At 48.2% G+C, this 62314-nt stretch overlaps 3 protein-coding genes and 1 long non-coding RNA gene across 6 annotated transcripts; 2 read left to right on the forward strand and 2 right to left on the reverse strand.

The window, feature by feature from the left end:
- The first annotated feature begins 10084 nt into the window (after nt 1-10084).
- On the forward strand, nt 10085-22939 carry ZSCAN2 (zinc finger and SCAN domain containing 2). The gene is made up of 3 exons (XM_055556382.1): nt 10085-10193; nt 11858-12373; nt 20258-22939. Exons 2-3 carry the CDS (start codon nt 11968-11970, stop codon nt 21697-21699), a joined length of 1848 nt encoding a protein of 615 aa, XP_055412357.1. The 5' UTR covers nt 10085-10193; nt 11858-11967; the 3' UTR covers nt 21700-22939.
- Nucleotides 22940-26514: 3575 nt separating this feature from the next.
- LOC129633790 (uncharacterized) lies at nt 26515-34200 on the forward strand. Of its 2 annotated transcripts, none has more exons than XR_008705288.1 (5): nt 26515-27808; nt 30083-30184; nt 31408-31495; nt 31669-31775; nt 33862-34200. It is a non-coding gene; the product is annotated as an uncharacterized LOC129633790 (long non-coding RNA). The 2 variants fall into 2 exon arrangements; XR_008705289.1 differs by lacking the exon at nt 33862-34200 and adding an exon at nt 33561-33793.
- A 13-nt stretch (nt 34201-34213) lies between these two features.
- WDR73 (WD repeat domain 73) lies at nt 34214-48803 on the reverse strand. 2 transcript variants are annotated; one of them, XM_055555717.1, is made up of 8 exons: nt 48673-48803; nt 47858-47925; nt 47464-47552; nt 45409-45497; nt 44734-44798; nt 38798-39007; nt 38125-38484; nt 34214-36984 (listed from the first exon to the last, which is right to left on the reverse strand). In XM_055555717.1, exons 1-8 carry the CDS (start codon nt 48711-48713, stop codon nt 36749-36751), a joined length of 1158 nt encoding a protein of 385 aa, XP_055411692.1. In that variant the 5' UTR covers nt 48714-48803; the 3' UTR covers nt 34214-36748. The 2 variants fall into 2 exon arrangements, with proteins under 2 accessions (XP_055411692.1, XP_055411693.1); XM_055555718.1 differs by having other exon boundaries at nt 38798-38962; nt 48673-48801.
- A 934-nt stretch (nt 48804-49737) lies between these two features.
- Nucleotides 49738-53063, reverse strand: NMB (neuromedin B). Its single transcript, XM_055555719.1, has 3 exons — nt 52824-53063; nt 52021-52193; nt 49738-50002 (listed from the first exon to the last, which is right to left on the reverse strand). The coding sequence occupies exons 1-3, from the start codon at nt 52978-52980 to the stop codon at nt 49967-49969; spliced, it is 366 nt and encodes a 121-aa protein (XP_055411694.1). The 5' UTR covers nt 52981-53063; the 3' UTR covers nt 49738-49966.
- Nucleotides 53064-62314: the final 9251 nt, after the last annotated feature.

The following is a 62314-nucleotide window of genomic DNA, read 5'->3' on the forward strand; positions in this document are numbered from 1 at the left end:
ATACATATGTCAATAAAGATAATTTTTTGAAGAGGACATAATCATGACTGTCACACAGATTAAAAATGAACACATGTCAAGGATTTTAATTTAACTCATTAATTAACCAGGGAACCAATAAGATGTTACAACTAATTCACAAGCGAATTCAAAGAACACACACGAACACACAGGCAGAAAGGGAATGCTAAAATTAATTTATAAATAGATGCAAGCATATATCTATCCACAGGGCAATCAACAATTGCTTTCTACCAAACACAACTTATTTTAATTTCTATGGACAATAATAATTTTTATTAATAAAGGTTTTCTACAACTTACAGAATTGTAAAATAGACCAAAGACAATAAAAAGCAGAGATAATATGGAAGAGTACCTTAGATAAGGCAGCCAGTAACTTTTTTTTTTTGGTTCATTTCAGTCTTTCACTTTTTCCTAACAGTGATCATGGAGAAGATCAAAAAATCTAAGTAAATAAAAATTTTAAATGTGTACATCACAGCAAAATATATTTGTTGAAATTCTTTGATATGTGTACTTAAGATCTGTGCACTTCATCGTGTATATAAATTTTATCTCAGTTAAAAATATTTTTAATCTTAAAAAGCTCTAAACTGACAAAACTTGTGAACAGTAAAAACGTTATTAATAAAATTAAAAGCTAATCAATACGCTGAGACTCGGGGGGAGGGGGCTGAAAGGATTGAGAACTAAAAATGGAGCCTTGGGAGCTGGTAAAAGACTCCTGGTGCTGAGGGAGTGGAATCACCTAACAGGCAATGCGCAGGAGCATCAAACAGTGACACCTTGTGGTGATAACAAGAAACTGCAGGAACAGCCACTGTCCAGGGTTTGGGAGGTCTGGGCTTTTCTCCCACCCGTGTCAGTGTCCACAGGACTTCTTTGTGGGTTATGTAAATCCCAGGGCTCTGAGCAGTCCAGAAGAAGGGGGTGCTCCAACAAGGAGGTAATTGGCTAATTTAGTGGTTTTTAAAGGCTTCTTGTTGTTCAGTTGCTAAATCATGTCTGACTTTGTGACCCCATGGACTGAAGCAGGCCAGGTTTCCTTGTCCTTCACTGTCTCCCAGAGTTTGCTCAGATTCATGTCCTTTGAGTCGGTGATGCCATCCAACCATCTCATCATCTATTGTCCCCTTCTCATCCTGCCTGCAATCTTTCCCAGCATCAGGGGCTTTTCCAATGAGTCAGCTCTTCGCATCAAGTAGCCAAAATATTAGAGTTTCGAGGCTAGAGTTAGTTTTAGCTTCATTTGCTTTGGAAAATGTTTAAAGACATCCAGATTGTCCACATTCATGTGCATAGAAAAAAAGAATGAAAGAAAATCCACTAAAATGGTAACAGCTTATATTTGGGTTGAGATTATACACATTTTTTATTATCTTTTTAAAGTTTTCTGTATGTTCCAAAATTTCAACAATAAGTATATATCAGTTTGCTGTTTTGTTCTGACAGAAATATTTATTTTTCTCATAGATGGTGTACATGGTATACTACTGTGATTTTTAAATTTTTAGTTATTTTTATTTTTGTAGACAATTTTTTAGAACAGTTTTTCGTTGTTGAACTGTTGTAGAACAGTTCGTCTTGTTTTTGTGTTTTCTTTTTGCATCGTCGTGCAGCTTGTGGGGTCATAGTTTCCCAACCAGAGATTGAACCCAAGACCTCGGAAGTGAAAGCCCAGAGTCCTAACTACTGGACTGCCAGGGAATTCCTTTGAACAGTTTCAGGTTCATAGCAAAATTAGAAGGAAGGTCCAGTGGATGGACATAGAGGCTGTCATACAGAGTGAAGTAAGTCAGAAAGTGAGAAACAAGTACCGTATAATATTGCTTATATGTGGAATCTAGAAAAATGGTTCAGATGAATTCATTTGCAAAGCAGAAACAGAGTCACAGATGTAGACAAAAACCTTACAGTTACCAAAGGGGGTGGGGTGAAGTGGGAGACTGGGGTTGGCATGTATACACAACTATGTATCGGAGAAGGCAATGGCACCCCACTCCAGTACTCTTGCCCGGAGAATCCCAGGGACGGTGGAGCCTGATGGACTGCTGTCTATGGGGTCGCACAAAGTTGGACACGACTGAAGCGACTTAGCAGCAGCAGCAGCACTACTATGTATAAAATAGATAACTAATGAGAACCTGCTGTACAGCACTGGGAACTCTACTCAGTGCTCTGTGGTGACCTGAATGGGAAGGAAATCTAAAAAAGACTGGATACATGTATACATAACTGATTCACTTTGTTGTACTGCAGAAACTAACACGGAGAAGGCAATGGCACCCCACTCCAGTACTCTTGCCTGGAAAATCCATGGACGGAGGAGCCTGGTAGGCTGCAGTCCATGGGGTCACTGAGAGTCGGACACGACTGAGCGACTTCACTTTCACTTTTCACTTTCATGCATTGGAGAAGGAAATGGCAACCTACTCCAGTGTTCTTGCCTTGAGAATCCCAGGGATGGGGGAGCCTGGTGGGCTGCTGTCTATGGGGTCACACAGAGTTGGACACGACTGAAGCAACTTAGCAGCAGCAGCAGAAACTAACAGCATTGTAAAGCAAATATGTTTAGTTTTATAAGAAACTACCCAACTATCGTCCAAAGTAACTGTACTATTTTGCTCCACATCCTCATCAACACTCTTTTATTTTTTATATCTTTTGGCCATGTGGCATGTGGGATCTTAGTTTCCTCCGCAGGGATTGAACCTGCACCCCCTGCATTAGAAGGTGGAGTCTTAACCACTGGACCACCAGAGAAGTCCCAGTACATCTATTTTAATACAAAAAGTTTTAAGAGGAAATAACAGAAAATGCCTCAACATTATTATTATTGAAAAAATAAATAAATGTACACACATGGTAAAGTGTCATATATTTTAGGAAACTATGGAATTAAAAGTAAAAAAGTCTCCCTCCTGTTTTCTAGTACCTCTTGATAGAGTTTATCATTCTTCACGCCTCCTTGTGTATGCAACAAGCAAAATGTGTGGGATGTTTCTTTACATTTTTTTTTTTTTTTCGCAAAATGTATCATACTATGTGCACAGCATCTTACCCCACCTGGAGGTCTTTCTACATTAGCATATAGAGATCAACCTCATTTTTAGAAAAGCAACAGAATTCCAAGGAAAGATACTCCAAACACTATCTATCTAGGCCTCTGTCTGTGTGTGCCCTGCTGAGTCGCTTCAATCGTATCTGACTCTGCAACCCTGTGGACCGTAGCCCATCAGGCTCCTCTATCTATGGACTTCTCCAGGCAAGAATACTGGAGTGGGTTGCCATGCCCTCCTCCAGGGGAGGCCTCTATCTATAAACATTTAAATTATTTCATTTTTTGCTATAAATACTTCAGTAATAAACATTATTATACCTATCTTGACATATTTTTATTATTATATTTATACGATATACTCCTAGCAACAGAATTGCTGGTTCTCCTTCTAAAAATGACTGCACTAATTTGTACTACCATCAACAGTAGGAGGGTGGATTATCTTCCTCATTGTCAACATACTGTGTATTATCACACTTAATATTTTTTTGCTGAAACTTCCCTGGAGGGCCAGCGGTTAAGACTGTGTTTCCAACACAGGGGGCACAAGTCTGATCCCTGGTTGGGTTACTAGGATGCTTCAAGATATGGCAAAAAAAAAAAAGAAAAAAGTTATCACAAGAAAAAAGAAATTGTTTAAATTGCCAAAGGTTGAAAGCAGGAGGAGAAGGGGATGATGCAGAGAATGAGATGGTTGGATGGCATCACTGACTCAATGGACAGGAGTTTGAGCAAGCTCCAGGAGATGGTGAAGGACAGGGTAGCCAGGTGTGCTGCAGTCCATGGGGTTGAAAAGAGTCGGACACAACTGAGCGACTGAACAACAGCAAGTAATACGCGAAAAAATGGCATCTATATTGTTTTGATTTGCGTTTTTAAATTATTATAAATTTTTATAATTATTATAATTTATTATTTTATAACAATTATAATTTTTATAATTATTATAAATTTTTTAAAAGTGGGATTGAGCACTCACTTCCCGCCCCACTGCCCCTGTCTCTGTCTGTGAGCTGCTTATTCTTATCCTTATCTTTTATCCATTTTCCTATTGAGTTCTTGGTTCTTTTCATACGCATCTGTATAAATTCATAGTACATCAGAAATTAACCCTCGATTTGTTACAAATACCTCCCCCATTTTGTCATTTCTTTCTGAATTCATTTATGGACTATTATGGTTTGTAGATGTTTTTGTGTTTTCAAATTTATTTTTCTTCCTGATTTTTGAGTGCCTTAGTTTTAAAATTTAGAAAAATTCAAGTTGCTTGCATATGTGTGTGTGTATGTTTAAAGCATATCAAACACGCAATAGTAAAAGCCCATTATCAGAAAGTTTATGGCACCAAACCATTCCTTTCGGAAGTCTCTACCTCCCAGGCCATGTGACTCAGTAAATAATATAGTCAGTGGCTTCAATAATTTTGTAAAGGAGTATCTCAGGGGCAAGGATTCCGCTTGTGGCTCAGATGGTAAAGAATCTGCCTGAAACGCAGGAGACATGGGTTCAATCCCTGGGTGGGGAAGATCCCCTGGAGAAGGGAACTGATACCCACTCCAGTATTCTTGCCAGGAGAATCCCCAAGGACAGAGGAGCCTGGTGGGCCACAGTCTGTGGGGTTGTAAAAGAGTTGGACACTACTTATAACTATAAACAACAACAAATCTTAGGGGCACCCAGGCTCTGACAAGCCAGTCAGGCTCTGACGTTTCTTTTGCCTGCCAAGTGTCTTGGAAGCTTTTACTAACTGTCTCCCCACAAAATTCTTTTTTTCTTTTTTCAATGGTCAACTAACTATTCTGGTGAAAATTTTCTTCTTATGAACTAAGCCGGCTAGGGATACACTAGTGTGTGTAGTGTGTGGGGTGTCTGGGTGTGTTTCCCTATGCATGAAAGTGTATGTATTTAATTTTTTTCCTTTTTTCATCCTATTTTGGTAATTAGTCTTTACCTGTAAAAGCTTGGTGGACACTGAGGATTCTGGAGCCAGATCTCCTCTAAAACACCCCTCAAGCCACCTCCAGCACCACTCGTGGCTCTGTGTCTTGGCAAGCATCACCCCACACCCAGGCCGCCTCCCGAGTCTTTCAGTCCAGCCCAGAGCACCCTTGTGTCTTCCCAGAAATGTCCTTGAATAGAGCAGTTCAGCACAGGGCATGGGAACTGGCCAGAGGCTGTAAATCCATTTTTCTCCTTGGCACTAAGGGGCTAGAGAAGCCCAGGCCGGCACAGAACAACTGAAAAAGAGAAAAGCCAACATTCCCGGAGTGGCAACTCTAGGTCCAAAGCAAAGGGCCTCCTTCTGCCACACTAAATGCAAACCATTCATAAAAAAAAAACAGGAAAAGATACTGGTCTTGGAGGATAAAAAAAAAATTTCACTCTAAAAATTTTTTTTTAAATCCTGCTCTAGCTCTTTTTACATGAGTATGTGTCAAGTGATACTTAATTTCACAATTTTTCAGTGACACCTCCTTGAACTGAATTTCAGCCTTCTGTCTATAAAATAAATGTTTCCCTGATTCCATTTGCTAGTTTCTCTTCCTGTCTGGGCCTTCCTTCATTGATCCCCTCTTTCGGCCTTTCCTTCTCTTTAGGCCAGTATTGCAGCATCCTACAACACCTTCCCTTTAAATTATCTTTTCCTGGGACTTCCTTGGTGGTCCAAGAGTTACGACTTCACCTTCCAATGCAGGGAATATGGGTTCGATCCCTGGTCAGGGATCTTAGATCCCTCATGCCTTGAGGCCAAAAAAACTTAAAACAGAGGCAATACTGTAACAAATTCAATAAAGATTCTAAAAAATGGTTCACATCACAAAATGTTTAAATTATCTTTTCCCAGGCATATCTGGCAGGATTCTGTGGCATAGCTAGCAGAAAGGTGACACGCCTTCTGCATAACCAGAGCAGTCTCCCTTCTCACTCTGTCATCAAGGAAGTAGGTTGGAGTAAGCAATGCTGGGAGTCTTGAGGAGGAGGAGTTACTTCCTGGACCCTCAAGGCCCACAGGACCCTTTGCCTCAATGTTTGGACCTCACCTGCTCAGGTGTCACTGGCTCTGATTGTCACTAGGTGTTATAGAAAACAGGATCTGCCCATCCCCACCTCTATCACCTCCATCCACTTGAGATGAGCTGGGAGCTCTCCCTAGGCCTTAGGCTGAACATTGCTCGGGGTGAGGTTCCTTCCTGCTCAACATCTAAAGACAAGTAGTGACATGTGTAGTTTCTTCCTGTCCTGCTGCTGCTGCTGCTGCTAAGTCGCTTCAGTCGTGTCCGACTCTGTGCGACCCCATAGACAGCAGCCCACCAGGCTCCCCCGTCCCTGGGATTCTCCAGGCAAGAACACTGGAGTAGGTTGCCATTTCCTTCTCCAATGCATGAAAGTGAAAAGTGAAAGTGAAGTCGCTCAGTCGTGTCCGACTCTTGGCGACCCCATGGACTGCAGCCTACCAGGCTCCTCCGTCCATGGATTTTCCAGGCAAGAGTACTGGAGTGGGGTGCCATTGCCTTCTCCATTCTTCCTGTCCTAGAGGCCTTCAGTCTCCAGATTGGATAACTCACCTTTGTGGGGTGTATTAGTAAGGAAATCTAGAGCCAATCACCTCTCCTCTGGTGGATATCTGGAGTGGCCATTGGATTTATTTATGTATTATTATTATTTTTTAATTTGGCTGTGCCAAGTCTTAGTTGTGGCATTCAGGATCTTTAACTGTGGTATGCGAACTCTTAGCTGCAGCTTGTGAGATATCTAGTTCCCTAACCAGGGATTGAACCTGGGCCCCCTGTACTAGGAGAGCAGAATTTTAGCCACTGGACCATGAGGGAAGTCCCAGCCATGTGATTCAGACTCAAACAACCAAATACTCTTTTCCTGGTCTTGGAACCTTCAAAGGAAGGCAGGCAAACAGATATGGCTAGAGCCTCACCAGAGCTCATGGAGTGGACAGCCTGGGTTGTTTTTCCTAAGAGATTGTTGCTGTGGTTTGGGGGACTTGACTCCCTTTTCTTGGTTCCTGACTATTTTCAAGCCTGATACTTCTGTTCCCATTTACTCTGTAAGTTCCCTTATATTCTTTCAATAAGTCCCTTTTAAGTTAGCCAGAGTCAGCCTTTGAAGCTTCTAACCAAGAGCACTCACTAGTACAACTGAGCCTCTGTCATCCCTGTGGTTTGGAGGATGGAGAAAAGGAATCACTGGGAGAAGCAACCCTGCTCACTGGACTGGACTTGTTCTGGGCTTGCTCACTGTCCAGGCTGGTCTTAGGGCACTGGCGTGGGTACCAGGACCATTATGCCCCACACTGGACTTAAGTGTGACTTGCTCTCTATCTAAATATGGGGTAAGTTGACACTGGTCAGGACCAACTTCTCAGAGAATCAGGCATGGCACAGAGATGGCTAGGTCCTAGATTCTCCTGTGACAAGACAGTGCCAGTTTCTTGACCTCATGGGTTGTCTTGGGAGAGAAGCAGAGGGAAATGAACTCTTAGACTACTGGGAAGTTTCAGCTGTATCCTACCTCTCCAAACCCCTGCCCCAACCAAACAAATATCTTCCCTTTTGTTGTAAATTTCCATTCCTCGTGGAGATGAAAAAGTGGAGATACAAGCTTTGTTAATACAATATCAGCTCCAGAATTATCATGTTCAGTCATTTTGGAGATCTTGCTTTTTAAGAATTCTGACCACTGCAGAGGTGGTCACTGGGAATTATGCCTGCAGGCACTTAGATTTCTCAGGCCAGCCTGGAGTGGTGTTGTTTGTATGTGATCACTTTGGACTAATAACTCGAGATGCTACCGTACCAGGGACAGAGCATTCAATAACTGAACCTCTCTTTGCATCTTTATACTTAAAGAGGTTAATTAGTGAAAAATTCAAATAATCTTTGGAGTGGTGCAGACAGCTTTCCAAGAGTGACATAAAACTCAGAAGCTATAAAAAGACAAGACTGACAAACTTGACAGCATAGACATGTCAAATTTCTAATAAAAAACAAAACAGCAAAAATCGAACAGCATAATGAGAAAAACAAGAGAGACTTCTGTGACAAACAAAGGAATCATTTTCTTAATAAGCTAAGAGCTTTTTCCAGGCAGGGATCAGAGTCTCTTATCTCTCCTGCATTGAAAGGCGGGTTCTTTACCACTAGATCCACTTGGGAAGCCCAAAGAGCTTTTACAAGTAAATTCAACTTTAAAAATGGGAAGAAGATATGAAAAATCAGTTCATAGAAAATGAGATTAAAATTACCAATAATCATGAAACATTTCTCAAACACTCATGAAATGAAAATTAAATTTTCATGAAAATGAAATTTAAATAAAAATTAAATGTGGTCATTTGATTGTGCTGCTGCTGCTAAGTCGCTTCAGTTGTGTCCGACTTGATTGTGCATGCTCCCAATAATTGCGTTGTACAAAAATATACCATTGTTCTATCACAGACCATTAATTATTGACCAGACGTATTAATACCACTTTTGTTACCCCAACGTTATTGATCAGAGATGGTTCAATATTCACTAACATAGCAAATCAGTGTTAGTTTCTGCAAATATCACCCAGTCAATAATATTAGGAGTGTCTTTCTCTCTGGCCTTGTATTTCCCCCTTGAATTTCCAGGCAGTTATCCACCTGCTGTCATACATTGATATGACAGGCATTTCTTTAAGAGCACTGTGAAATGAAATATTTCTTGCCATATCGGTGGACAACAAGTGTCATAGCTATCTGCGATTTTCTCTCTCCAGATGTGAATTTCTGAGCGATGCCAAAAAGCAGCACCACTCCCTACGTGAGGAACTTAAGGAAGTCACAGTCATCAGTGACTGTGCTGTGCTGGAGTTGCTCTGTCGTGTCCAACTCTTGACCCCATGGACTGCAGCCAGTCCTCCAATGTCAGCTGGTGAGCCCTAAGGGAAAATGCAGGATGCTGGCCCCAGATAGCTGAGATGCCTATGAAAGAAATGACTACAATAATCCCAAACTCTTGCACCTTCCCATACACAGAAGAGCACTAAATTCCTTAACTTGATATCTGGTTTTTCTTACTGAACAATAATCTTTGTTGTGCAGACTACCTGCTCCCTTCCTTACAAACTTGTATATAGCCTGACTCCCTCTCCAGCCTCCTGGGAGCTATGTCTTAGGGCTGAGATATTGTCTCCTGGGCTTGGAGTCCTGAACATTCCCAACTGAACAAAAGATTCTCTACTTTCAGGTTGCGACTAATTTTTTAGTGGACAGTGCCAGCCACTGAAACCCCACAAAAGAGGCCAATCTGTCACTCTCAGCCCCCCAGTGACAATAAGTAAGGCTGGGATAACTATTAATAACGAGGAGACGTGGAGCAGGTGTGCTGGGGGCGGTATGATGAGGCAGGTTCCATACAAGAGGAAACAGAGGAAAGAATGGGAGGTCCGCGGCAGAAGAGGCGGGACAAATCTCTCCTCCTGACCCAGGAACACCACGTGCGTAAACAAAGGGGTTCCAGAAGCCAGGTGCGAGCCGGGTGCCGGCTGTGGGAGGGGCGCCGGGCTGGGCGGGAAGGGACTTCTCCGTGCAGATTCTTTTCCTATTCAGGGGCCGCTTTCGGCTGTCGAAGGGCCTAACAAAATTATCTGCCACACAGTTACAGCTGAAAGGGAGCTTCCATCCAACTTTCCCTTTTTATAGACCACTATTTGGAGGACATAAAGAAGTGGAGTGATCTGTCCCAAGTCACAGGTCTGGGGCCCTGACTGCCAGTCGGTGGATTTTCCCGCCTGGGTTCCTCCCGCACTGCGCAGGTTATCAAATCCCCAAACTCTGCTCCCTGGCCCGAGGTCGCAGTCGGCTCGTGGGGACTACATCTCCCACAATGCCTTCGGCCCAGCCTCCCTCCCGCCGCCAGGCTGGGTCCGTATTCGCCAATGGGAAAGCAGAGTTTCCAGGGACCGTTCTCGGTGGCCAATGAGCGCGGCGGGGGGGCGGGCCTCTCCCGTCCATTGTTCTCGGTGCCCCTCGGGCTTGAGCCGCTGCGACTCCGGAGGGGCCGGACCGTGCCCGGGGGCGCTTTAGCGCGTGGAGCGACCGGGGAAGTGGCATCCGGTCTCTGGAGAGGTGAGCCCGGAGACAGACAGCCGGAGCCGCGCTGGCCGGGGGAGCAGCCCAAGGCCAGGGGATAACGGGCCTGGAGCCAGGGCGGGCAGCCCTGCTGGGGGAGGGGCGTCGGGGGCCGTGTTCGTGTCCTGCATGCCCCCGGCTGTCCGAGCTTAGGCGCCAGGTCGGGCTCAAGGAGCCGACCTGAACTCTTCTCCCTAGCGGCGAGCTCCTTGTACATCCAGCCAGGGGCACAGGCTTTTTAGACTGAAAGGCACAGTGGACGACATCCCGCGCAGCTCATTTTAAAAATGGGGAAACTGAGCTTCTGAGGGGGCGTGTCTGGCCCCAAGTGGGACAACGCTTAAATTGTCTGGGAACGGTTTTCCTGCACCCCCCCCCCCAAGTTAAGAATTATGTTATAACTGTTTCTTCTAGCCATTTGGTGAATACAGTTTGAGAGCTTTAGTGTTTCCACTGGCTTTTCTTTTTTCTTCTTTTTAAAAAGTTTTCCCGGGAGTGTTTCTGAGTCTTTATGCTGTAGGGATAATTTTTAAAAATACTTCATTGCCTTTTAGTCTTTGTTTTAAATAACTGCTCTCAACATTTTGTAGAATTTCTATCCAGGTTTTTTTTTTTTTTCCTTGTGTATGTGTTCATTTTTAAAAGGAATTGGGGTCATACTGTGTCTGTGGTTTTTCTATCTTGCTGGTTTTGTTTTTATTCATTAGTTTTCTTATTATGAGGATTATCTTAAATCATTAATGATTAATAATTATTGTCAGCATAATTTTTTAAATATTTAAAAATACATACATCAGAGCACACAAATCTTAAACTTCATATGTATGCTCTTATGCAACCATTGCCAAATCAAGACATAAAACATTTTCAGCTCCTTTGAGCCCCTTCTCAGTAACATCCCACCACCCCCACCACCCCCCCGCCCCGGCAAATGTAGCCATTATTACATCATCAGTGTAGTTTTTAGTACATTTTACTGTATGGATGTGCCATAATTAACCATTCTCCTGCTGCTGGATTTTAAGGTGTCCGTTTTTTTTTTGCAATTAGAAACGGTTGTGTGTCCTTGCAAATATTTAGTAAATTTAGCAAAGATGGTTATTTTAAAACATAAATTCCTGAGGGGCCATGGCTGGATCTAAGAATATGAGCATTTTAAAACATCATGTTTTAAAATATAATAATGCAGTTGAGATATTTCCTTCCTTTCACTGAGGCTCACAGTGCCTTGACATCTGATCCTTTGTAAATTCTTAAGACGTTCCTTTCAGATTAGTAGGATGGGTGTTCTTATCTGTTTATTAGGTAGTCCGTGAGATTGTGTGACTGAGTTGTATGTTAGGTCAAGGTCACTGACTCTGCAGCAAATCTGAACTGACTTAGAGCAGGATAGCTCTGTCCTGGGTTCTTGCGAGGCCTTCGAATTTCTCATACTCATGCTTTGGTCTTTTGGGAAGAAAAACACTGTATTTTGTGCTTGTGATTCTTCTCTTGCCACGGAGATGGTTTCAGGAATAAGCCATTTTTCCTTTAAGAGGGACAGGAAACTTCTCCTGATTTGCGGATGTAAGAATCACTTGGTGGCCTGACCTGGGCTGTTGTGAGTTAGATTGTTTTAGGACCTTTTACTTATTGATCCTAGTTCTCTCTCTCATTCTTAGCCAGACCACTTGTTGAAACTGGAGAAGGGTGCCGTCTTCTCAGGGAGCCTGCCTGGAGAAGACCGAAGGTCAAGATCAGAAGCCTGAGTGATTCCAACCCAAGGACGTGGATGATGGCCTCAGAGGGGCCGAGAGTAACTGCTCCGCGAAGCCCTGTAGTCTGCCTCCCTCAGGAGGAAGACAACCAGGAGGAGGAGGTGGCCACCGTGATCCTGGAGGACGACTCCTGGGTACAGGAAGCTGTGCTGCAGGAAGATGGCCCTGAGACCGAGCCCTTTCCCCAGGGTGCTGGCAAGGGCAGCCCCCACGAGGACGTGGCCGGAGGGCCGCAGGGGGCACTCGGCCGCCTTCGAGAGCTCTGCCGGCGCTGGCTGAGGCCAGAGATGCACACCAAGGAGCAAATGCTGACCGTGCTACCCCGGGAAATTCAGGCCTGGCTGCAGGAGCATCGGCCCGAGAGTGGCGAGGAGGCGGTGGCCCTGGTGGAGGACTTGACCCAGACCCTTCGGGACAGTGGTGAGATGGAGAGCCTCACAGGGAGAGGGTGGGAGCTCCCTCCCAGCCCAAGATGGAGGGGTGCGGTGTTTGCAGAGGAGGAAAAGGCGCATCCCGGAACCGAGTCCCCGTCAGCCCATCCCGCCAGTCTGTGTGCAGGTGATCGGCACGCTGTCACCCCAGATGCCCTGGTTGTGTGCAGTGACAGTTCCAGAATTTCAGCATAAGGAATTACTCTTTGAAGTAATAAGAGTAACTTTTAGGGCTTAGAGGACTATTTTTTTTTCCTACTTGGCTGTGCTGGGTCTTCATTGCTGCTCAGGCTTTTCTGTAGTTGCAGCGAGCGGGGGCTACTCTCTAGTTGTGGTACACGGGCTTCTCATTGCGGTGGCTTCTCTTGTTGCAGAACATGGGCTCTAGGGCACAAGAGCTTTGTTAGTTGTAGCACATGGGCCTAGTTGCTCCGTAGCGTGTGGAATGTTCCCGATCAGGGATCAAACCCATATCTCCTGCATTGGCAGGTGGATTCTTTGCCACTGAGCCACCAGGGAAGCACAGGCCTACCGTTGGAGCCACAGGTACACGTTAGCGCAGTTGTTGTTTGTGCTGTAGTCGGGATGGTTGGGAAGCTGATGGAGGTAATGAGGAAAGGGACTGAAGGCCCCGGAAACCAGCTCTTGGCACCTGCACCTGGTTGTGCAGTACACTTCCAGATACTTTAAGTTCTAGCAATTAGATAAACCAAATCCTGTTTTTTTTAAGTGATTATTTTTTGTGAAATCATGATAAATAACGAGTAAGCCAGCTAATAACTAGGGACTTAGTCTCTGGTATAAAGTCATCTTGGGCTCTTAAAAGAGTAATTCCAAACTGGAGCTTTTTGCAACTTAATATATTTGTCTCTGGTTTTATTATTACCTTGTGGGACCCACACATGCCATTCAGCCACCCTGCCTCCTTTCTGGTCTTCAGCTGTAAACTGGGCTGCCTTGATTACCAACTGTTTACTGCAGATCTGCCTGTGCCCCTGGGCTTCCTGGGTGCTCAGTGGTAAAAAAAATCTGCCTGCCATTGCAGGAGACATGATCCCTGGGTCGGGAAGATCTCCTGAAGAAGGAAGTGGCAATCCACTCCAGTGTTCTTGCCTAGGAAATCCCATGGACAGAGGAGCCTGGTGGGCTACAGTCCATGGGGTCCCAAGAGTTAGACATGACTTAGAGACTGAACAACAACCACCACCTGTACCCCTAGGACTGTTTCAGGACCCGTGGGAAACGGCGGCTACCTTTGTGCTGATGAGAACTGCAGAGGTTCAGGGAAAAGGGTTGGAGGGGAAAGGAGAGGCAAGGTCAGTGAAGGCTTTGTGAATGATGTGATCCTTGAGCAGGGGTTGAGCTGGTGGGGGGTTTGGAAAGGTGTGGGGGGAGGGGCAGGGTGTGGCATTCCAGGAGCTGTGCTAAGCAGAGGCCTGGAAGAGTGGACCCCCGTGGGATCATTCGGGTGACCGGCTGTAAGGAAGACTGGCAGATTGGAGTGGAAAGTGTGTTTTTAGGAAGTGGTGGGAAGTAGGGTTTGGGGGAAGGGTGGGTGAGGCTTTGGCCTCAGCAGATTGAAACCAGGGCCCCAGGGGCAAGGGAGGAAGCTGAGCTCAACGACAGGGTTCAGGTTTTATGCTGGAGGTGGGAGAGCAGCTGGGAAGCCACCTGGACGCTAGGTGTGCAGTGATGGGGTGGGGACAGCAAGGGAAGGGGAGGAGATGGGACATGTGAGAAAGAACTCATGGTAACACCAGCCAGCACTGATGGATCGTCTTTGTGAGCCAAGCAGTGTGCCTAGTATCTTGTATGCAAAACTCACATAGATGTCACCACCTTGAGAGATCGGCAGGATTATCATCACTGGGGAAGATAAGTGACTCCATTAAGATCATGCCCCCAGTATGAGGCTGAACAAGAATGCCAGCTCAGGGGTCTGAGGACGTGGCTCATGTTCTTAATCATTTCATCACAAATGAGATGCAAAGTCCTAGTTCTTGGTAGGGTATTGGAAAGAGGGGCTACAGATGAGGACTGTAGGTGACTCATCTGTAGGGTCACTAGGTGACTAGAGACTTCCCTGGTGGTCCATTGTTTGAGTCTCTTCGCTTTAAATGCAGGGGCCACAGGTTCAATCCTTGCTCAGGGAACTAGATCTTACATGCCGTGAGTGAGTGATAGTTGCTCAGTCGTGTCTGACTCTTTGCAACCCACCAGGCTCCTCTGTCCATGGAATTCTCCAGGCAAGAATACTGGAGTGAGTTGCCATTTCCTTTTCCTACATGCTGTGAGACATGACCAAAAAAAACTTTTTTTAAGACAAAGGTGACTAATTCAGAGGCATCTAGTCTAGAGGATTCAGAAGACTGGGAAGGGAAGATGGTTTAGGGGCGGAGTTGTAACAATGCCCAGAGACTTGGGAGGTGTGAATAAAGCCGTACTTTGGAGAAGAGGGTGGTCATGGAGGTTCCACTGTGAGCCCAGGCCTGCACTGAGCACCTTACACCTCTATCTCACTAATAATCCCATGAAGTGTGTGGGACCATGATGTAACAGAGGAGGGGACATGGACATTCAGCAAAGTCAAGCTCTTCTTTGAGAGCTGGTTCGTGGTGGAACCAGGATTCAAACTCCAGTCTGTTTGCTTCCACATGTGTTTGGGGGGATCTTAGAGGTTTTTTTTTTTTTTTTTTTTTTTTAATTTATTCATTTATTTGGCTGCACTGGCTCTTAGATGTGGCTTACAGACTCTTACTTGGGGCGTGAGAGATCTAGTTCCCTGACCAGGGACAGAACCTGGGCCCCCTTCATTGGGAAGCCATGGAGTCTTAGCCAGTGGACCACCAGGGAAGTCCCTACCCCAGGTTTTATTTGAAGCAAAGTCCCAGATGGTCTTTGACCCTGAAAAATAACTTTTAATTTTACTCTTCCTGCTTAAAAAAAGCAAAAGCCTCTCATCCTTTTTAAAAACCTTGTTTACTTTTCTGGCGGATGTAACAAGTCTGTGATGAATATCAGGCTCTTGAGTCAGAGGCTAAAGAGAGGCCAGAGGGCTGAAGGGCTGAGGAGAAGCCCTGGGCTATTGTGCAGTTGGAGTCACAGAGCGGGGGGTCACGTCTCACGAGGCATCTCTGACGCAATGACTGGCCCCCACTGTGACCGCCTTCCCCACCTGGCTTGTTGGAGGGGCTTTGTTTCATCTTTCATGGGACGTCCCAGATGGAGAATGTCCAGACTGAGCAGCTTGTCAGATTTCTGCCTCTGAGGTCATCTTCATTGGTTTTCATTTCTTCAGCATGTGTTCCTGACCTGCCTGGTGATTGCTCAGAGGAACCTCTGCAGTAATCTCCATCTCTTGTCAAGCATGTCCTCAGGATAAGACCACTTGACCTCTAGTCTGTTTGTCCAGCCTGGGACCTTTGGTCACATGTTTTACCCAGTACATTTTAAAGACCTGATTAGACCATGTTGTTTAATATTTGTCTAGCAGGCACCTCTGGGTGTTCCCAGATCAAATATCTTGTCGTTTCAGTTGAGACTGGACCTGTATTAATAGTTTTGAAATTTATTTCCCACAGTTCTGGAGACTCTTTTAAGTCCAAGATCCAAGTGCCATCAGATCTGGTGAGAACCTGCTACCTGGCTCACAAACGGATGTTTTCTTTTTTTTAACTAATTAATTAACTTGGCTGCATTGGGTCTTAGTTGCAGCGCGCGGGATCTTCCTTGCGGTGCAGACGTTCTAGTTGTGGCACGTGGGCTCCAGAGCACTCGGGCTCAGTAGTTATGGCTCTCCGGCTTAGTTGCCCCCCTGCATGTGGGATCCTAGGTCCCCAACCAGGGCTTGAATCTGAGTCCTCTGTGTTGCAAGGCAGATTCTTAATTACTGGGCCACCAGGGAAGTCCTTTATATTAATAGTTTATGAGGTAAAGTTCATCTCTCTTTGCGTTTCCCAAGGACATTTTTGATCCCTGTGCATGCATATTCAGTTGCTTAGTTGTGTTCGACTCTGCGACCCCCAGACACCTCTGTCCATGGAATTCTCCAGGCAAGAATACTGGAGTAGTTTGCTGTGAACTCCATTCCCAGCCCTCATTCAGGCTTTTGCTATTTCACCAGACTGGCAGGAGCCTCCAGAGGGAACATGCCTTCAGCCTCTTCCGCCTGCATGGCAGCTGCTGCAGTCCTACCTGAGCGATGGGGCACTTCTGCTTACACATCCTCTCTAGTCCCCCAGTGTCCCCAGATCAAGCAAGACCTCTTTGTTCTGCTCGCACTCGTGGCCCTGTGTGGCCTGGCCCAGGTGGCCCCTGGCTGGTCATCCCCTGATCCCCTCACCCCTCGCTGCATTCAGATCATGCTGTTCCTTGAACGTAGCCTGTGCTTGTAGCTTTCACCTGTGCTGCTGAATCGTGACTTGGAATGGCCTTGTTCCATCCCTGTGTGATGGTCATCCTCTGAGTACACACCTTGGGACACGTACCTGCTCCATAAAGCAGGTGCTTACTTACGGCCTCTCTTCCCCGTCCCTAGATCCGCCACCTAAGAGCATCTCTGTCACCTCTGCTTGAAGTCATCGCCCCTGGAACATTCAGATCTCCTTCTCTTTTGGCTTTGTATCATACATTGTTTTCAGATTTTTTTTTTTTGATGTGGACCATTTTTAAAGTCTTTATGGAACTTGTTACAATATTATTTCTGTTTTATGTTTTGAATTTTTGGCCACAAGGCACGTGGGGTCTTAGTTCCTTGACCAGGGATGGAACCCACACCCCCTGCACTGGAGGGTGAAGTCTCAACCACTGAACCATCAGGGAAGTCTCTTGTTTTCTGTTTGTATTGGTCCTCATCTTATTTTTTCTAGGAGCCTATAAAATCCCCAAAGTCAAGGAACCTGTCTTCTTTTCCATTTTTTTTAAAAACAGCATGCAGTACAGTGCCCTGCACATAGTGGAGACTCGTTGTCGGAGTGAGAAAAATGAATCTTTCCTGTGTGGAGAAACAACTGCTGGGTCAATGAAGGAGGCAGATGGATAGCTTCATCATTCCAGGCTTATCTGCCTTTCCCTTGAGAAAGCCAAGCTAAACTTGTGTTTTAAAACATAATGGGGTCAATCAAGCCCAAAGTTAGCACAATATTCCAAAATCTCAAAAGGGAGACTGGGTAAGACCTGGGAGAATTCTCAGGCTGGAAGGCAAGTCAGGCCAGGCAGCTTAGTACAGCAAGAGAGGACCTATGCCTTTTTTTTTTTTTTTTTTTTTTTTTTTTAATATTTAGGTATTTATTTGACTGTACCCAGTTTTGGTTGCAGCACACGGGATCTTTAGTTGCATGAAAACTCTGAGTTGTGGCATGTGGGATCTAGTACCCTGACCAGGGATTGAACCCGGGCCCCCTGCATTGGGAGCGCGGAGTCTTAGCCACTGGCCACCAGGGAAGCCCCGAGAGCACCTGCTCTTAGGTTTTCACTCTTGGAAGCTCTGTATTAATTCTTTGTTTATATTTAGCAAACTCAATGGGTATTATCATCTTTTTTGGGGGGGGGTATTATCATCTTTTACGCTGTTTTTTTTTTTTTATGCTGTTGTTAAATACATTTTTATAATTTTATTTATTTATTTATTTAGGGCTGTGCTGGGTCCCTGTTGCTGTGCGGGCTTCCTCTAGTTGCGGTTCGAGGGCTTCCCATCACAGTGGCTTCTCTTGTTGCAGAGCGCGGGCTCTAGGCATGTGGGCTCAGTAGTTGTGTCTCCCAGGCTCTAGAGCATGGGCTCAGTAGTTGTGGTACACAAGCTTAGTTGCCCCACAGCACATGGAATTATCCCTGGCCAGGGATCGAACCCATGTCCCCTGCATTGGTTGGTGGACTTTTTATGTAAAAACACTGAGCCAGCAGGGAGCCCATACACTCTCTTGTCAATAAGAAGAGTAGAGAGCAGTGTAGGGTTATAAAGGTATATGTCTTCTTAAAGCCACGATTCTCAGGTTCAGAACAACATCACTTTTAATTCACTTAAATATTTGAAATGTATACCACACAGAACTCTTGAGATGTAACGTTATTACTAAACTATTTGGCAGTCATTCATTTAAACTGATAACAGCTCCTTGCTGTTTTTACCAGCACTTCGTCTTTCAAGCAGTCAGAGTTCAGGGGGAACAATGGTCCAAGCCACTTAGGTGCTATCGGGTTCCCACCAGGCTCGCCAAGGCAGCACCCTGACAGGGATAATCCCACTGGGGCATCAGCTGTATGAGAATTGGAGACCCACTTCTGCATTTCAAACCAGTGGCTCTGACCATGGTATTGAGACCCAGCGGTATGTCACAGTCAGGTGGGAAGGACCTTTCAAGAATTGTGAGCCTAACACACACTAAAGCACTGATGTCTGTGACCAGTGATCTCATTGTTCACTTACAGCACATGCACACTTATCCCCATATTGACAGCAAATTTCTCCACACTTTATTCTGATATGCTTTCTAGTATGGGAGAGAAAGCAGAGGCCTCTGGCTGGGCAGGGGGACACACGTGGCCCTCTGAATTCCATGTGAGCCTAGAGCCTGGGTCAGGGTAGGAAAATGCAAGAACCATTGGTTTAGGATGCGTTATAATTGTCTACTAACCAATAAGGGTCCTTTGACAATTCAGTAGTATTTGGACAGTGGTCTGACCCTTTTGAAAAAACTAAAAGTGGATCTCTGCTTCCTAACTTACATAGAAATAGAGCCCTGCTTCACAAGTTACACAGAAATAAATTCAGATGAGTTACAGATCTATACTGTAAACCATCTTAAATCACCTATAGGAGAGTATTTTTGGAATCTTGCAGTGGGGTAGGACTGCAATCTTAAAACAAGTCATCAAAGCTAGATTGGACTCATGGAAACAAACAAACAAAAGTCCTTTATATTAAAAAGATACTTTGAAGAAAGTTCAAAGCCAGTTCAGAGACTGGGAGGAAATATTTGCAACAAAGCCTGCAGTGTAGCAGATAAGAGTCAAAATCTTGCTCTATAAGAGCATCTACAATTCATAAAAAAAGTCAGTCCAGTGGAATAAAAGGTAAAAGATATGACCTGGCAATTTAGAAATGAATAAAAATGAATTATATCCATAAGAAAAGATGTTCCGCTTCACAGATTACCAGGGAAATACCCATTAAATCGAGATGCTATTCTGTAGCCTGTGAGACCATCAGAAATGGAGTAGTGTGACTTCCCTGGTGGCTCAGTGGTTAGGACTTCGCCTTCCAATGAGTGCAGTGTGGGTTTGATCCCTGGTCTGGGACCTGAGATATTCCACATACCTTAAGGGCAAAAGGCCAAAATATACAATAGAAGCAATATTGTAACACATTCAATAAAGACTTAAAAAATGGTCCCATGTCCAAAAAAAACCAAAAAACAAAAAATTGGATCACGTTTAGAAGAATTCTCTGCCTTTTTGAGCATTGACTTCCTTTCAAACTGATTCCAGAATTCTTCTAGTAAGTAATATGTTTTATTTATGTGTTTATTTTTGGCTCTGCTGGGCCTTCATTGCTGTGCAGGCTTTTTCTCTAGTTGCGCAAGTGGGGGCTACTCTCTGGTGGTGGTGCCTGGCCTTGTCACTGCAGTGGCCGCTCTTGTTGCAGAGCACAGGCTCCAGAGCTTGAGAGCTTCCGCAGCTGCAGCCCTCGGGGCTCTGGAGCACAGGCTCAATAGTTGTAGGGTCTTCCTGGATCCGGCATTGAACCCATGTCTCCCACATTGGCAGGGGATTTCTTCACTGCTGAGCCACCAGGGAAGCCCCTCCCCTTTGGTTTTCTTTTCTCATCATTACAGGAAATTGAGTACAAATTGCACATTTTTCCTCATTGTTTCAGATTTTGAGATCCAGAGTGAAAATTGGGAGAGCTCCAACCAGGACATATTCGAGGACGTCGAGTCCCACGAGATGTTCTCAGACGTGCCGGAAGGGGAAGGCATCCCGCAGTCCGACTGGGAAAGTGACGTGGAGAGAGACTGCAACCCCCAGGGGCCCCGGAGAAACACCCCCAGGAAGGACCACGGGGTGGTGCCCGCCCCGGGAAGGGAAGCTGGCCAGCTCATCGGCCTCCAGGGCACCTACCTGGGCGAGAAGCCCTACGAGTGTCCCCAGTGCGGGAAAACCTTCAGCCGAAAGTCCCACCTCATCACCCACGAGCGGACTCACACGGGCGAGAAATACTACAAATGTGACGAGTGCGGCAAGAGCTTCAGCGACGGCTCCAACTTCAGCAGGCACCAGACCACACACACCGGGGAGAAGCCCTACAAGTGCCGGGACTGCGGCAAAAGCTTCAGCCGGAGCGCCAACCTCATCACCCACCAGCGGATCCATACGGGCGAGAAGCCCTTCCGGTGCGCTGAGTGCGGCAAGAGCTTCAGCCGGAGCCCCAACCTCATCGCGCACCAGCGGACCCACACGGGCGAGAAGCCCTACTCGTGCCCCGAGTGCGGCAAGAGCTTCGGCAACCGGTCCAGCCTGAACACGCACCAGGGAATCCACACAGGCGAGAAGCCCTACGAGTGCAAGGAGTGCGGCGAGAGCTTCAGCTACAACTCCAACCTCATCAGGCACCAGCGGATCCACACGGGCGAGAAGCCCTACAAGTGTCCCGACTGCGGCCAGAGGTTCAGCCAGAGCTCGGCCCTCATCACCCATCGGAGGACGCACACGGGCGAGAAGCCCTACCAGTGCGGTGAGTGCGGCAAGAGCTTCAGCCGCAGCTCCAACCTGGCCACGCACCGCCGGACCCACCTGGTGGAGAAGCCCTACAAGTGTGGGGAGTGCGGCAAAAGCTTCAGCCAGAGCTCCAGCCTTATCGCCCACCAGGGCACGCACACGGGCGAGAAGCCCTACGAGTGCCGGACGTGCGGGGAGAGCTTCAGCTGGAGCTCCAACCTCCTGAAGCACCAGCGGATCCACACAGGCGAGAAGCCCTACAAGTGCGGGGAGTGCGGGAAGGGCTTCAGCCAGCGCTCCCAGCTGGTGGTGCACCAGCGGACGCACACGGGCGAGAAGCCCTACAAGTGCCTCATGTGCGGCAAGAGCTTCAGCCGGGGCTCCATCCTGGTCATGCACCAGAGGGCCCACCTGGGGGACAAGCCCTACCGCTGTCCCGAGTGCGGCAAGGGCTTCAGCTGGAATTCAGTGCTTATCATCCACCAGCGGATCCACACGGGTGAGAAGCCCTACAAGTGCCCCGAGTGCGGCAAGGGCTTCAGCAACAGTTCCAATTTCATCACCCATCAGCGAACTCACCTGAAGGAGAAGCTCTACTGAAAGGGCAGAGAGGGAGGGAGCATGAGGCACAGGGGGCCCGGGAAAGGGACCAGCCACCCTGCCCTCATGCAGGGATGCGTCTTTAGAGGAGCCGTTCCTCCTGAAGGCGTGTTGCCAGGATCTTAACCCCTGCTCACTCTCACTGCTAGGATCCCGTCACATCAGAGTCAGAGTCAGATGGCGAGAACCGAGCATGGGAACGGAAGCTCGGAAAGTTCAGTCCATTTCCTGTGACATTTCTCGACTCGGTTGGCTCCGTCTCTCCTGAACCTCTGTGCCTCCGTTTCCCCTTTGATAGAACAGGGAGGGTAGTTCTCCGTGTGCAACAGAAGCCAGCGGGGCCCTCGTTGCAGAGAGAGGCCCCAGACCTGGTCCTCCTGCTGCCACTGGGGCTGAGGTCCCTTCACCCGAGCTGCGAGCATCCCAGGCCCCGGGCCTTGGCAGAACTGGCTCTTCCTGCCTCTGGGTCCTGGGTTTGGATTTCGGGTCAAGGCGGAGGGCTTCTCCTGTTCTGAGTCATCCACATGAAGGTAAAGTCCTTTCCTAGAAAGTATCAGGAACATGGAAACACGAGGGAGTCTAGCCAGGAACCTTTCCATTGATAGGAGGTTGCCCAGGGCTGCCAGGGAAGGCATGACGGAGAAGCGACGTGTTTACTTTTTGTCTCTGCTCACTGTCCTGGGGTAGGTCGGCTGGGGGTGGGGGACGCACATACTCTTGCAGAGTTTCAGTTTTCGAGTGTGAGGTGTCATCGGAGCCCTCAGCTGCCCCCCTGGTGCGTGGTGTTTCTGTCTCATTCCGGGTGATCGTCCTGCACTCTGCAGAGTGGCCTTGCATCTTTGCCCGCCAGATCCGTGGCCCTGTAATCGCCACCCTGTGTATTTGTCGTTTCTGTCTTACGTACGCAGACCTAGAGTTCCATCTGGTGGCATTTGTGTACAGAGAGCATTCTTTTTACGGTTGATTTTGAGGCCACATCGTCTGTCGCCTGAAGAGATCTGGGCTTGAATCAAGAGAAGGTGTCTCCCTTAATCTTGAGACGCTCCCAGGGCTTTGTTCTCGGCCATGAAACAGTCGAGACAGGATGATAGCAGGTGAAGGGGTTTGTTAGGAGGGAAGAGGATGGTAAAAACAGGTTTTTCTCTCCTATGCGTGGGGTCTGCACTCAGAATGCACCTTGGTTTTTACAGGATGGCTGCTCCAAATCGCCTAATAAAGTCGAGTCCCATTCTTTTCCCGAGTCTGTCTTTTCACATATGTTAAAAACCCAAGCTTGAGTGTTAGAAAACCTGTGTCTCACTTCCCCATTCCATCCACCCGCTCACCTCCTGCCTCAGACCAGAAGTAGTCCAAGACCTTTAGATTAAAAGGGTCACTTGCTTCAAAGAGCACAGCTTTAAGGCAAACCTGGTCCCAGGTGTTCGACCAGTGTGCACACCTCTCCACTTGCCCTTTGCCATCGCTGCATCTAGCCTGTCAACCGGCGCCTGGAGCCCCAGCTTTGGTTCCTGTGCCAGATTGCCTCCCCAGGAGGTATCATCTCCATCCAGAATCGACTAAGACACAGGAAGCTTTAGGCAGCAGCAGCTGTTACACCAAACCACTAGGCTGTGAGATCCCCATCGCTGGCTCCATTCCTTCACTTACTGAGAAAACGTACTGAGGGCGTGTGTACCCTCGCTGTGCTGGGTGCTGGGGAGAGGCCGTGAACAAGCAGTTCTGTTGCGCATCGTCATGCCGCTTTCCTGGGGGAGAGATTCCCGTCTGTCTGGGAAGAGACAAGGTCTGCCCTGCCTGTAAGGGAGGGGGACCAGGAGGGTTTCCTCAGTGATGCCCTGAAATTTGGGTTGTAGAAGATGGTGGCTCTCTTCCAAGTCTCACCTCAAGAAAACAATTGATACTAAGCTTTTTAAACTTTTCTAAGTAAATTTCCTTCTTTATTCCTCCCTACCTGGTAGAAGCACAAAATATCCTGGGAATAAAAAGCAAACAAGGTTAGCTAGAATTGCAGAATCAATCAGGCAGGAACCAGGTTAGGAAAATGACCGATGGTGGTTTTCTAGAAAGGTTGAGAGCCCCTGGCTTCCTGTCCTGCTTGCAGCTAGAGGGGGTCTGCAGAGGCAGAGAGGGGTCTGTGTGGCAGGTGTGTTGGATGGAAGGACACAGCTTGTTCCCCTAAAAAACATCGAGAAGCCCCCACCCCCTGGGCAGATCCACCTCTGCCAGACGTGTCTCTGTAACAGACCATCTCCCCTTCAAGGTACATATGTTTAGGGACCAAGTTTTTTATTACCAATTTGTTTCTAAGTTCATGAGGACAGCCGTGGGACAATTAAAAGCCCACAAAAGGTTTATTTGCCTTGCTCTCAGTGTGGCCCCACAACGACCACCCTGTACCCTCTGGCCCGTGCCAGCCCCCAGGCCTCTGCTCACCTCTGAGAACCTTGAGCCTGCCTGGTGTGGCCTCCCTCAGCGTCCCACCCCGAAACCAGCCAACTTCTCTGAACCTTCCCACTTCTCGCCTCAGGGCTCAGCCTGGAGATGCACTTTCGGTTGTCCACCTGCCGCTCGCCTCCACCTCCCTGCAGAGCTCAGGACCTTGCTCTTCTGCGGTTTTCTCCCTCAATTTCTAGTCTGTCCCTCTCTACTGGCTCCTTCCTGCGACTTCCCTCTAGTGTTCCTAGAGCCTCAGACTCCCAAGTTCAGAACTCACGCCCCCACCTGCCTGCCTCTATCTCCTGTGACCAGGGTGCTGGTGACAGGTGAATTTCCTTTTCGTGAGTAGCACCGCCATCCACTAGGTCTCACCCAACCCAGAAACCTGGGAGTCACCCAAGACTTCTTCCTTCCAATCTCTTAGAGCCATTCGGGAACCAGGCCCTACAGAATTCTTAGCCATTTGGGAATACAAGCGCCCATGGAGTGTCGAGAGCTGGACTGACCTGGCTCTGGGCACACTTGTGCCACTAACCACACACCCTCACTCTTATTATTAGAGATTTTACAATTTATTAGAGATTTTACAATTTGAGGCAGGTAATCATGAGACTTCCTCTTGTTTTCCATGGACTTCTACTTCCCTGTGAGTTGCATTTCTGGTTTGCAGTAACCCATAATAGCTGAGAGTTGCACAGTCTATGGCAAGGCTACTCTGCACAGGCAGCATGCTTATCAGCTCTACATGCAGGACTGAATCCTGACAACCACCCTGTGAGGTAGTAAGTTATCCCCACTTCACAGATGAGGACCTGGAGACCCAGAGGAGAGAGGTTCAGTTTGTTACTTGCCCAGCTGCTGCTGCTGCTAAGTCGCTTCAGTCATGTCTGACTCTATGCAACCCCACCAGGCTCCCCCGTCCCTGGGATTCTCCAGGCAAGAACAGTGGAGTGGGTTGCCATTTCCTTCTCCAATGCATGAAAGTGAAAGTGAAGTCGCTCAGTCGTGTCTGACTCTTAGCGACCCCATGGACTGCAGCCCACCAGGCTCCTCCGTCCGTGGGATTTTCCAGGCAAGAGTACTGGAGTGGGGTGCCATTGCCTTCTTCGAACTTGCCCAGCACCTGTCGCTTAACCACTCTACTCCTGAAGTCAATTCACCCCACTGCATTTTTTTTTAAGTGTTTTTTTGCCATACCACATGGCAGGTGGGATCTTAGTTCCCCAACCAAGGATTGAACCAGAGCCCCTGCCTTGTAAGCACAGAGTCTTAACCACTGGACCACCAGAGAAATCCCCCCACTGCATTATTAAAGTCAAAAGAAATCCCAAAGGAACAAATGGAAAGAACAAGGAAACATTAAAATCGGCATATTGGCTACTTGTTCCAGTCTTCTCCCCCAGTGTCAAGGTGATCCACTGCTGTAACTGACCCTTTCTTGCCCATCACCGGGGGTCACCCTCCTCAACCCTTTATCCCTGATGGGAGGTCTGTTTCATAACCAGAGAGTTGGGCAGGGGCGGGCCCCGTGTGCTGGGCTTGGCCCCTCCCACAGTCTCTCAAAGACAGACCTGGGGTTTTTTTTTCAAATGTAAGGCCATTATAACCTCCCTGTTGCCTGACCTTGTGAAGCTATTTCAAATCTCTGGATAGATATTAAAGTCTTTGCTTTCTCTCACCCTCTTGATAACATAGCATATGGCCATAGAGGAAGTGGAAGTAGAATTGCATGGATGATGCTCAGATTTTGATATAGAAGATTTCAGAGCCTAGTGGGGAGCAGGGAGCCACAGCCTTTGGGCAACTAAGCCCACAAGCCACAACTAGATGCCTGCATGTGCAGCTGCCGAAACAAGAAGCCCTTGTGCAGCAACTAGAGAGTGCTGCACAATACCGAGTGCCACCACAAAGACCCAGCACAGCCAAAATTAAATTAACTTTTAAGATTATTTTTTAAAAACAGGTAAAAGCAGAGATGCTCTGATGACTGAATGGTGGGAACCAAAGCTCTCTCCTGGGCTGGGTCTTTGCCCCTCTGTGCTGGTCCCTGAGGCAGCTCTGTGGAACTTCTAGGCTGGGCTGGTTGGAAAGCTAGGTGTGTGTGCACCCTGAAAGCGCTGGACTGAGTTTTCCACATTAGCCCTCTTGGAACTCTTGTTCCTAAGAGCCAAGGGGCTAGAAGAAATCTCCATGATCCAGACTTGCAGCTGGATTTAGGACTCTACAGATAGAGCTCCTCTTGTCCTATACCCCACCACAGGCTGCCCCTCCTTGGGGGGAAATCATATCTTCACCCACCTTCCACTGAATTCAAGATCCAATTGGAGAAGGCAATGGCACCCCACTCCAGTACTCTTGCCTGGAAAATCCCATGGACGGAGGAGCCTGGTAGGCTGAAGTCCATGGGGTGGCTAAGAGTCGGACACGACTGAGCAACTTCACTTTCACTTTTCACTTTCATGCATTGGAGAAGGAAATGGCAACCCACTCCAGTGTTCTTGCCTGGAGAATCCCAGGGACGGGGGAGCCTGGTGGGCTGTCATCTCTGGGGTCGCACAGAGTCGGATATGACTGAAGCGACTTAGAAGTAGCAGCAGCATGTGTTAAATAGGGAGTGAGACCTACTACACAAAATTTGTTGTCAGAACCAAATCAGATAAAATATGCTGAGAGGGACTTCCCTGGTGGCTCAGTGGTTAAGACTTTATGCTTCCAATGCAGAGGGCACCAGTTCAATCCCTGGTCAGGGAACTAAGATCCCACATGCCATGCGGAGCAGCCAGAAATAGCAAAGGTATAAAGTATAGTTTTCCCACCCTCTTCCCTGAGGGTGCACTTTTTTTCCTCCTGGGCTCTCCCAGCTGCTCTCTAGTACTTCCTTCCAGTCATTTACTTTGAAAGCTACTCCATTTAGCACTTAATCTTACTGCTTTGGAGTTCCTTGGGTTGTTCACCATTCCACTTTAGAAAGTGCACCCTCTGCCAGTTTGCACTCAAGAGGAGGAACTGTTTCTTGGCCAAAAGTATATGCTCCACAATGGACTGTTAAATGAATAAGCTCAATGATAGTCATCTTGAATCACCCAGGACTGTGCACTGGGGAAATGAGGACCATGGGGAGAGGGGGGCAAAGGGGAGGATAGTGGTGGAGCATTACTACAGTGGGCAGCCAGAAAAGCACTTTGTTTAAATGGCAAAACATCTGAATTGGGGTCTCAGCGCCATCCTGAGAACTGGGTCCAAGCTGCCAGGGTTTATTCACCTGTATAATAGGATTAAATAGGGATAAACACCCGCTTTCAGCTGTAAGGGAAATGCTTTGCCAAGGTCCCTCTGTTTCAGTAACCCCCCCCCCAGGCGGAGTAAGGCGAGAAGCCGCCACTTCCCCCGATTCCCACGGCGGTGGGAGAAGCGACGCAGGGCTGCAACCTCCCAACTTCCGTGGACTACAGCTGTGGCTCTGCAACCCCGAATCTCCGTGTAGGAAAGTCCCACCCGTCATCGATGATTCGCATCGGTAAACGGCGCCCAAGCCACTCCGAAAGATTATTGGTTAATGCTGCTGTCAGTCGGCAGACGCTGGCGGAGGCCTATGGGAAATGTAGTTCAGCCAGCCCGAGTCCTTCAGAAGCTTGCATTTCCGCTTCCAGCGTTTAGTCGCTGTCCGAATGTGGTATCTTGCGGTCCTTTCTCGGGGTGGGAGGGTCGTGTAGGGACTGTGTGTGGCCACAGAGAAGGTGCCGCGGAGTCAGGCCCCCGGTGGTGGTCACAGCGCCTCGGGGGACGGGAGCGGTTCTCACCTCAGGTCTGGGCTCTCCACACGGGCTGGGCGTGACCAGGCGAAGACCCGGGGTCCGACCGTTCGGTCCGGACCGCGGGGGAGGATGCGACCCTCATGTTGGCGGCGCCCTCCTTCTCGCTGTCCACCAGGCCCGGCGGGGACGACTGTAGTTCCGTAGCCGACGAGGCAGCTCCGTCCGCAGGGCCTGCGTTTACCCCATAGAGCTTCCAGAGAAGGTCGCCCGCGGAGCAGAGTAGCTTTCCGGTGAAAGTCAAGCTCTTGCGGGTCAGACACCCCTTCCGCCGTCCCCGGACTGCCCATCTCTGGCCAACTTTGTGTCCTCCGGCAAGGTCCTGGGAGGGGGGGGGGTGGTCTCTGAGCCACGACTGGGAGCTTTGAGGGAGTGGAAACCTGAGTATCTCAACTTTCCTTCCAACTGTAACATCCTTTGAGTCTGTGATCACATTATCCTTGCTCTCACACCGTGTAACCTTAATAACCAAGGTAGTTCTCCTTGTTTGGGAGAGTTATGATGCCGGAACTAAGGAATCCCCAGAGCGCCCCACCCCCCTCCAATCTGAGAACTCAGCCGGTGGGAAGGACAGCTGAGGGCTGGGAACCATCGAACCTCCGAAGCTTAGAGCGGGCTCCAGTCAGGCGCTGCTCTCCAAGGTGCTGCCACCTTGGGTGCCCGTCTGGCTCTCGGGCCGCACGTACTTGGCAACACTTTGAAGACCAGTGGCTTGGGAGGGTGGGCAAGTTTTCGTTCCTATTTTCTCCATCCGCCCATCCTCATTCTTCAGTGTGGAAAACTGGCATTTTCTTGGTGTAAAGTAAATTGCTATGCAAAACAGCTTCACATTCTTCCCCTACTTTCCAATCAGATCACCAGCCTTTGACCCCCTCCTGTCAAACTTCTGGAGCTGCCTCCCCAGAGGGGAAGCCAGTGACCGAGGGCCAGACTCCACAGGGCATCAGGACATGGCACAGGCAGGGTGTGGGTGTGGGGAGGAACAGAAAGACTATTTTCATCACCTCAGTCTTACTGGGCTAACCTTGTGTGTTGAGGTCCTTTAATGGACCGGAACCTGGTGGTCCGGAGTCGACGATAAGAAAGTAAAAGAGAGAAAGAGGCTGATATTCCTTGGTTTACGCAGAAAGCCAATAAAGCCCCTGGCACAGGCCTTGCTCTGTTCACAGAGGCCTCAGGCGCCCTCTCAGGGGGGTGAAGGCACAGAGCGCCTTCTCGAGAGGGTCTTAGAAGCCCGGGCAGGAAAGTGAACTCAGAGGGCCTCTGCACTCCAAAGAAATAGCCTGAGAGAGAGAAAGAAAGAGAAAGACACGGGGACCAGAGCTCTGATGGAGCAAAGCTGTTTTATTCAACATTGTGTAGGTATTTATACTGTCTTACAAGATAGCTATTTTCAGCAGAGATAAAGTCAAAACCTACAAGTTATCAAGAAAACGTGAGGTCATCCATATGAAAGAGAGAGTTGTAAATAACCACTTTTACCATATGGTTCATAAAAAGGAAGAGAGTACTTATCACTGTATAGAAAAACTAACAAAGGAAATGCCTGGATTCCTCAGTCCCGGGAGAGGCTTGTCTCTCCTCTTAATTCCTGAATATTCAGGAATTAATAAGGAACAGAGAATTCCTGACAGATCCAAAACAGCACACAGGAAGCCTCCTGTTAAATGCTTCCTGACACTTGTGGTTTTCACTTGAGTTCACTCTGTAATGTATGTCTCTGGCTCTAGAATTTCAAGTTCTACTTCAATTCCTATCTGAAGGTGGCTTTTCAGGGAAGTGAAGGAAGAGGTTTGAAGTTCAGAGCGCAGCTGCAGGGTTTCTCTCTGATCTGAACAATGGCTGTAGCTGTGGACAAACAAATCCACACTCAAGTACAAGAAGGACTTCAAATAATGAAGCTGGAAGAAGATTCCCACAGGGGGCAGGAAATTTTCCTTCTAGGGAATGTCCCTGGACCAGAGACCTCCTGCCAGTGCTTTTGGCATTTCTGCTACTGAGAAGCAGCAGGACTCCGAGAGTCCCTCATCCAACTCTGGAATCTTGGTCATCAGTGATTGAGACCAGAGAGATAAGCGAAAGAGCAGTTCCTAGAGTCACTAGTCCTAGAACCGTTCTTGGCTGTCCTTCCCCAGGAGATCCAGATCTGGGTTAGACAGAAGCATCCACAGAGTGGACAGGAGACAGTGGCCCTGGTGGAAGATTTGCAAAGAGAACCTGGAAGACAGCAGCTGCAGGTGAGATATGGGAACTTAGTTCTGAGTAGTTAAAGTAGAGGAATGTGAGAGAGCCACCTTGGGTTGCCAGCAGTATATGGATGATGTGTAAACTTTTCTCTTGGTATCAATGTGGAATTTGCTCATTCCCTGGGACTGGTAGCTACAGCTTCCCTTCCATTTTCAGACTGACTCTTCTTTTTCCTTAAACATTTTTAAATTAATTAATTTACTTGGCTGTGCTGGGTCTTAGTTGCAGCATGCAGACTCTTAGTTGGGGCATGTAGGATCTAGTTCCCCAACCAAGGATCAAACCCCAGGCTTCCTGCATTGGGAGCATGGCGTCTTAGCACTGGACCACCAGGGAAGTCCCTTCCATTTTTCAGACTGACTCTTCAGAGAATGCACAATATTGGGTACTCTTGAGTGTTGGTCCCTGCCGTTAAATAAGAAAATTGCTTAAAATAGAGTGAGCACCTCTCTGATCCAGGAGGAGCAGGCACAAGCTATTTTCCCTTTGGAGAATAGCTCTCATTCAGCAGGAGCCAGCCTGAAGCAAAGGGCTTCGCTGGGCTTTAGTAACTTCATTGAACCTTTGGGTCCTGTTGCAAAATGGCTTTTTTGCTGCAGATTGTCTCTATGTTGTCAGTTTTGCCTAGAAGTGAGCAGAAGCAGCCCCAGGAGAGCTGGGTGGACAGACTGCAGTGGGCCTGGGTTCCAGATATTATCTCTCCTGTGTCTTCCACACCCACCCTCCTCACTGCCTCTGCAGTGATCTACATAAGACTGAGCTCCCCCTCTGCCTTTTTTTTTTTTAAAGATTAAAAAAAAATTCATTTATTTTTGTTTGCACTGGGTCTTTGTTGCTGTGTGCAGGCTTCCTTTTTTTTTGTAGAGCATGGGCTCTGAGCACAGGGGCTCAGTAGTTGCGGCTCTTGGGCTCTAGAGTGCTGGCTTGGTAGTTTTGGCACACGTGCTTAGTTTCTATGTGGCGTATGGAATCCTCCCAGACCAGGGATCAAACCCGTGTCCCCTTCATTGACATGAATTCTTAACCACTAGACCATCAGGGAAGCCCTCCTGTCTCTTTGCTTCTTTATGTCTTGGGATGATTTTTAGTGCCTACAGAATTTTTACCTTCTCCAGTGCTTGAACAGGGATTCACAGAAGGAATCCTCAGGATCAGTACTGGGTTCCCTAAACATCCATCTGAAGCAAGCATAGAATTCATGTATCTGTTCCAGGTCATGGTGATGATGTCACAGCCAGACCAGAAGACCAAATGAATCATAGCCCTGAAGTAGAACTGAGAGCCTCCCACAAGAGCGAGCAGTAAGCGGTAGCAGTGGAGGGAGGGAGGGAGAGGGACCCTTCGTGGGTGAGTGTGAACCCCACCCCCCCGATTACAGTATGGGAAGTGGGATAAAAGGGTACAGCTCCTTTCCCTGGGAGGGTGTGGCATATAAACTAAAGCTGAGCACAGGAATCTGTGGGATCCTCAACAGGCACCTCCAAAGGGAAGAAGCACCTTGGTTGGCAGGTTTTGTAAAACTCCACAGCAAAGCCTGTGACACTGCTCCTGACATGAGTGAGACATCATTGGTCCCAGTAGGTAAGGCGTGGGTACCGATTTTAGGCCTGGTTGGTAGGAAAGGCACAAGGTAGGGTTAAACTATTGTGGACTAATTCGCAAAACAGGTACACGTCTCCAGACCAATTCAGATGATTCCCATGTGCTGTCAAAACTGAAGAATAGGGACTTCCCTGGTGGTCCAGTGGCTAAGTCTCTGTGTTCCTAATGCAAGGAGCCCGTGTTCAATCCCTGGTCAGAGAACTAGATCCCACCAGCCACAACTAAGAGTTAGCATGCTGCAACTATGATCTGGCATAGCCAAATAAATAAATAAAAATAAGTATTTAAAAATGTCATCAGCCTGCAAAATATTACCTAAACCTCCTTCCTTGTTTAAGGCAGGCCACAGCTGAGGTATGAAAGGCACTGTTTTCCTTGACACTAAGATTGATAGTTTGTCTTAAAAGTAATAGTCACTTCCTTCTTTCTGTATCTAGATCTTGCCCTCATGATATTTCTTTAACATCTGGCGCTAGTGGTAAAGAAACTGCCCGCCAGTGCAGGAGACTTAAGAGACACAGGTTCGATCTCTGGGTCGGGAAGATCCCCTAGAGAAGGGCATGGCAACCCACTCCAGTATTCTTGCCTGGAGAATCCCATGGACAGAGAAGCATGGCGGGCTACAGTCCATAAGGTTGAAAGAGAGTCAGACACAACTGAAGCAACCTAGCATGCACAGACACATATACATGACATAGTATTTACCACTTTAACCATTTGTAAGTGTACAATTCAGAAGCATTAAGTGCAACCATCACCACTATCCAACTCCAAAACTTTTATCATCCCAATCTGAAATTCTGCCCATTAAACAGTAAGTCCCCATTCCCGCCTCCCCGTGCCCCACCCCTGGCGGTCACCATTCTGTTTTCTGTGTCTACGAATTGGTCTGTTTTAGGCTCCCCATGTAAGTGGAATCTTGTATCTCTCCTTTTGTGTCTGGCTTAATTCATGGCATCCATTTTGCCCAAGTCTAAGAAGTGACACTGGGCAGAGAAAATCTGACCCACTTATTTACTGGTTACACCAAAATGAACCCAAGACAACAAAGAACCGTAAAGATGTGCTGCCCTGGGTGTGAGCATCGGATCACATGCCCCGGCTCTTCCTGCCTGGAGGAGGCCCTCACCCGCTCATCCCACGGCCACCTGAACCCTTGGGGGACTCCCTGCTCAACTCGGCACAGCACATGGGGCCACTGCGGATCAGCTGCAGCCCACATTCCCAGTTGTATTTCCAACTTCCTTTGCTCCCCAGGCTGGGGCTGCACCTTCTCCCACTTCTGTCTTTTCTGTGCTGTTCCCACTGCTGAGGCTCCTCTCCTGATGCCCGTGGTTGAACTGGATTGGGTCCTGTACAAAAGTACTGCTGGGCATGCGTGGAGGGTGGTGCTCCTCAGCTGGGTCCACAGATGTGCACCCTGAGCATCACCTGGGAGCTTAAATGAACTGCAAATTCTCAATCAAGCCCACCCTCAAACTGGAGGTTCCTTTTTCTTTTTGGCTATGCTGGGTCTTCATTGCTGGATGAAGGCTACTCTCCAGTAGCGGTGTGCAGGCTTCTCATTGCGGTGGCTTCTCTTGTTGCAGAGCACAAACTCACTGCCCTGTGGCATGTGGAATCTTCCTGGACTAGGGATCGAACCAGTGTCATTAAAAGAAGGATTCTTAACCACTGGACCACCAGGGAAGCCCAAGTTGACTTTTTAATGTGGTGACTTGTCTGGGCAGAACTACATGCCTGAGTTCACTCCTGTGTTTCCAGGTAGAGTAGGCCACTGAAGATTTTTCTGAGTGAGAAGTGGCGGGTAGAAGGGAAGCCGCAGCCATCCTGGCTCCATGCTCAGGAGATGGGGCAGGTGCAGCGGTGTGACTCACGCACGTGGCTGGTTAGCTACCTTCAGCGACGCCATCTTCCCAAGATCCTCCTTAAGCTTCTCCCAACCCTGGGCCAGGGGTGTGTTAGCTCAGTGCTAGACTGTACCCGCTTCTCCAGAAGGTGACCCGCATTGAGAACTGACAGGTTCCAGCTGGTCCTTGCCCTCCCCATCTTGTCTGCCTACCAGGGTCCAGGGATCTGCCCAGCAGGATCCAGGGATACCCTCAGGATGGACAGCGTCAGCAAGAGAGAGAAAGTAAAGGAGAGAAAAAGAGGCTGATATTCCTTGGTTTACACAGAAAGCCAATAAAGCCCCTGACACAGGACTTGCTCTGTTCACGGAGGCCGCAGGCAACCTCTTGATGGAGTGAAGATGCAGAGCGCCTTCTCTCCGGAGTGGAGACGCAGAGTGCCTCCTCGATTGGGTCTTAGAAGCCCGGGCAAAAAAAGTGAACTCAGAGAGCCTCTGTGCTCCAAGGAATCAGCTCGAAAAAAGAGAGAGAGAGAAAGAGAGAAAGAATGACACAGGGAGTCCAAGCTCTGATGAAGCCGGGTCTGCAGCTTTATTTTCAAAGGGAGCTTTTATACCCTGAGTTACACATTTCCATAAGTGAAAGATACAAAGTCATGCAGAGTTAGCTCAACATTACATCTGTTTTACCTTTATTGAAACCAGGACATTTTCTCCATAGCTTTTCATAAACAAGGGTCTTATGTTATGTACAGCATCTTCTGGCCCTGTGGCCTGTTAACATTTTGTAACTCTTTCTTGATAAAGGTTGGTCAACCAGAAAACCTGCTTTCCCTTTATCTTCCCAATCTGCAGTCCCCCTCAGGAAACAGAGCTACATTCTTATGGAGCAGAGGTGCAGTGGGTTACAACAAAGAAAGAACTTACTAACTCAAGGGTCTTATGTTGCTAATGCCAAGGCTACTGCTTGTTTTTCTTGCATACCAACTATACTAGCTAATGCACTCCCAGGCGCACATTGGGTAAAGGACAAGGAAACTCAGTAGCAAACATTGGCTCAACAATGTAGTAGTATTCTACTAAAGCTTTTTTTATCGCTCGAAGGTTATGCTTGGGGTGTTGTGAACAATCATGTGTGTTAGTTGCAAGAGGATGGATAAACCTGTCAAGCAAGCTAAAATAGTAACAGAGGGGTTAAAGTAAAAATGCTCCTTTCAAGCCCAGGAGACTTATTAACTAGAGCCCTAAGTTGATTTTCTTCAGAGAAAGGTGGTTGGGGATAGCCCCCTGTTAATGTCAGAAGAGTTGGTAAAAGGCATAATATAATAAACAGTAGACAGACAGATTTTGTTTTCGGGGTAGATGCTCGAGCAGGTCCAGGGAATCCCTCGAGTCCTGATCTGCCTTTGCCTGTCAGGTCTTCTCCACATGACCTTTGTCATGGGTGGGATCTCCCATGGTGGCCCCCAGCATCTGCCCTGTGGGCCCCAGGCTCCAGCAGCGGATAAATGGAAAGACAGCAGCCTTACAGAGACTGTGGGCCCAGCTCCCACAAGTACTGGTCTGCTTCTCTGACTACACCCCGGCTAACACTCCTGAGTGCCAGAGGGCTAAGTCGCTCAGTCGTGTCTGATTCTTTGCGACCCCATGGAGTGTAGCCCAACAGGCTCCTCTGTCCATGGGATTCTCCAGGCAAGAATACTGGAGTGGGTTGCCATGCCCTCCTCTGGGGGAGCTTCCTGACCCAGGGATCGAACCCATGTCTCTTGCATTGCCAGGCAGGTTCTTTACCACTAGCACCACCTGGGAAGCCTGGCTAACACTCCTACTGATCAGAAACTCTGGGAACAGAGCCCAGCAGTCTGTGTCTTAACCAGGTGATTCTGATGCATGTTAAGATTTGAAAATCACTGATGGAGGGGAAAGCCTTTTTACAATTACTGAGAACCTAACTTTTTATACACACACACAAGGAAAGTTTTGCATCAAGGAAAGGTTAGGATCAATATACCTGAATGTCCCAGAAATTCAACTACTGAGTAAAACTTTGAGAAAACAGTACATTCTTTTGTGGAGAACTTTCCTCAAGGGTTTTTTCATCAATTCAGAAAAACCAGGTCCTCAACTTTCGAGTGTGAGTCACAAATACAGCACCCCTCTCTGGGTCTGTAATCCTGGCTGCCCACTTCTTGATTTTACCACATACATCCACGACTCGATGGACATGAGTATGAGTAGTTCTGGGAGTTGGTGATGGACAGGGAAGGCTGGCGTGCTGCAGTCCATGGGGTTACAAAGAGTCGGACATAGCTGAGTGACTGAACTGAACATACATGCAGGGGTCTGATGACCGCATTAGGTGAAAGAATGGCATTTATATTGAAATACAAAGTCTTTTGTTATTTTGTTCCCTTGTAATATTTTTTTTAATCTTCTTTTAAACTGCTATTTCCTTCATTGCTACTGGGGTTGACATTTTTTATGTTTATTTGCCACTATTCCCTGATGGCTCAGACAGTAAAGAATCTGCCTGCAATGCAGGCAACCCAGGTTAAATCCCTGCGTCAGGGAAGATGCTCTGGAGGACGGAATGGCACCCCACTCCAGTATTCTTGTCTCAAGAATCCCATGGGCAGAGGAGCCTGGAGGCTACAGTCCATGGGGTCACAAAGAGACAGACACAACTGAGCAACTAATACAACACCACAATACATTTTAGTTCTGTAAAAGAATTCACAAAACCCGTTCTTCAGATTCTCTATATTGTGAATACGGACAGAGTAAAACACTGCCATTCTACATTTGGGAGAAATGGGGCTTCCAGAGCTAAGAGCAGTTACCAAATGTTTATTGTGCCATGCAGCCTAGCAGTTATTTTATTTTTTCTAGCAGTTACTTTAAAATGTTACTTCTAACCTTCCCAACAGCCCTGCCAGGTAGTTATTACCAGCCTCATTTTACAAATAAAGAACCTGGGGCGGGCTGACAGGCTGGTTAACTTGCTCTCAGCCACTCAGCTGGTAGCAGGGCCGTCTGCGGTCGCCTGAATCCGTCTCCTTGCTCCACAGCAGCTTCCCAGGGCCTGGGCTGAAAGACGCTGGTGTCAGCGAGAGGCACAGGGGTCCACCCAGTCCCACACGTGCAGAGAGGCGTCACTGGCAGCCGATAACACAGTCCTTGGTTTGTAGGGGTGCCAGGTGTGGGTGGTGACCAGCGGGGCAGGGTCCATCCCACTGTCGTCTAGGAAGATGTGACCTCTGTGAGTGAAGAGAGGTTCTACTTGGCGCCCCACTCCAGCCCAAGACGTGACGTCATAGACCTGGACTGTCCCATCGAACCCTGAGGAAAAACAAGAGAAGAGTGTTGACGCTGTATCTCTGAAACTGTTTTTATAATTTGCTCTGTGGAACCAAACAGGCTGGAGGGTGAGGAATCCAACACTAATGAGGTACTTAAAGACCAACCGAAAGGCACGTGACACGTGACGTCAGCCACGCCAACTGGCTGATGGCGTCACAGAGCACATGCTCATGAGCATGTGTGGTCTGTCCATCATGTGCCAGGCCCGAGGCTAACCCTGAATTCTCTCTCTTTTACCCCTCATGACTATATGAAGTAGGTAGTATTTTTTTTTTTTTTAAGTTTATGTATTTAGTTGTAGCATGTGGGATCCAGTTCCCTGACCAGGGATCGAACCCAGGCCCCCTACATTGGGAGCAAGGAATTTTAGCCACTGGACCACCAGGGAAGTTCCCATGAAATAGGTACTATTATTTTCCCCAAGAAACTGAGGGTAAAGAGACTTTTCAAACCTTTTCTGCTAACCCCCAATTCTAATCCCTCCACATGTGGGTCCCTCCCAGCAGATGGCCTTGTCTCCTACCTGATGGGGGAAACAGAGATGCCTAGAGAGAGAGAAATATCCCAGAGACGCCTACAGAGAATTACCCCAGCCTGGCTCATGTCTCCTGCTCTTTCTGGAGCCGATTGTTATCAATGAGCCTCTCCTGCTCTCTCAACTACTGTCAGCCTCTCCCCGCTCAGAGGATGCTTCCGTGGGCTTTAAGATACCTCAGTGCACACCCTCATTCAGCTAGATGCTGCCAGAACAGACCCAAGAGTCTGCTGACCTTGCTGGCTTGCTGTAATTCTAAAAGTGAGTAGCCTGAGAGGCACCCGAGATCCTGTCACCTCTCCCTGGTTCAGCCCATGGCTGTTCTGGTGCTGTACCACCTGCAGGCTTCTGGACCAACCTCAGAACCGAATTCCTGCTGGAACAGGAAAGGCCCGCTACCCACGTATGAAGTTTGGTAGCCAGCATGAGGAAGGGCCATCCCTCACGAACCTGGAGAACTAGGAGCTTTTCTGTGAGAACTGTACCTTCTGGGGCCACATTTATTAAGGGGCTGTGGGCTCCCTCCCGAGCACCTCAGAATCCCCTGGGAGAGAGACGAAGAGACAAAGTCCTCTCAGCAGTACCTGAAATGGCCAAGCAGTTCTCCAGGCCGGGGGCCCAAGTCACTCGCAGCAGCTCTGGCTCAGGGCTGGGCATGGACACGGGGCACTGGACTGAGCTCACGGGCTGGCAGAGATCCCGGGGGTCGAGAAGACAGAGCTGCCCGTCTGAGCCAAGGCGGGCAATGCTGGGCCCAGGGCCCCGGCCGCCAGCTTCTGCACACCACCGCCTTCCAGTGGACCCAGGGCTGGGGCCGAGGTTCTCTGACGGGGACCACTTCTGGCGGGTGTCAACCAGCCCCAGGCGGCCTGAGGAGCAGCAGAAGGCGAAGGTGTCCGTGTCCAGGACCTGCAGGCTACTTAGCACATCGTTGTCACTGACACCTGGAGAATGGGGCTTGTGAGAAAAGCTGCTGCAATCAGATGGGGCTGGTGGGCGCGGCTGACGGGTAAGGTCCCCACCAGCCGCAGGCAGAGCGAGCCACGTCCCTTGTGCCCCTCATCTCGCAGATGCACCCAGCTGGCTGGGTGCTGCTCTCAGGACCACCTCCCCACACCCAGAACAGGAGCCCCTGCGGCCAGGCCTTGTCTCTCGTTCACCTTGCTTCCCCAACAGCGGGGCACACAGGGCTGAATCTGGATTCCAGTGTGGCTGAGCAGGGCTAGGGGGCGGAGGAGCTGGAAAGGCCTGTGGTACCTGAGGTGTACGTGGTCTTCTGTGAGTGCAGATCCACCACCTTCAGGCTGCTGAGCCTCACGCCGTGGAGGACGCCGGGTGCCACCGATGGGAAAATGGCCACCCTGGGCCAAAGAGGCTCCTCGCTCTTGTGCACGTCAATAGTGCTAACAGCTCTGATGACATCTGGCGGGAAGTGGGAGAGGCTCAAGTCCAGAATGTGAAGCAGGTCTGCAACATTACATGGTAAGGGCCAGGCAGAAGGTCGGGGGAGAAAAGGAGCTCACTGTTGGCGAGGGAAGATGTGGAGACGCAATAACTCCGTGCTGTGTTTCCATTTCTGGAACTGTCAGGAGCACTGCCATTTCTCTGTGATTTGTCTTATGAACTATTTGCAAACTGGAGATAATGAATGACAACAGCCACATCCAAACCCGCCAAGCAGTTCTGGCTTTTTATAGTTTTGTGGAGAACAAATAAAGGGAGAGAAAAGAACACATTGGCACTGTCGTTTATAACAGGAAGAGTTCATGAAGTAACATGATTTCTTCAAAGACATGTCCCGTGACTTCACGCTGTTTACTGAAGCCTAACAGGTGAAGGTTACAACACAGATGTCTTCAAATGTAAACAGGGCAAAAAAGTCCACGTCTTTTTTACACTGAACATCGACACACTTGACCTCGGACTAAATCAGACTTTAGCTTTGTTCGCCTCAGCCTGCTTGGACAGCAGGCAGGTTCCCATCCTCTGCCATCTCCATGTATAACAGTTCAGAACAAGCAGTGTGCTGTACACGCTATTGTTACTTAAAGGGAGACACCCATTTTCCATTTCTATTTTCTTGCTCCTAGAGACTAGGGCTCACTGTTTGGTTTCCAGGTTCTCTGAAGAAAATGGAGATCTGTATTTTTACACTCTAGATGAAGAAGGGATGGATGAGAGAAAAAATACCACCACGGCTGATCAAGCGAGCACGTGACAGCTGTTGCCTTGTGACAGTTGACACACACACCCACACCCACATGCACACACACGCACACAGATGGGTCACAGAGGGCATGGCCGGGCACACACACACACACACACATGGGTCACAGAGGGCGTGGCTGGGCCCGGCTGCCTGCAGAGGCCCCGAGCTCTGCTCCCCAAGCCACAGGCTCTCGGTGCCTTGGTACAGACTTGCGGAACATAACAGCGCTGCCCCAGGGACTGTGGGGGGTGGGCGGGGGGTGGGGCTCGAAGCAGACACCACAGCTGAGCCTCAGGCCCAGCGTGTCTCTAGGGGCACCAGTGAGGCCGAAATTCAAACAGCCCAGCCCACCTGACTCTCCCGGGCCTCACTTAGATGGCTCCCTCTTTCCCTTCCACAGACTCCAGGGAGCCTGGCAGGGATCCCCCAGGACCTCCTCAGAGCCCAGGGTTCTCAGGTGGGATCTGTCCCAACGGCAGGGAAGGAGGCAGCTGAGGGAAAGCCATCAAAGACCGATTTCAAAGATGCAATGGAAGACAAAAGCTTTGGAGCTGCTGACTGGACAGTCACTCCACAGTTTACAACAGGAAAGAAATGCAGGTTCCTCCTCCTCCTCCCCTCTCTCAGGGGAAAAATACCTCCTCTACGAAAGCACACCACCCTCACCAAACCAACTGAAAGGAAAAATTACTATGAAGTCAAAGCTGTGAGGCACCTCCAAGAACTGGGCAATAAAAGAAAGTGGGGACTTCCCTGGGAGTCCAGTGGTTAAGACTTTGCCTTCTAATGCAGGGGATGTGGGTTCAATCCCTGGGCAGGGAACTAAGAGCTCATTTACTGCAGGACAACTAAACCCGTGCACCGAAATACTGAGCCCGGGCACTGCAACACAGATCCCACATGCCACAACTAAGACCCAATGCAGCCAAAAATAAATAAATAAATATTATTTGAAAAGAAGAAAGCAAGAAGGTTGTATCTGAAGATTAAACCAGTAGAACAGGTCACAGCAGCTGTAAGCAACCTCCTTCAGGAGTCAGAATGGCTCCAGACCTGAGATACTGAGCAAATTTATTACCGGGGTGAAAGGAAAGTGGTGGCCATGAGAGGGCGCTGTTGAGCCGCCAAGGCACAGAAATCGGGGCAGCCTCTGGGGGGAGGGGTGGGAAGAGCCACTCAGATTGAAGGTTCTAACTTCAGTGGAGGCCTCGGGAGACAGGTGGCTGACACTGTTAGACATGTCTTCATCTAAAGATATCCTCAGCAGATTCCTCAGCCCCAGAGCTGAGAGGAGAAGCCACAGACCCTACCTCCAGGGGCCTGGACAGCACCTAGGCCTGGGGAGCCACGCCGCCACAAGGAAGGTCTATACTCTCTGCCTGGGAGAACTTGGGCTTCCCTGCTGTCTCAGACAGTAACGCGTCTGCCTACAATGTGGGAGACCTGGGTTTGATCCCTGGGTCAGGAAGATCCCCTGGAGAAGGAAATGGCAACCCACTCCAGTACTCTTGCCTGGTAAATCCCATGAATGGGGGGAGTGCAAAGTCAGACATGATTGAGCGAGTTCACTTTCACAGACAGCTTATAGCCATGCCATTTGGAAGCCTCTGAGCTGGTTCTTCTTGCTATGCTTATGTTTACCACACAGCCTGAGATTAGGTTAGGTCTTCTATAGGAAAAGAATAAGGATCTGGAATACTTCATCTTTGGGGATACTTGTTTTTTCATTATAAACTAATAAAAGGGCATTCTGGTTTATACAGCGGTTCTCCAAGTCTGGTCACTACATCCAGCCCTACCAACAGATTAGATTTGCTCTGGGTGTGCCACAAAATCAGGTTTCTGAGACACCAAAGCTGTGGGTCAAAACCTGGACCTTGGAAAACACACTTTTAGGTATCTACAAAAACAGCTGGCCAGACTTGCCCAGATATGGAATATTCTGCACTAATATCCAGGGGAAGATAATTATCTGATTTCCTACTGGCATATGAGAGTGTCAGGGCACGTCTCCTTGGGCCGAGCTCCCTGGGGCCTGGGGCTGCAGGTTCTCTGTGGCACCCGGTACCCCAGGCAGTGTCAGGACAGGAGGCAGCTCCAAAGGTGCCCCCCACTCCAGTTTTAAACCACCGCTGCCCTGCACTGCCTAGTTTTAGAGAAACATAAAAAACAATTATCAGTTACTGGTGTAAGGACAGACACAGTGATCACGGGAACAGAATGGAGGGTCCAGAAATAAATCCTTACATTCACGGTCGACTGATTTTCAACAAACGCACCAAAGCAGATCAGTGGAGAAAGGTCAGGCTTCTTGACCCACGGTGCTGGGAAAACCTGACATTCACAGGCAGAGAGATGAGCTTAAACTCTTCAGTCACACCACACACCAAAGTTAACTCTAAGAGATTTAAATGTTGGAGCTAAAGCAATAAAACTTTTGGGGGAAAAAAAACATGTGGAAATCTATGGGTAAGACAGTTATGACACCAAAAGCACCATTCTTAAGAGAAATAATAAAATGGACCTCATTAAAGTTTAAAATTTTATGCTTCAGAGGACCCTATTAAGAAAATGAAAGACAAGGAGAAATTATTAGCAAAACATACATCTGATAAACAACTTGTAGCCAGAATGTACAAAGAACTCTCATAACTCAAAAAAGACAAAATAGCCAACCAAAAAAAATGGGCAGGTTTCCCTGGTGGCTCAGTGGTAAAGAATCCACCTGCCAATGCGGGAAATACGGCTTTGATCCCTGGGTCAGAGAGATCCCCTGGAGAAGGAAATGGCAGCCTGCTCCAGTATTCTTGCCTGGAGAATCCCATGGACAGAGGAGTCTGGTGGGCTACAGTCTGTTGGGTCACAAAGGGTCAGACACGACTGAGCCACTGAACAACAACAATTAATAGCTGCTACCAGGCATGATTATAAGCAGACTCTGAAATCAGACTGGAATTAAGTCTTGGTTCTGTTACCATCTTTATGAAGGTAGCTCACTTGGAACAAGTGAGCCTCTCTGGACAGTTTGTTCTCAGACTCAAGAGAATTTAATGAGTTCACACATGGAAAGTGATCAGTACAGTGACTGGAATATAATATATACTCACTAATATTACTGTTACATCTTACAGATTGTTGATTAATCTGAACAAGTATCTATTAAAATGCACAATGGAATGAGAATATCAAAGGGCCTGTGACAGCATATTATCTAGCCTGTTGGCAGGGAGTGGATAACAAAACACCCTCATTGAGATCTGAATAGGTATTTTACCATAGAAGATACATGAATGGCTAGTAAGCACATTAAAAAGACGCTCAACACTACTAGTTATCAAGAAACTGCAGACAAAGCCACGTTATATATAATTTCACATCCATTACGATGGCTCTAATAAAAAAAGACAAATAATAGCAAATGTTGGTGCAGGACATGGAGAAACAGGAACCCTCATACACTGCTGGTGGGAATGTACATGATGAAGCCATTCTGGAAGAGTCTGGGAGTTCCCTGAAAAACCCAACATAAATTCACCACATGATCCAGCAATTTCATTCCTAATATCTATCCAAGACATAGGAAAACGTGGTCCACACACTTGTACATGAATGATCTTAGTAGCATTATTCCTAACAGCCAGAAATCAGATCCAGCAACTGGTGAACAGATAGACAAACGTGGTACATCCATATGAAGGAACACTGTTCAGCCTTAAAAAGGAACAGACTGCTGATACATGTTACAACACTGTATGACATGGTAGACCACAAAAGGACTATGATTATGCTCAGTGAGAGAAGCCACAAGAGACCACATGCTGTATGAGTCCACTGATACGAAACATCCAGAAAAGGCAAATCTGTCACAGAGACAGATAGCAGGGTGTGGGCAAGGGGATTACTAGTAATTGGCATGACAGATCTTACTGAGGACATAAAAATGTTCTAAAACCGACTTATAGTGGTAGTTGCACAACTTGTTAAATTTACTATAAAAAAAATTCACTGAATTGTATACTTAAAATGGGTGAATTTCAATAACATTATGAAAAAATAATCATAAGTAAGTATATTCAGACACCTGGAAGCTACAGCATCAGATAACTGACAAGGAAGAAACGACAAAGGAAAGCCCACAGGGTCAGTGACCTCAAAACCCAAATGAGGACCAGAACTGCCTTCCTGCAGCAGTGGAGCTGGGGGAGGAGCAAACAGCCGGTTTCTGGGAAGCACCCAAGAGAGGCAGTGTGGGAACCGCAGGCAGAGACCACACGAGCCAAGGGGCAGTTCCCAGGGAGGCTGCCTATGCCTCTGGGCCCAAGTCCACGCTGGCCCACAATGCTCCCACCCAAGGAGGGATGGAAGGGGCTGGTGCCTGCCTGACGGGAACCGCAAACCCTCCGCTGGAGCGGATATGCCAAGGGAGCCCCTCCACTCCCAGAGGAACAGTGCAAATGCTTCCCGCGCCTTTCCATCTGCCTTTCCATCTGCCGTAGGTCGGCCCGGCCTCTTGCTCACTGTTTCCTTTCCCTGAGAGCAGCATGGCTGGAGAGAGAGGCGACCTCCCTGCCCTCGTGGTGCCCCTGCCCGCAGGAGAGGCCCGCCGCTCACCAGGCGCCCTGCCTCTGACTGGGTTGGCGAGCTCCATTCCTGAAGCAAGCTACAGGAAGCTCCATGAGGGGCTTGTGTGCACTGCTCTGGCTGCTAATTCATCTCTGCTGTGTTAAAGTAGATATTGCATTTTAAAAATAAATTTTGGGGGCCACAAGGCATGCAGGATCTTAGCTCCTCGACCAGGGATCGAACCTGTGTCCCCTGTGGTGGAAGCATGGAATCTTAGATCACCAGGGAAGTATCTACAGATTTTCCATTTAATTCCCAGTCGGCTCTGAGTCTACTTCTTAACCGGCTCAGATTAGGGACTGGGGGTGTGGGAGAAACAGGCTTTCCTACAACCTCATCCCCCACCAATTCAGTCACTCACCACTGTCCTCTGCGAGCTGCCACACCTGCAGGTAACTTCCGGGAGGGCCACTGGTCACCAGCAACCTATTTAGGATGGACAGGGAACCTCAGTGCAGACAGTGGGGAGCTCACCCACATACCCCCAGCCTCTCCCTCTCCAGCGCACTCAGAGTGGGATCCCACACTCCCCAGATTGGGAGAGCTTACAGCAAGGAGGGTCATCAAGACCAGTCACCCTCATTTAGCAGATGAGGGGCAGACTTGATCCCCTCCAGCGACAGCCGTGGGACTTAGCCCTGGCTGCCGCTTGGCATGATGTGTCCAAGAGGACCCAGCAGGAAGCCCGAACACAGAACCCTCACCCACGGGCTTTCGGCCTCTGCCAACCGAGCTGTGAGCCCCAACCACCCACCATCGGCTCTCTGAGAAACTAACAGCATCCCTTCTGCTTTATGCCCTGGAGCAACACTACTGATCTGTGGGTTACAGCAGTCAGATGGTTTGTGAGGGACCAAGACCCCACTGAGCGCTGGTGTCTCTGTATTCCAGATCTGTGTGTGCGCACAGCCCGTCCATGCGCCCCTGTGCTGAGGGCGGAGGGGGAGGGGTGGTGATAAGAGGCAGGATCACCCTGCCATTTGCAGCCACTCCATCTGGAATGGAAGACCTAGGTCACAGACAGAGCTGACCTTACCTGGTGTCTGGCACGTGCTTCAGATCACAGACAGACCTGTCTGAAAATCCTCCATGCTGTACTTTGAAATCTCTTTCAGGGAATAAGCCCTAAAATACAAAGAGGTGGCCGATCAGAGAGGGCTGCTCTCCAAAGGAGTGTTTCAGAGGAGCTCCAGGTGAGGAGCCATATCCCAGCCTGGCAGGAAACCCTGGAAGCCGCTCAGGTGGTAACGATGCTTCTTGAGCAGGGCCTCTGGCCACTGTTACTTGTATAATAAATGTTGGTCTCAGCTGCCTACAGAGATGGCTTTCTTTCCTGCACACCCAAGGCCTTTCTTCTAACCTTTCTCCATAGCAAAAGCATTATATTCCAAGCCTGCTTAGGGAAGTCACAGAGGTTTAACAGCGTATCAGAGAAATAACTGGAATGTATCAGCAGACAAACACAGCCCCATTCCTCCTGGCACCTCCCACCAGAAGTTAGGTGGGTTCCTCCAGCAGTAAAAATACAACTGTCAATCATCCAGCATTCACTGTGCCAGCCACCTTATTTAGTGCTTTATCACGTTGAATTCTTAGAACCACCCTGTGACGTGGACACTATAATTATCCCTATTCTAAAATGACAGAGCTAGGGTACACGGAGCTTAAGCAATGTTTCTAAAGTCACACAAGGGTTATGTTACACATTTGAACCCAAGTCTGTCTAGCCAAAGTCCATGCTCTTAGCTGCTGGACGACTATCTCCATGTGAGGAACCAGAAGCAGGGGAAAAGGAGGTGGCCACAAGAGAAAAGAGGAGGGACTTGCCCGGTGGTCCAGTGGTTAAGAATCTGACTTGAAATGCAGGGGATATGGGTTCGATCCCCAGTCGGGGAACTAAGATCCCACATGCTACAAGATTTCCACGTAAGGCAACAAAGATCCCAAGTGCCACAACTAAGACCCAACGTGGCCAAATAAACAAATATTTTTTTTAAAAAAGAGAGAGAAAAGAGGAAAATTCAGGGGTGAGGTGAGAGGTAAATCAGGTCTCTTATCAAGGCTTGATTTTGGTGTGGTCCTGGCTCCTGAGGGGTGGAGATGAGGGAGAACAAGAGCACTAGGAAGAAATTTACTCGAGGGCAGCAAAGGCTGAACTGATCTAGCCGATAAGTCTGAATGATTTCATAGTGACATCAGGCAACCATCAACTTTTTTCATCACACATTCTTTTCTCCTGGCTTCTGGATCGCTGGCCATTTCTGAGATGCCTTCTACTTTGAACACTATTCATTCTTAGTATTCCTTGTGGGTCCATCTTCCTCTATCCATTCTTCAAATGCCCTCCCTGAGGTTCTGTCTTTAGCCATCATCTCTTCTCACTCTTTATACACTACACATTCATCTGAGCTGATCTTAATCATTCTAAGGTTTCAACCAGCCTCCATACTCTAATAGCTCCCTAAATCTGTTTCTTTTTTTTCGCACCTACAGGATCTTAGTTACCCCACGAGGGTTTGAACCCAGGCCCCCTGCAGTGGAAGCACAGACTTGTAACTGGACCACCAGGGAATTCCCCCTAAATCTATTTTTGATAAAGTATAATTGACTTCTTGCTCTAGGAGCCCTCTGTACATCACAGGACTTTCTGTAGCACTTACCTCTCTGCATATCTGTCTATCTTTATTAGACTATAGGGCAGGCCCAGTGCTCACAGTTTCTCTCTCTCTTGCTAAGTCACTTCAGTCATGGCCAACTCTGTGCGACCCCATAGACGGCAGCCCACCAGGCTCCCCCGTCCCTGGGATTCTCCAGGCAAGAACACTGGAGTGGGTTGCCATTTCCTTCTCCAATGCAAGAAAGTGAAAAGTGAAAGGGAAGTCGCTCAGTCGTGTCCAACTCGTCGCGACCCCATGGACTGCAGCCTACCAGGCTCCTTCATCCGTGGGATTTTCCAGGCAAGAGTACTGTGCCATCGCCTTCTCTCTCTCTAGTACCCGGGAAAATATTTAGTAGATAATAGGAGCTCCATAAAGGTTTAATAAATGAGTAGAAGCAGACATATACACTCAGCACATATATTTCAAGTTACCTGGTTTTCTTTTACAGAAAGTCTGAGAGGCAGTATGAGATGAAGAATCTCATTTTTTTTCAGGCTTTCATAGCCAGCAACCAGGATTCCTGGAAAAAGAAGCAGAATATGCTGGGACAAACTGCTAGAAAGATTGTGAATCATGGCTGGGTCTAGACACTCTGCCATATCTCCCAAAGCAAAACTAAACCCCTTTGCCACTGGTATGCAGCCTCGTATTGGGGGATTGGAAGAGAGCTAGATAGAAATATAATGCTGATAGAACAAGAAATTGCTGCGAGTGACTAAGAGGTCCTCAAGCTCTCAGTGGTTGGGTCCCTCTAGGCTGAGCTCCTTGAGTCCCAGCTTCAGGAGTGGGATTCCATCTCCTTCAGGGTCATGAAGAGCATCTCACCTTTGTCACCAATCCATTCAAGCACTCGAGTGGCTCCCGAGAGGTCGAATGCATGGAAATCTTGGTACCTGAATGACAGAGACACGATGTCACATATTGATGCATGGCACTTTTACGACTGTTCCAGATGAGATGTTAGCATGGTTCAGTGGTTGGGGGCCCGAGTTTTGGAATCAAGCAGAACTGGGATAAAATCTTGTTACATATTTTACCCTATGTGTGGCTGAAACCAGGCCAGTCACAATTTCCCTGAGCATCGTCCTCATGCGTAAAATGGAACTCCCAGAGTACCCTGACTTCACAAGGTTGGTGTGCGGAATCGAGACAATCTTTAAGGTTTAACTCAGAGGCTGGTGCAAAATAAATGGTCACTTGCTTCCCTGGTGGCTCAGGTGGTAAAGAATCTGACTACAATGCAGGAGACCTGGGTTGGATCCCTGGGTTGGGAAGATCCCCTGGAGAAGGAAATGCCAACCCACTCCAGTATTCTTGCCTGGATAAGCCCATGGACAGAGGAGGCTGGCCGGCTACGGTCCATGGGGTCGTACAGAGTTGGACACAACTGAGCAACTAACACTATATAACAAAAACTATGCTATCATTATCCCCCACAAGCACGGCTCCTACCACTACTTCACACAACTTGCACACACAGAAAGGTGCCATTTCCCAGAAGCGGGAGCCGAGGCCCAGACGGAGTCCTCCGTATAGGTCCCGCCCCACACCAGGATTCCCCGCATGCTCCGCCCCGCGCCCGTCGGACCCCAGGGCAGTTCCCTGGCCCAGATTCCACGTCCCAAGCCCACACGATTTACAAGCGCAAGGACTCCACCAGCCAGTCCTCCGCGGGCTCCATGGCAACAGTCGCTTCCGGTATCCTATTTCCGCCTCTGAATCTTCCTGGGTTGGCGCGGCCTTCTCGCGAGGAGTGGGCGCGGCCTGCTGTGACCGGGGGGCGGGCCCAGAGATGCCCTAACGCAGGCGCAGACCTGCCGTTCCTTTGCCAGGCTTGGTCTGGGGTTCTCCGGATAAACTCTCTTGGAAAAATGACGTCAAGTCAGGGATTCCCAGGATGTCAGTTCCAGACGGGGCCTTAGGGAGCAAATACACTTTGGTTTTATGACCGTGTATTTGCAGATCAGAGGAAAAGGCCCGATAAAATACGCCCTGTTAAATTCGAATATTATGTAAAACAGCGAGTAGTTTTTTAAGTATGTCCATGCAAGGACTTCTTGGCCGTGCAGTGGTTGACTTCGTGCTCCTAATGTAGGGGCAAGGGTTTGATCCCTGGTCTGGGATCTAAGATCCCGCGTGCCATAGTGTAGCCAAAAAAAAAAAGTTATGTCCACGCAATATTTAGGATATCTTTTTATACAAAAATATTATTCATTGTTTATCTGAAATTCGGCTATAACAGAGTGTCCTGTATGTTTATTTGCTAACAGTCAGTCCCACGAGGCCAGAGAAGAGAGTGAGGGGACACTGGGATCCGGATCCAAGCTCAGCTCTCTCCTTTGTAAGCGCTGGGCACTCCCCTCAAACCTTGGCGAGTAGATAAAATCAGGTAAGTAAAGCCTTCCCGTGTCGTGTAGGCAGTTCCCTTTTACAGGTGGGAAACAGGAGAGACTTGCCTCTGCCAGTAGGTGGCAGCGGCGAGAGGAGAAAAGCGGCGGGCAGAGGACCTGGCATCCCAGCAGGCACTGAGTGAGTACCTGTTGCGAATGAGTGGATGAGCAGACGCCCAGAATCAGTTCCAGGCTGGTGCCACAGAGTGTTCTGGGCTCTTTGCGGCCAGCCCCATCTCAGTGAACACTGGGTCTTCCAGTCTCCTTTCCCTCCCATCCCCTCCAGCACAGGTAGAAGGAGAGGACCAGACAGTCTACGTAAAGAGCAGGGTTTTATTCACAACTTCAACAGGGAAGCGAGAAATATGGCAGGGACATCATTTGCATCTGCACTGGCAATATTCCTGACAGCCCAACCAGAAATCACAGTAATGGAGTGACAGAGATGTGAGCCCATGATTTACATCCAGATGGGTCCCATACAGCACCTTCCCTGGGTGGGCACAATCTCAGCCATGCCGTCGTGTCTTCCTGATTAATAGCATCACTTCTGCGGCATTTGCACCAGCAGCCTCCTGTGCTGAAGGGGAACACACAGAGGAATTGGCCCGGGCGGGGGTGGGACAAGTGATAGGGGCATCCTGCCATTCCTAAGTGCAGGGGCACCCACAGAGGTCGGCAGGGGCAGCCTCCCCACCCCACCCAGTACCTTTCTCCCTGAAGGGCCTGGGAGGGGTCAGGGCAGTGGTTTTCTCAACCTCACAGAGTGGTCACGACAGTCAATGGAGATCCTAGAAATAAAGTCCAAGCACCAGGCCTGACCCTGGGCCAGACAGTGTTCTGACTCCCCAACCTCCAGCTCTGCCATAGACCTCACTTCTGAAGTCCCACCCCCCAGGGGTAGGTACCGCTTCCTCTGAGATTCTCGAGTTGGTCTTCATGTTTCAGGCCTTCAAGATCAGTGGACCCAGAGGGGCCGTTGTCTTCCTTCAGACCCAGCCAGCCTGAGTACCTAGCCCTTACACCTGAGGTCTTTAGGGGCCGCACGGCATGTGAGGTCTTAGCTTCCCAGCCAGGGATCAAAGTCATGTCCCATGCAGGGGAAGCAAAGAGTCTCAACCACAGGACTGCCATAGGAGTATCAGGGTGGTGGTTCTGTGCATCAGGAGGGTCACGGTTGACTGGGGCTGGGGATGAACTTTCTCTAGGGAATGTCCCTCCCTTCTTTCAAAATGTACACACTATATGCTAGGCACAGTGGGAAACACACAGTTAAGTCAGCCACCGGCGGTGCCAGGGAGCTCACAGACTGGTAACAGCTTCTGTTTACTAAGTGTTTTCTATGCATTAGGCATCACGCTCAGCATGTGACATAAATGGTCTCATTTAAGGGAAGAGGGACACTATTATTCCCACTTTAGGGTTGAGGAAGATGAGGCTTAGAGAGGCTAAGTGACATTTCTAAGGTCCCACAGCTACCAAGTAGCTGGATTATGAGCCCAGCATGCTGTCACCTGAGTCCACATTCTACTATACCTTACTGCCTTCTTCACAGAGCAACAAAGAACCAGGCAAGGTGTGTGGGATGGGGAGGTGCCAGGAGCAGAGAATGGATGAGCTGCCCCTCTGCCAGGCTGGAGACGAAGGCTGGCTTGGCTCCTGCTCTGGGGCCTTGAACCCTATGTGTGTGCGTGCTCAATCACGTCAGTTGTATCTGACTCTCTGGGACCCCATGGACCCCGCCAGGCCCCTCTGTCCATGGGATTCTCCAGGCAAGAACACTGGAGTGGGTTGCCATGCCCTCCTCCAGGGGACCTTCGAACCTGCATCTCTTACATCTCCAGCAATGGCAGGCAGGTTCTTTACCACTAGTGCCAGCTGGAAGCCCCCCCGCCCAAACCCCATAGGTCAGTGGTTTACAACCAAGGGTAATTTTGGCTCCCTCCCATGACCCCTCAGCAGGGGACCTCTGGCAGTGTTTGGGAGCATTGTTGGTTGTCATAACTGTGGGTGGACAGGGAGGCTACTCAAGTGGATAAAGACAAGGGAGGCTGCTAAACTTCCTACAATGCACAGAACAGCCCCCACAACGTAGGACTGTCCCGCCCAGAAGACCAGGCATGCTGGGGTTGGGAAACCCTGCCAGTGGTCACTGAGGCAGATGAGAAACTGGGAAGAGCACTGGTCAAAGTGAACAAGGTCCAGACTTGGTCCTGGCTGTGGACTCACTCTTTTCATCCTTTATGTAGGCCCCAGGGTCCCAATAAGCACATACAGGGCACAGCAAAGGTGGACAGCAGGGGTGGGGCAAAGGGGGGGTGGGAAGGTCCTGCTGGAAGAAGCTGGATAAGCCCAGGCTGCACCTTTAGACTGGGCAGTGGGTGAGGAGGAACGTCTTCCCCTACTTTTTTTGTCCCTTGGGGTTTGCTGAGAAGGTCAGCTCCCTTTCTTTGTAATCCTCCCACTTTGAGCTCTGGATCACAGGGAGAGCCTAGAATCCCTGGCTTTCCTGGGCCTCTCCTGCCCTGGCTGGGCACTCACACCCTAAGCCCAATGCAGGATCCAGGGGGGAGCCCTGGCTGAGTTCTCCTGGCTCACCTGGGTGTGAGGTGCTGGGACACTGAGGCTCATGCCCAGAGCTTGCTTTTGCAGGAGGACCCTGAGCAGATGATGACTCAGCTGTGGTGTCTGGTCCCTCAGGGAGGTGTGGGGAGCTGTCCCCAGTAGGGATGGGCTTGGGGGCTCCAGGCTTTTCTTGCCCATGAAGTGACCTAGAAAGGAAGTGCCAAGGCACAGGGAAGTCAGGGAGCAAGGATGCTATCCCAGTAGGCGAGTCCCCATCTCTCCCACTTTTCAGTTCTCCTGGCAGGAAGACACATACACAGCCTTTCTCCTCCTGGTCACCAGAAACCACAAAGAACCCCCAGTGGTGGCAAAGCCTGCACTCAGCTTTTCCGGAGCAGGTAGAGGTGGGTGGACGGGATGGTACAGCTGGAAGGGGCGGTGGGAGGCCCCAAGGGCCAGGAAGAAACTCTGCCAGTTGTGCGGTCTGCTCAGAAGAGGGACGGGAAACAGCAGAGAAAGAAGTGAGGACAAGAGGTGTCTGGAAGGTGGAGGTGCAGAGAGAAGACACACTAGAGGTCGGAAGATTCAGTGCAGTCTTGTCTAAGGGAAGAGGAACAGGCTGGCAGGTAGCTCTAGGATCCAGCCTCAGCTCTGCTTTAAACCGGCTGAGTGAATGATTTAAACCAAGTCACTGGGTCTGGGTCTCAAGTTCCCCCATCTTACTAGATGAGTTCCAGGGTCCCCACTAGCCTGGACACTAGTGTCCATGTTGAGGAGAGGCCAGAGAAGGAAGGTGAGAGGGGCGGGGAGCGGTTGCCGGAACCCCGAAGACTCACCGGTGGCCCAGAGGTTGCCCCGCGGGTGCACTCGGATCTTGCTGGCCCGGCTGCGGGGCTCCGGGAGATCCCAGCCGAGCGGGGCGGCGCCGGCCGCGAGCAGAGCGAAGAGCAGGAGGCCGCCGAGCAGCCGAACACCCACCACTCGCAGGGTCATGGCTGGGCACGGGCGACGCCTCGGTTCAGGTGCACTCGGCGGTGGCTCCAGTCCCCGGCGCGTGCCTTCCCTCCTTTTAAACCCGCGCCGCTGGGGGCGGAGCCCGCCCGGAGGAGCCCGCCCCCCCCCCCCCCCCCCCCCCCCGGCGCGCTCGCTGCCGCCCCGGCCCCGCCCTCTGGGACTCTCAAGTCTGCTGGGGCCAGGGTCGGGGTCCCCCTCCACCGCCCCCACGCCCGCCCTCCTGCCCCGACGTGGGCATGGCTTCCTCAGGGTGTCCGGGCCCAAGCCCACCAGCTTCAAGCCGAGGATGGGGGCAAAGCCGGCTCCCGTGGCCCTCCCCGCCACTCGGCTTTCGGCCGAAGGACGGCTTCAAGGTAGAAAAGGGGGTGAGGACGCCTCCTTCCTGGGTAATAGGCGTTACTGTGCCCAGCAAAGTGCACCGGAGGAGATTGCCAGTCGGCCCCTCCCTCTTGGAGCATATGACCTGCTCACCCAGCTATCTTTATGCCCTCTCTCCCAGCCAGCACTCACCAGGTCAAGCAGAAATCACAGCACATGCTCTGGACGGGAGTGCAGAAGGATGGAAGGGGAGCCCTCCTCAACCCACCTCAAATGGTGAGAGCCTGGCTTCTCAGTAGGCTAGGAGGCAGATCTTTGAGTCAGGGGAGTGAAAGGAGCACTGGACCTGGAGTCCATATACAAGCTGTGTGATCTCTTTGACCCTCACCTTCTTCAACTGTCAAATGGGAATAACCCCAATGCCCTATTTTTAATAATATTACATCTTTTTAGCCCAATTATTTTGTCGCAGGAAGCAGCAGTCCTACAGGACTCTCAAAGTTAGCATTCTCAAGGAGCCCTCCATGCTTGTCTTGGGAAGAACTTTTAGGTCAGTGGCAACATTTAATGAACAGGAAAAGACGCTGTGCTCCAGAATAATACATTTATTTTTGCTTAAATGTTCACCAAACACCAACAGTCAGAGCACCATGCTAAGGACAGGAGGGGAGACAAAAGATAACAATCTGCTTCCACCTTAGCTGACCATCTCATTGGAGAGACAGAGTACAAAAGCAGTTAATGAGAGAGGCGCAGGATACCAACCCACTCCTGGGCTCTGGACTCTTCTCAGAAACTCTGCACAGTGTGGCTGTGAGAGAACCTACTCCCCAGACTGGCTCAATAATGGTACCTGCTATTATTATACTCTTGCCATATCTAGCTCAGCAAGGCTCTGTGGATCACCATCTTAGAAGGGAAAGTGTGTACAAGAAGCTGATAGTCATGCTGAGCTCCCAGAAAGCATGACAGGCAGGACAAGGGCACTCCATTTCCAGCCCAGGCTTTCTTCCCACTCTCCCTGCTTCTCATCTCCCACCCTGGCATTTACACCTCTCTGTATTCTTGTCACTGCTTAAGCCATAGTGTACAGATATAGCTCTCATCACCTTCCCATTATAATCGTTCCCTTTTCAACCCCCCTCCCTCTGCTTGCATCACACACCCATCCTGTCTTCTCTGGTCCTCGGTCACAGAAGTTAGGAGGTGGTACTGAGTGCTGCCTCACTTAGATGCTTGAAGGAATCTTATTTGGCAGGTTTCTCTCTCCTCATTTTTTGGCTGCAAGCAGGCTCGGACTGGAAACTTGCCCAGATGTCACGCTGAAATCAGACTTCAGGTCTGTTCAGAGCACTCCTTCCAGCCCCTAGAGTCTTCAGGAACCGATGCTGCTTTCTGAGCCACGCCCACTCCCGCTGTACCATCCTGTTAAAGATCAGGTTGGTGTGGATTTCTCAAGGGGGCGAGGGAGCAGGCGCTGAGAGTTTCACCTCTCTTCTGCAGGTGGCCCTGGCACCTTGGTTCTGCTCTGACAGGTTCACTTATAGTTAGGCAAACCTCTGATATAGCCTGTGTTCACAGCTCCAACCACACCTGCGAGATTGAGCCCAGATGCCCCTGGGGATTATTTCATGTGTCAGGTGAGCACAGGAAAAGAGGGGCCTCCAAGGACCCTGGAGAAAGAAGCAGGGCAGCAGCTCCACAGCCAGCTATAAACCACTGTCCCAGGAATGTGCAGTGTTAGGCACAGCAGAGAGGGGACTTGCCCAAGACAGCGCTTCCACGTCAGATCCCTCAGGGAGTAGTGCTGGGCTGAGTTTAAAGTGAGGACCTCAACTGCACACTGCCTGCTCCTAAGTCCTCTCTCCCTGGGGGAAGACAGACAGTGATCACATGTACAGTGAATCATATGGAACTGCCAGGGGAAGCTCTTCAGAGCTCACTCTGACCCTCTGAGATTTCAAACAATGCAGAGAAGATTCAAAGGACACCCAAAAGATGAATAAGGGGTGAAAGATATATGGCAAATCCTCTGATAACCAACACCAACCAAATATTTAAACTGCATCATGCTTTTAATAAAGATTGCTTAAAATAAAGAACATATATATTATTGATTGCTACGTTTCATTAAATTAGAATCAATTACAAATAACTTCTTTTCACAGCCAAATCTTTTTTTGTTATTGTTTTCCAAAGCACTTACATGCACACTCCTTTGATCACCAACACTACTTTGATGCAGTAAAGGCTAGTACTATGTCCATTTTATAGATGCGTCAACTCAAGTAAACAAGTTAGTTGCAGAGAAGCTAAACAAACGGAGAAAACCTGAGTGTGGACTTGAAACACGTGAAAGGTAGAGGACAAAAGAGAAAATAAAAAGCAGAAATTTAAATGAGATATAAATGAGCCTAGAGAAAAAGGAAGGGTGACAAACAGAGATGCTCAGAATAAGATGGTGTAAACTCATTCTCCTGGCAAATCTCTGAGCACAGATCCCATATGCATGGGTTGTGGAGAGAAAGAGAAACATCTTGGGACATCTCAGGTCCTGCTCTTTAGGTTCAGAATGGGCAAGGGGCTGTAGAATCAGGAGAAATGCATAATCTTTAAGAGAGGAAGAAAAAGTGTCAGGGATATTTGATACAATTTCACAAAGTCAGAGGAAACACATAGGAACTAGCTAGAATATCAAAATATTAACCACTAATAAGGAACTATTTCAGGAACTGAAAGTGCCAAAATACAAAAATTTTTTAAGACAATATTCAAAAACAAAATAGAGAAGATACATCTAATGAGAAAGTGATGAGGATGCCAAGAATGGCTAAGAAAGCTAAGCAGCTGCTGCTCAGCTAAATGGCACAGATGCTCAGGGAAGTTACAACAACCCTAACCAAGTGAGAAGCCCCAGGCCCCGCGTTCATAAGGTGATTTGGGTGTAATAGGTACTTCAGAGGGCATTTCAGTAACTGAAATAAATACTCTTTTAACTCCAAAGAGGTTTAAATGCTTGGAAGTTTACCTGAGAATCTCACTATTTCTAGGAGATTTACTGAGGAAATCCATGGAAGAACAACTTAGGGCTTCTATGAAAGAACACCCAAGGGCCTTGTAATTGTGGGGTTTATTCCAGATAAATGAATCTCATGAGAGCTTATAAAGGTAGAATAACTGGGTTATGACATTGTGGCCTGGTTAACATAACCAGAATTCAAGTTCTGGCTCTGCCACCCACAGGTCTGGAGATCCTGGGGAAATCTCTTCACCTCCAGTTTCTCTCTTTTGTAAAATGGAGTTTATTTTGAGGACTAAAGGAGAAAAAAAAAATTCTGTTATAAATTCAAAAGCACTTGGCCGAACACTGGAGAATTCAGAGTACTCAGTATTATTAGCTGGATCCTAGGAAAAGCGAAGCCTGCCTTACATCTGAAGCCCATTACAGGGGAAAAAGCCTCCCTGGGTAGCGGGTGAGGCCATGGTATTGACACAACAGTCCGCAAAATGCCTATTACATCATGACTTGTTTGATAAACAGATGCTAGCATACCTACCTCAACTTTTGACCAATTCCAAGAAACATGTTCTCTATGGCATTCTTTCTTCTTGCTTAAATAAGCTGTCAAGCTGACAACTCTCATCAAAGCATCATGTGAGCAAATTTCCTTACTTGCCTGCCCAAAGTCCTGAGTACAAATTATTTTAACTAGATTCCTTGAATTAAAGCTGGAAACCAGCTTGAAAGGGTTCCAAATTTGGCTCAAATGGTAAAGAATCTGCCTGCAATGCGGAAGACCTGGGTTAGAACCAGCTTAGCAACCTAAATAAACCGGCCAGTTAAAGTAAGGGTTTTATAGAAATGATTCTTGATGGAGAGTAGATGGTATTCCAGAAACTCCTAAAATTAACAGAACAAGGATCTATAATTTGAAAGTTTCATTGAATATAACTGTATATGAGAGATGAGTAACTACTGTTTTTATAATACAAACTTAAGAAGAAGCAAGATAACATGTTCTTGACTGGTAAGGATTAAGAGGCTGGATATAACAGACCTGAAAAGAGGTTTATCAGAATGGAGAAGAGGTATGAAATTTTTGTTTCTTAAAAAAGACCATGAGTTTATAAAGACTTCCCTGGTGGTCTAGTGTTTAAAACTATGCACTTCCAGTGCAGGGGGTACGGGTTCAATCCCTGATCAGGAAGATCCTGCATGCCACATGATGTGATCAAAAAAAAAAAAAAAAGACCATGAGTTTTTAAAGATTAAGGAAAACTGCTTTACAGGAAAACTAACTGAAGGAAGATTCCTGGCTGAGTAGATGGGTAGCTGATTTTTTGCGAGGTGGCTTTCTGCAGAAGGGGCCAAACTATATCTGAACATTCTCAGGAACAGCTCTATGAAAATTATCAGGCTAATTAATATTGAGATTATTGCATAATGCTACACAGTGTCCTTGCAGTGAGGTCTCAGAAGTTTCTAGATCTCTGAGTGTCATTACACGTTTTAAAAAAATTCCCACTTTATATCCATTCCATGAACCATAGATTCTTACCCTCTTCACATTAGTCCCTAAGAAGCTGAGAACCAAAGCGATGGATCTCCTCCAGCAGACAGCAGGCTCTTCTGACATGTCTTGTAGGTACTAACCTCACCTCCCATTTTATCCTTTTCTCCTCTCATGCTTATTTCAATCCCAAATTCTTCAACTGTTTTATATCGTATCACATAGTACTGGAAGTATCTTTATGAGCCACTTTGTTCCAGATCCTTTCTGGAACAAAAGAGGGTATAAATAAATCTAAAATGTGAAAAACACTGTGACAGGGACTAGGGGATACACAAGAATGAATTACAGGCTGGCGTTGTTTTCATGCCTTCAAGGAGCTAGTTGGAGAGCTGGACATACATAAGACAAACCACTCTGAGGACAGCGCACAAAGTACTGAGGAGACAGAACCAAGAAGGAAGCACTGTATACCCGAGAGCTTGGCGAATTAGAAACACCCCTCTTTAAGCGCCCTGTGCATCTCTTAAGGTTGCACTTACGATCCTATATGGGAAGATCTGTTTACACATTGCCCCAATTAAGGCACTGAGTTCCTGGCAGAGAAGGGACCTTGCCTCACTCATCTCCCCAGGGCCTGACCCCAAAGCTGGCACAGAGTAGATGCTCAATAAATGTCTCCTGAATGAGAAAGCTTTTAGTAAGTAGAGAAGTGAGCAGGCACTCCAGGCAGGGCGACCCAGCGTAAACAAAGACTGGATGTTTATACAGTGAGACCAATGTCAAGGCTATGAGAACCTGGGGTCTGCTAAGAGCTGAGGTCAGAAAAACCCTGTGGGCCTGGGATGCTACTAACTAACTAAGTAACTACTAGAAGGCAATGTCCTTGATGTTTCTGATAACCTCTGCATATTCTAGTTCCTAACACTTTTTGGTTACACAGAATTCTTTCTATATCCAGAGTCACCATAATTACGTGTTAAGGGTTAAATTTTTGTTTTATTTCTGAAACTTCTCTGGTATTACTTGAGGTTATAATAAGAGAGAATAGGGACAGAGACATGCCTGGCCAGGAAACAGCCTGAGGAGCTGACAAAGGTCCGTATAGTCAAAACTATGGTTTTTCCAGCAGTCATGTATGGATATGAGAGCTGGACCATAAAGAAGGCTAAGCGCTGAAAAACTGATGCTTTCTAACTGTGGTGCTGGAGAAGACTCCTGAGAGTCCCCTGGACTGCAAGGAGATCAAACCAGTCAATCCTAAAGGAAATCAGTCTTGAATATTCATTGGAAGGACTGATGCTGAAGCTGAAACTCCAATACTCTGGCCAACTGATGTGAAGGGCCAACTCACTGGAAAAGATCCTGATGCTGAGAAAGATTGAAGGCAGGAGGAGAAGGGGATAAGAGATAATGAGATTGTTGGATGACATCACTGACTCAATGGACTTGAGTATGAGCAAACTCTGGGAGATTGTGAAGGACAGGGAAGCCTGGCATGCTGCAGTCCATGGGGTTGTAAAGAGTAGGACACGACCTCGCAACTGAACACAAACCGAGGAGCATCCTGAGGAAGGTGGGCAATCCATTCAGCCAGGGATTTCTGAAGCTCAACAGAGTGATAAATGTCATAAGAAAGGTGCCTTCAGAACCAGGGGGAGCTCCCATACCTGAGGGGTTATTAGCATTTGGTAACATCCTTATGCAAATGACCAAGAAATACAGTCAGGGATAATAGAGCCTTTATTCCAAGCCTAGGTTCTTTGAGAAGCCTGTGACTCCCTAAGAAAACTGACAAAAGCCATACTTCTCCCACTGAGAAAGAGAACATAGGAAGAGACCAAGAACACGCAAACAAAATGAAGAAAACAGGATTAACATAAAATATTCTAGAAAGGGAACATGTTGTTTGGAACCGTTGGGAGATAAAGTCTTTAGATTTAAATTTGGCAAGACCAAGATAATGTACTCACTAAATATCAGGCAAATACAAATCACTTTCATGATTCATATGCTCCGATCCAGAATAACAGCACAACAGTGACGCGACCCTTAGTTACTGCTTCTGCTTCCAATGTGTGATTATACTGAACACTTGGTATATGCTGCCGGATGCTACTGGGAAAACAGGGCGCAGTGTCTATAAAACGGGGCTCCTGTACTGGACGAACTTACAGTCTGACGGGGGAACTTGAGTCCACAGCCACCAAGATACACAAATACTATAAGGCTGCAAACACTGAAGGACAGAGAAGGGTAATTACGTTGTGAAAAAAGTGTGACTCGGATGAGCAGAAACGAGAGTACGAAATAAGTGAAAACACGGTGGGACAGCACAGGTTGCTTCGTGTCAGCACAGTTCAAAGTCTGAACTTGACACGCAGGGGATACGAGGGTGAACACACATCTGTGGTCTAAAGAGACACTTCCTAAAGGTAAAAGGGGTACGAAAATGAACTAACAGGTGGAAATTATCTAAAATAGGCACAGACCAGCATGTTATAGGAAAACTGGACGTAAAGTCACTCAAGCAACAGTCATGAGTTATGTTTCTGGAGTCAAGGCATGGCAATGAGAATGGGATGAGACGGGTAAATGTTGGCTTTTAAATGACTAAATATGATGAGGAAATGACAAACCCAGGCACATATGCCTTCGAAGAGAAGTTGAAATGTGAAGGGGAAGTTTGCACGAATTGCCATGAGCTTCGGATTAAAGACAGGACGATGGACTGGAAGAGTCCTGTGGGAACAGACAGAAACAGGACTGGAGCTGAGGACAGGCACTTGGAGTCAGCACGTGAAGACTACTCAGAGGGGATGAGTCACAGCCAGCAGATAAGCCCATCATCACGCTCTCATCTGGAGCTTTCTCAATTCCTCTTTGATTCTCTTCACTCGCAATGGTTAAATCCACCTAACTTCCCACTAGCCCTGTGAAATCCCAAAGAGCTTATACTTCCCTTAAAATAACGAATCAAGCACCTCTGGCATTTCTTACATTTCCGAAGAGCTTTTAAAAATACATCTACTGAGATTTCCCTGGCGGACCAGTGGTTAAGACTCTGCACTTCCAATGCATGGGGCATGGGTGTGATCCCTGTTCAAGGAACTAGGATCCCACATTCCTTGTGGTATGACCAAAAAAACCACATTATATTTACTAATAAAATCTCCCAGTTTTAAGTCTTATGTTTTAGCAGTAAAATATAAAACCTGTGAACACAGTACCTCATTCCACAAATAATGTTTTTTTTTTTTTGTCTACTAGAGTGAGTCAAATATTTTTAAAGGATCTGATTACTTTTCAGAGAAATTTAGCTGTTGCTTCCAACTATGGCATCCAGTAAAAGAGGAGAAACAGTAATTTTATAAGACTGGTATGAAAATAAGCAAGTGAAGAAAATATAGACTTCCCTCCCAGTAAGTGTAAAAGGAGGAGGAACCTGGATCACGGAGGATACAAGTACAAGCATGTTTACGCTCTGGCGAGCTAGGATCACAAAGAACTTTGAGATCCCAACCTTTGCCAGCAGAACACACGACTTCTCCCCAGAGAAGTCTCAGAAAGGCTGGTACAAAACAGCCATTTACTACTGGCTCAACAGTTAACCCTACCATCTTTAGGTTATCAGGAAGGAAAAATGGAGTAGGCAGCAATCTTCTACCACACGTGGAGGTGGGGGGACATTTCAGCACTCTCCTTGGCTCATGAGAAAATAGAAATACTATGTAAGCCTCAAAGACAGGTTCAAAGAAGCTCTGTTAGCAGTAATTTGCCAAGTTTCATACTCTGCTGATATCTTTAAGAGTCTGTATGCAAAGTTTGAAGGCTAAATCCTAGAGAACGGATTTAGGATGGCTGATCTCTACAGGGGAGGGTTTCAGAAGATTAATGTCCCTGTTCTCATTCCATTAGAATTAAAGTATGGGCTGATTTCCACCTCAGTTGAAAGAATCACAAAAAGCATTCATTTACCCCACTATTTTGCAAAGTATTGAGATTTCACACTAATACAGAGAGAACAGAAAGGTTTAAGTCTTTTGTACTTAAAACACACCAGTTATCACATACTCCCTATTTCCTTTACTGTCTCAGTATTAAAAAAAAGAAAACACAACTGGGCTTTGCCTTTATCACTTTAAACCTTGCCTTCTATTAAGTCTGCATTAGAGAAAAGCAAAGCCAGGCACTTAGGAGAACAGATTCAGGCAAATTAAGAGTCTAAAGAAAACAAGTAGCACGCTTGCCCTCCAGCACCTTCCTCATGCCTCTCCCAGACGCTAAAACTCACTGCCACCCTGTAGAAAGGGCTGAGAACGTCTCAAGTGCAGAAAAGGTTACAAGTTTACAGGAAAGTGAGAGTCACTGAACCTCTCAGCAACCAGCTGGGCTAATACACATCTGAGCCACACCCTCGTGAAGAGTCAATTTTATGACTAAGAGATCCAACTTCTTCACAAAAACAAAAACAAGCAGACAAA

This window comes from Bubalus kerabau, chromosome 19, assembly GCF_029407905.1.
Source record: "Bubalus kerabau isolate K-KA32 ecotype Philippines breed swamp buffalo chromosome 19, PCC_UOA_SB_1v2, whole genome shotgun sequence".
NCBI lineage: Eukaryota > Metazoa > Chordata > Mammalia > Artiodactyla > Bovidae > Bubalus > Bubalus kerabau.

What these genes read in the sequence shown, in the direction of transcription:
- WDR73 (XM_055555717.1), bottom strand. Translation starts at nt 48,713, where the DNA reads ATGGAGCCCGCGGAGGACTGGCTGGTGGAGTCCTTGCGCTT. An exon ending in GCAGCTCGCAGAGGACAGTG is followed by an intron (nt 39,008 to 44,733) that starts GTGAGTGACTGA and finishes GTAATGTTGCAG; the next exon opens with ACCTGCTTCACATTCTGGAC. An exon ending in GAACTGCTTGGCCATTTCAG is followed by an intron (nt 36,985 to 38,124) that starts GTACTGCTGAGA and finishes GTTTTTCCTCAG; the next exon opens with GGTTCGATGGGACAGTCCAG.
- NMB (XM_055555719.1), bottom strand. Translation starts at nt 52,980, where the DNA reads ATGACCCTGCGAGTGGTGGGTGTTCGGCTGCTCGGCGGCCTCCTGCTC. An exon ending in GGGCAACCTCTGGGCCACCG is followed by an intron (nt 52,194 to 52,823) that starts GTGAGTCTTCGG and finishes CTTCCTTTCTAG; the next exon opens with GTCACTTCATGGGCAAGAAA. An exon ending in TCCCAGCACCTCACACCCAG is followed by an intron (nt 50,003 to 52,020) that starts GTGAGCCAGGAG and finishes GTTCCCCTTCAG; the next exon opens with CACAGGAGGCTGCTGGTGCA.
- ZSCAN2 (XM_055556382.1), top strand. Translation starts at nt 11,968, where the DNA reads ATGATGGCCTCAGAGGGGCCGAGAGTAACTGCTCCGCGAAGCCCTGTA. An exon ending in CCAGACCCTTCGGGACAGTG is followed by an intron (nt 12,374 to 20,257) that starts GTGAGATGGAGA and finishes TCATTGTTTCAG; the next exon opens with ATTTTGAGATCCAGAGTGAA.